Source organism: Malania oleifera, chromosome 13 (genome assembly GCF_029873635.1).
Source record: "Malania oleifera isolate guangnan ecotype guangnan chromosome 13, ASM2987363v1, whole genome shotgun sequence".
Classification (NCBI taxonomy): Eukaryota; Viridiplantae; Streptophyta; class Magnoliopsida; order Santalales; family Ximeniaceae; genus Malania; species Malania oleifera.
Window position 1 is genome coordinate 30,396,758 of NC_080429.1, and position 72,089 is coordinate 30,468,846.

Here is a 72,089-nt window from a genome sequence, read left to right on the forward strand (position 1 = left end):
ATAAATAAATAAGATAAAAGGAATGGATGAGAATGTTGAATTGGGGTGAGGGAAGACAAATTATCAAATTATATTATTTTTGAAAAAATAGATTTCAAACAATCGATCAATTAGTAGAGAGAGATAGGTCAATCAAAATAACTTTGTGAGTATATTGCTCGATACTAGCATGTGGTGAGCACATTTAAAGAAGGAAAGACAAGTGAGGTGAAAAAAGAAAATGAGTAAAATATATGTTTGAAAACATAAGCAAAGAAAATAAAAGAAAAATGCAAGAACAATGGTCTTCTTTTTATCATATAGTATTAATTCTTTAATAAATAATGTCGAGCTTGAATCAAACATGCCTTTAAAAGGGGAAAACAAATTTAAAAAGGTGAGACTATTCTTCAATTATCAAGGAGGATCCGTTAATGGAGTACTTAAACTTGACGAATGTGGAATAAGTATACATTATTAGCCCACAACCTAGCAGTTTTAAATTTTAGGTAAATTGGTTATCTAATATGGTATCAGAACTTGTTACTAAGAGGTCATGGGTTCTAGTCTTGTTGTCCGTAATTTAAAAAAAAAATATATTACATTCTTTATTATGGGTGCTATTTATCATGTGTTTTATCTCTTCACGTGTTGTTAAAGTGATATACATTGTTGGTCCACAACCTAACAGCTTAAACTTTTAGGTAAAGTGGTAATCTTACCTAAATATCATAATGCAAGTCTTTGCCTCCAATCACTGTAGCGCGTGTTGTGTTACATTACTTAGGATATATAGACATCCCACCAAGCCATGAATCACGATATATATTTTTATATTGCTCATTAAGAATTCACAACACATATACACACATACACACACACACACACACACACACATTTTTTATATTACTATAAAAAAAATAACAAGTTGAGTTTTTTTTTAAATGATGTTGTCCTAAACCTTTTGGACACTCGATTAATCCACCAAGATAATGAATTTGTCCTTCCACCAAAATCTAGTTATTGTTTCAAATGGAAAGTCATAACCCGTAAGAGTTAAATCCTATCATTTAACTAGGAGAATCTTACATTTACCACCTGAGCCACCCTTAAGAATAAGATAAATTGAGATTTTATAAAAGTTATTTTACCAAAATAATATGCATATGTTTGAATATGAAAAACCTCTATTAAAAAATAAGTACATTTTGGACAACTCTTTCAAACTTCAAATAATAAGTTAAAACCTCTAATAAACAACTTCAAGAATTTTATTACATAAATTGATGCAAAAATTTAATTAATTACATATGAATAAAAATCAAAAGAACTTAATAGTGTAATTAACCCTAAATAGACAAGTTGAATTCATATTGTTTAAATGTCTAAATTTTAATTAAAATTAATGCTTTTAGCATTTTATTTATATATGAAAAGTACTTAAAATTTTCTAATGTCATATTATGTGGAATGAATTAAAATATTAATATTAAGATAACTCTTTTCTTTGTTTTTTTTTTTTCTTTATTTTTTGGGTGAAACAATCTCCTTGCACAAATTGCATCATATTATAATAACATAGAACTTAATCTTCCCTTGACACAAATACATATATATATATATATATATAATTACTTATTTATGCATATTTTTAAGTAATTTTTTCTTTAAAAAAAACTTGGTGCATGTCAAATCATTAGACAGAGCACTTTTTCTCAGGTATTGGGGGTTGCGTGTGGTGGTTCTTGACACTCTCTCGGAGAGCGTGGTTACAGTACTCAGCAACAAAAGTGGGGGAGGAGAGGGAGAGAGAGAGAGAGAGAGAGAGAGAGAGGGAGGAGGGAGAGAGCAACTGCAGAGACAGAGAGGGTGAGCTTCTACTTGTTTGTACGCTAAAATCACACCCTCCAACAACACTTGCAGTCCATCTCCCTGCTTCACCATTTTCATCTCACTACTTTCACTACCAGAACTCCATAGCCTCACAACATCAGAACGCAAAAACAAAAGCAATCAAACAAAAATCAAGAACACACATACCCCCCATTAATTGCCCCTTCCATCTCTCTCCTTTCATCTCCTCCGGTACCCCCTCCTGATCTTCTCCTTCCAAGGCATCATCCACCCATAATTAATAATGATGGAGGAAATGTACGGACTCCACTCTGCCCCGGACTTCTCCACTCACGACTCTCCACTTCTGGCGCCCGAGCTGCAGACTCAACTCGTCTATCCGGTCGATTATCATCCCGCCGGCGGAGGGTTTGCGTCACCGCCGCCTCCCCTGTTCCACGATCGCGTCCCGATTCTGGGGTCGTCGGACCCTTCGTCGGGAGCTTCGGATGCGGCTTCCATGGTGGCGGAAGTCCAGAGAGGGGGCTCCGAAGAAGAGATTTCCAGTGCAATTCGGGCCAAAATCGCCTCTCACCCTCTCTACCCCAAACTCATTCAAGCTTACGTCGATTGCCAGAAGGTAAAGCACCTAGCCTAGCAATGAATATATATATATATATATATGTATATATATATATATCCAATTATGACCAGCAAAGAAAAGAAAATTGGGTTTGGTTTTTCTTGGGCGCCAAACGGTTGAGTTAGTTTTGTAGTTGACGTAGTGCTTGTAGTAAGGAGTCGTTTTCAGAGAGCAGAGAGTGTCACCTTCTATATCAGTTTCAGGTTGATCGATTCGCTGCGGCCATACTCCAAAAGAATTTTTTTTTTGGGGGGGGGGGGGGGTGTTTTGCAGAGTTAGCTGCTCACCGCGCGTGTTTCAGAATTACACACTCCATGCGCTCGTTATTTTTCAGTACTCAAAAACGGTTTTCATGAATCAATCCATATAATCTCTCTCTCTCTCTCTCTCTCTCTCTCTCTCTCTCTCTCTCTCTCATTTCTTCTTCTTCTAGTAGAATGGAAATTTTTCTTCACGAACCCTAAGATCTGCAGTTTTGTTCATTGTAATGGTGAGGGAAGCTTAGTGGGTCTCGTGGGATGGTCATGAAAATGATCGAATTGTTGAAATTTGTTGTGAATTTTGATTATTTAATTTGTGGGTGTTCTTTATGCTGTTTGATTTAAATTTTTTTTTTTGGGTTGTTTTTCACAGGTGGGAGCGCCACCGGAGATGGCGTGTTTGTTGGAAGATATTCAGCGGGAGAGCGATCTTTCTAGAAGAATCACCGCTGTTTCTTCTTGCTTGGGTGCCGATCCCGAACTCGACGAGTTCATGGTCTCTCTCTCTCTCTCTCTCTCTCTCTCTCTAGTTGTTCATGGTCTCTCTCTCTCTCTCTCTCTCTTTGAGCTTAGTTTAGCTGACCGATATCAATGGCCTTTTTATTAACTTCTCTTCTCTTCTCTTCACTTCTCTTCCTAAAGGAAGCATACTGCGATGTATTGGTGAAGTACAAATCGGACCTCTCAAGGCCATTCGACGAGGCCTCAACATTTTTGAACAACATACAGACCGAGCTCAACAATCTCTGCAATGGTGCTGCTTCCAGAAGCTATGTTTCTGGTCTCTCTCTCTCTCTCTCTCTCTCTCTCTCGGTCTTGCCTTGATAATCTCGATTATATAGTTTTTTAAATGAGTTTATTGAGTATTGTGCCTTCTGGGTTTGGTTATTCTTATTTTAATTTTCAATTTTTCTGCATGTATATTTTTATTTGTTTCCAATTCGGAGGTGGGTTTTACATGATGGCATTCAAAACCGCATGACAGAAAGAAAGTAGGCGCACGTTAGCACGAGCCCCCAGCCCACATTAGCAGACTAAACCCATAAAAGGAACTGTTGTTGCATTAATGGTGTTCGCCCTTCTCTCTCAATGGTTTCCTTTGAGAAGAAACCTATTCACTGTATATGTGTGCATAAGAGCATTTAAACAGAGAGTGGGTGATGAAACAAAGGTTACAAATATGGTAATAACAATAAAACCAATAAAGAAACCCTAGAAAACATTTGTAAGAGATCATCAGCTTTGCTACGAGCAGTGAACATGTTGGAATTTCTCATTATTTATGGTTTGGGTTTTTCAGAACTTTCTTTCTCGTCTTCACGCAATCTCCCTTGTCTCTGCAAAGCTATAGTAAACATCTTTCACACACACACACACACACATAGATATGTATAGTCAATAATATACATACAACCTCAAGGACAAGAACCTGGGACAACTTCTCTGCAGTTGGGGCTCTGTGAAACAGTACAGAAAAGCTTTTCTAGCTTTCAATTTTACCTTTTTCAGTTCTTTAGTTTTTCTTTTTCATTTTTTTAATGTCAAGACAAATCTGGAACCGAGGAAAAAACTTCTTTCAATTTAGATCAGCTGATTTTGACGTTTCAATTCTCCCTGGTGGTACCAATGTTTTTAAATTTCACAGCTCAGGCCTATATACATATAGTGTGAGGTTTGAAAAACCCTTTGTTACATCTAAACCTAGAGGCTTGAGGGTCAAGTCATGAAAACAGTCTCTCCTAGTGTGGAGATAAGATTAATTGTGTACATTATTGCCCTCCCCTATCCATATCCTCGATAACAAGAGCCTCCTGTGTTACATTACGTATTTTTTTGTTTTTTTGTGTTAGAGAACTCATCCTCAAAACTTAGGTGTTAAGGAGAGAGAGTTAAGAGGATCTTATACTGGCTTTGGAACTGCTCACAGAGATAATGTGGGACTAGACGGACATTAATACTCCCCCTCGAGCCCATGGGGGGAATGTGGCAACGCGAGCCCATTAGGGGAAATGAGGCGAGGAGAAATCCAGCCCACAGAGGAGCTAGGTAGCTCAAGGCCCAGCTCTAATACCATGTTAGAAAACTCATTCTCAAAATCTAGGTGTTAAGGAAGGAGAGTTAAGAGGATCTTATATTGGCTTTGGAACTGCTCACAGAGACGATGTGAGACTGGACGGACATTAATATTTTGGAAAGCACAGATCTCATATGATGAAAGTAGATGAATAAACACATCCAAGTGATTGCTTGTGGTGTGAATTAATTATTAGCTGCTACTGCATGGATATTAATTAACATCTTTACATGAAGTGTATGGAAATAAGAATGTCTTAATTACAATAGCTTGAGGGAAGGTAATTGTATTATTACTTCATGTACATATATGCATTCTACTGTTTGAGGACAGGTGTTAATATTTAATTGGCATTGATACTTGTGTGCTTTGCCACTTGAAAAGGGATATTGTCAGTGTGGGCAGGGTGTCCTCACAACAAAATGTTTGCCACAAGAGTGTTGAATTCTGGATTAGCGGGTTTTCTTTTTTCTTTGGGAATGAGAAACTGCATTAGTGTTTGACATAAGAAAATTGAAAACCAAAAACGAAAAATGTTCAACTAGAAGTTGCAGCTAGGGTGATGCATATTATACTCAATTGAACAGTGTAATCTTGTAAGGAAAAAAATGCTGTTTTTTTATTATTGATAAGGTTATCTTATTTCTAAAGCTCAAGCTTATCCTCTTGATGCATGGTGATGCTCCTGCTTTTTGCATAGAATGTTTTATTGTCTGTACCCCATCTTGTTTTGTATATTCTAATATTTCGCTTACTTTTTAATGAAATTAGTATAAGTTTAAGGAAAGACTAAAAAGAATTTTCAATATTCCTGTCACTTATAGTTATATATAGAAAAGGAAGAATTTATCCGTTGATCTATATATCAAGGAAAAGTTGTTATTGCTATAAACATGGCTCCTATTTATTTTCAAATGATTTTAATTTAGAGACAATCAGTGAGTTAGTATCTTTTTCTTCAGCTATGCATATTTTTCTTATTTTCTCTTCAGCTATGCATTTTTTTCTTATCCAATTTATTAGATTATTCTTTCCTTCTGCGGAGCCAGTATGAAGTGGTAGCACGAATAAAGCCCCCACTAACCCTTAGTTCCATTTTGAGCAGCTTGCTGTAATGACTCTGCTTTATTTAATATCTTAAAGGTAATAGCTGGCTGGTTATAATGATGTTATTTTGGGTGGCCTAAAATAGTTTGAAAATTCCTAGGGCATGAGTTGTTATGGATTCCATGATTGGGGGATGAGATTATACCATATGAGAAGGCTTTAGAAGTTAGAACCTGGTCTGTTCTGCCAGCAAAAGTTGAAGAGAGAAGTACGAGAAATGTTTCCTTTACACTTAAAAAGAACTAAATGAAAATCAATGTGGGCAGTTTAAGACATTTAAATTAATGCATAAACTGTAAGAAAAATCTTTTCCCACAATCATCATCATCATCAACAAACTCAGATTCCTGAATGATGCTTGTGGGCACACGTGATGCCGTGACCGTGGCAGGGTCAAGTACGAGGAGTTAGTTTTCCAAACTATCATGTTTGTGTGTCAGGATACTATAATCTAATCTTCCTTTGTTCCCATACAGTCTTTGCTTTTTCATCTTGATCACTATTGGTCTCAAACTTTTAAAGCCGTATTTCCATCTTCACAATAAACTATCGTTGGATCAAGTACAGATAGATTGTTCCTTTAACACGTATTTATCTTGTCAAGCCTACAAGATCATGGGCATAATATATGGTATCACATTATTTTATGCATTAGTTGGGAGACAAAGCTGCTCTATCTCTGTTTAATATTTCATCATATTTTTCTTTGTATGGTTTTTATAATCTCATGCGCCAGCATGATCTTTGGCATGCACCATGGTACTTTGCAGTACTGCCAAAACAGATTCTCACATGGGACTGCAACATTAGCGTATCCGCATTTGGTTAGATGGTGTCAACTGTTAACTGTCTATAATTACTAATAGTATATATATTTTTTAGCATTGAAGATTGAACTGGCTAGGCTGTCTCTGTTGGGTTGCAGTTTTTGTTGCCACTTTACCAGTCATCAAGTCATGGCGATGTTTCACCAAAAACAATAATAATAAAAAAAATTTCATGGTTTTGGTGAAGTCTGTTCAGATCAACAACTGCTTGGATCTGCAAACAGTAGTACGTCCATTGCTGGGTTGTATATATAATATATAGCCGTAGGGTGCTTTTGTTTCGCAAGCTAAAGTATTTTTAGGAATAGACTGGACTAAATGATAATGGACTACATTGGATATGTGTGATAAGTATCTTGCCTCGAGTTTGGTCTCTCATCAGTTTACAAGATAAGGATAAGGGTGTTTGTTTGTTTTTTGTTTTTAGGTTTTTATGTGAGCCTAGAAGAGGTGGGAGGAACCAGCCATTGTAATCCATGTGCATGGGCTAAGGGATCCCCCTTTGTCCTATATCCTTTTCTTTTGTTGCATGAAACATGGGCTAAAAGTGCTTAGCCAATGCTAGCCATGCACTCTTAGCCTATGAAACAAATGCAACCTTATATAGAAATTAAGGATTTCCTCCCCTAGATGTGTTATTAATTAGTTTCGAGTTTGTTGACTTAGAAGTATTTTTTATTCCATGCATGTTCAAATCTAAAGCATCAATCTCAATCCTACGTGCAACATTCTATTTTGTTGCTAGTCAATTGGTTGGATTTGCTTCTGGCAGCATGTCATTTGATCGATCGAATTGAGTTGGCTTGTCCTTGGAGACATTTTCTATTTCTATCTTTGTATGAACTGCCCTATGATAAAAATCTTTGCACTTTCGGTGTCAATGGTGTTGATCATAATTTAATTAATTCATAATCTACATGTACCTTAGTAATGCATATTTTTAGTGGTCATGTACTATTCAAGATATGAACCTGAAGTATGTGTTATGTTGAAATATGTGCATATATCATTACCACATGAGGTATGTGCATATATCAATGTCATTAATCATAATTTAATTAATTCATGTCTGAATATTGTCTTGAGGTACGAGGTGTTAAAGTATTGCAATTTTTTTAGGCTCTGGCTGTTTGATTATTACATGATTTTTTTGTCACATGGTACATTAGTAGATCTATAACTCATGTTAGTGATATTGGTTGAACGATTTGTCCTCCTAAAGTATGGCTGTTTCTTCTATTAATAATTGTCATTGCTCCATTTTCTTTTTTTGATTTTTTCTGATGGCTGTGTATATAGCATGGAAATTTCCAACTATAAAGGGTATTCATCCCAAGGCGTGGGTTGTGTCGCATGTAAGGTTTGTGCCATTATTTGGTCATAGGGTTCCCCACGGAGTAGTTCTTATGTTGCAGATGGGTTTATTTTCAACTGAAGGCATACCAAACTCTAGTTGGGATCTTCATAATTTTTAGACCCATGTCAACATCTCTCTTAACTTGCTGGAAGGCTTTTCCTTTCTTTTAATTCAACTCTTTCCTTTCCCCAATGCAAAGAAAATCTTACGCTTGCATTTCAGTAATATAATTGAGTGTGGGGATCTAAGAAAGCATGCTCCCTCATTTAGCAAATTTCTTATCTCATAGATTGATGCTACTTACATTGGCTAGATGTTTGGTTCGGAGAGGTCATGGTAATATTTTGCAAGCATATCTCTTGCCCTAGGATTTTTGAAATAAACCAAAAGTATGAAGGTTTTTGGATTCACATTTTCAAAATACACATTTCTTGGGCCAAAATATCCTTGATGCACGCCTCTTTTGTCAGAATGCTTCTCAACTCACATTTTTGGAAATTTTCAATTCTTTTGTGCTATATCATAATAGCAAAAGATCAAGGATAAGAAAGGATCGTCTTTGCTCTACCATAGTTTTTGTGATTAAATTCTAGAATTCAAGTCTTGGGATTACGGGTATAGCCATGACACCCCCTTCCTAAAAAAAAGAAAAATGTATTCTTGGACTGTCCAGTATTGGATTGCAGTTTTGACCCCACTACCCTTAGAAAAAGTGTATTCTTGGAGCATCTTAAGAAGACACACAAGTGGCTCTGGGCCTATGTCTTCTCAAGTTTTTCTTGAGATATACAACTTTTGGGGAAGTCTTGTATTAATTGAGAATTAATCTTGCAAAAGGAGATATTAGTAAGATTCATTATCTTCATGGATTTTTGAAGGTGCGAAAATGCTTGGGATCATTGGCCCAAAAGGGATTGTGTGCTACATGCATCATTGTTTATTGTGTTGCCATGTGGGCCTTTAGGGCTGCAAATGAGTTAAGTCGATCCAAGCTTTCCCATGCTCAAGTTTGTTCATTAATTTTTTATTCAAACTCAAGCTCAAGCTAAGCTTAGATTGAGGTTTAATATATTTGCTCAAGCTTGTTTACTATGTAGGTGTATGAACTCACGAGTCCTTAACGAGTCAAGCTATCATGGTGTTGACTAATGGTTTGGTTCTTTGAGAACCTAATATTTTGAGAGATGAGAGGTTTTGTTAGGCATAAAGGTGAAAAGTGATTTTTACTAATACTAAATATTGGAAAGCATTAGATTTATTACTAAAAATTTAGATTATGGAGTTTGAGTTCAATAATCTTATGCGCAAACAATCCCTATTTTTAACCCCCAGTATAATCTATCAAGGCTAATTCGATCTTATTAAACTAGCCTATAAATTATTATAATTCAAGCATATTAAATGAGCTAACATTAGCTTATAATTGTGCTGCTCACAAGCCAAAATGAGTAAAGGTCATTTAAGCTCAAGCTCTCGCACATTTGGACTTTGGAATCCTTCATCTATAAGGATTATCTTTGCATAGTTTTTCTGATTAGAATCCAAAATTTGAGTCTTAAGATTACAAACTTAGCCATGGCACCCTCCCCTTTCAAAAAAGTATATTCTTGGAGTATCTCAAGAAGACACACAGGTAGCCCTAGGCTATATCTTCTCAAGTGTTTCTCAGGATATATGCACTTTTGCAAAGGTTTTGTATTGAGAATTAACCTTGCAAAAGGTTATGTTAGTAGGATTCATTATCTTCATGGATTAGTGAAGGTGTGAAAATGCTTAGGGTTGTCGGCCCATAGGGGACTGTGGACTCCATGCATCATCCTCTATGCCATGTGGGCTTTAGGTTGCAAATGAGTCGAGTCAGGCCGAGCTTTGCCATGCTCTAGTTTGTTCATTAAAATTTTATTCAAACTTGAGTTCAAGCTAAGCTTAGATCGAGTTCAAGTTAAGCTACCCTATATGTCATGTTATTTGAGAGAATATTATGATTTACTTCTTATGTTGTATGCTTGTTTAATAATTATATGTCATAACTGACTCATAACAAACAAAAAATAATAATGCGACTTGTTTTTGGTCTAGAAATTGGAGCATGCAATTTTTTTTTTTATCAAGGTTGTTACTGTGCAACTATCATTTATATAAGTTTTTACTTCCTATTTTGAAAATCAACCTATTGAAGAACTTGCAGTTGTCTATTTCCTTTTTTTTCAACAATTACCCTATGGAAAGACCTTGGATTTGGATAAGATGTAATATAAAATTGTATTAGAATTTGTACAGAGCCACCTAAATCCAAATCAAGGGTCCAAAGTCCATGCTCCCAAATGTAGCATTAATATAATGATAAACTAAAAAACGATTGCATTTTCAATTTTAGTCTGTGTTGGTTTGCTTTATGCTTTTATTATGGAACACTTTTACCTTCTAATGTGATGTCGAGTTGTTTCTCTTTTTGCATGTATGTTTGTATGTTTTACCCTCCGAAGGAGCAAGTCAATTTAGTTTAATATCTACTACGATTTTCTGGCACTCAGGTGAATTGCTTCCTCATAATGCTTTTTGACCATAATTTAATTTGTCACAACTCTGGAGGCCACCATAATGTGTTTGACTAAACTGACCTTTAGTTTTCACTTATCAAATGATAATTTCATGAAACTACAGTTTCATGCGTTGTGAAAAATAGTGATTCTTGAATGTTACTAGATTGTTGATATTTATCATCGCTTTTTATTTGTTTGTAATCAATGGGTATGCAATCCTATGCAATTTGGTTGTGCAACTTGCCAACTGATCATGTTTCTATAGATGCATGTGAAAACTTTAAATCATTTGCACATTTTGCTTGGTGTCCCTTAGACCTTGCAAAATTGTCAATCTATATATATTGGGGTTTATAGAGCCCCCCCCCCCCCCCCACCCCAAAAGTATTTGCCTTATGTTGTTTATTCATTTTATCCTTAAACAAGATTGTTTCTTATATTGTCTTCCTTTCAAAAACAAAACAAAACAAAACAAAAATAAAAAAATAAAATATTCTATCTATAATATGGACACTACATGTTGACTACTACCACTATTTGTCAATTAAATGTTTAATAATGACTTGTTTTATCTGCAATGATTTGCACATAATCTCCTTTGGACACCTCTCTCACTGTTAAATTTAGTCAAGTAAAATTTGGAAGTTAGGGATATTTGAGAGCATCTTTTTTTTTTTTGTTGTTTGTTTATTTAGATGAGGCAGTTGCGTCATATGAGGAGGACTTTAGTGGAGGAGAGATAGAGGTGCAAGACTGTCCACACGACAGTGAAGATCGAGAGCTTAAGGACAGGCTATTACGTAAATATAGTGGTTATATTGGCACATTGAAGCTTGAATTTTCAAAGAAGAAGAAGAAGGGAAAACTACCAAAAGAAGCAAGGCAAACCCTTCTTGATTGGTGGAACATTCACTACAAATGGCCATATCCAACGGTATATATTTTTTCTTAAACATTGCAATAATATTTTGATGCATGATAGGGCTTTTAAATCTTGAAACTTATTGTTTAGAACTATTTAGGTTCTTCCTTGGTTCATTTTGGAAGTGCTTAAATAGTCGGTGCAAGGCCATTCAAGTTGCAGTCTATTGTTTGAATTGTTGAGCCTAATAAAGTAGGTATTAACGTTACATATTCTCTATGTGGACTTAGTACTAGCTATGGCACATGAACATTGAAAGTGTGTGACATTGGGCAAGGAGACATTTTTTCAGTGATTTGCCGAGAGAAAATGTGTACCTATTTTCTATTGTTTGCCATGCATCTCCTTAGATTAATTTTTATATTACATTTTTCATGAATTTATTTTTTAAAAAGGGTTGGTGTAAGCATGTACATGACCACTAGTTGTTAGTAGGACTAGTTCATCTCGTACTAGCTTCTTAAGTTTTACTTAAAATGTTGGAGTGTAATGCAATGGAATGAGTGGAAAAGAGTGAAATATTATATGGTGGATATGTTGGAGTGAAATGGAGTGAAATATTATATGATAAATATGTATAATTATGGCAACCAATCTCATTTAGATGACATTCCATTCTCTCGTACTAAACAAATCATTGAAGTCGTATTTAAATTAGCAGATATGAATTTATTAATTGTGATTAGAAGTGAGCAAAATGTGAAGTGGAATTTAGGTGCAATGGTAAAGTTGTTGCTATGTGATCTAGAAGTCACAAGTTTGAGGTGTGGAAATAGTTTCTTGCAAAATTGTAAGGTTAGGCTATGTACTATATACCCATTGTGGTCTACCCCTTCCCTAGATCCCCAAAATAATAGGGCTTTGTGCATCGAGCTGCCTTTTTTCAATTAAAAGTGAGCAAAATGCCCAATTAATACACCTGATGGCACCTAAACATGGTAGACCCCTAGTCACCTAGTTCTTAGTGTATTGAACTAGACAATGTAGATTACAAATCTATAATATATCATATGCAATATTAATATACAAAAAAACTATGTAATGTAATATAAACCCTCCGAGAGAACTCTGCAAAAATCTAAACAAACTTTCTTATAAGCTCCAAGAGATACCACTTACTGAATGAAGTAGGACGCTTACACATGATGTGTCTATTAGTTATATATGTTTACATATATTGTTTTTTTATGATGAGGAAGCCATGCTTACAAGTGTATAGAACCCCAAGATCATGAGCTTACCCCTTTGCGTGTTGCTGCTCAATTTTCATGTTGTTGAAAACATTGAACTTGAGGTTTACTTGGGTTTTTTTTCGGCCCAAAGACCCACAAGGGTCTACTAGCGTGTGCATTTGTATTGGCTTTTAGATTCTACAAATTTCCAAAGAGAGAAGTTTTGTTTTTCCACAAATCATGATGTTTTAGGATTTTACCTTTGTTAATGGTGCAGGAAGCAGACAAGGTTGCACTGGCTGAAGCAACTGGCCTAGACCAGAAGCAAATAAACAACTGGTTTATAAACCAAAGGAAGCGCCACTGGAAGCCATCAGAGAACATGCAATATGCTGTTATGGACAATCTCTATGCACCATTTTTCACAAATAACTGAGGTGGGATCCCCCCTATCCCCTACTTTCTTCCTGTTTTTTTTTTTTATGTATATTCCTGGTGACCCAATTGATACTTAATGAAATGCATGCTTATATATAACCACTTCATTGATCTAAATTTACTCTAGTAGTGTATTCTTCTCAATTTGGTCAATTTTGGTTGTTGGTTTTTGAGTAAACATAAAATATGCATCAGGTTTTGTTAATAGGTCGCTCAAAATGAAGAATTGAGTGTTTTACGCTTCTATGTCAATTGAAGGTTTGAACTAAATTGCTCATGTAAGGATCATATAGATGTTTCCTACTTGGAAGGATTGTGGAAGTGTAGGCATGTTCTAAAGAGTTACCTCTGATGCAATATGCATCACGAGGAACTGGATTTTGGGAATATATATATATATATATATATATATATATATATATATATATTGCACCAGGGTTGGAAATAGTGTTTATAGATTGACAAAAATCCATGCTAGGTTGGGTAATAAACTAATTAGACCTTAATTAGGTCTTACGGTGGGCTTAGGAAAATCAAGGTTCAAATATAGCCTAGTAATAGAACAATTCAAATGGGCTAGTTTGGCCCTATTAGGTCTTTAATTCAAATTGAAGGTCCATGGGAGCTGTTAGCAATGTAATTTTCACTATCTTGTGTCCAAAGACCATTTGTTACAGATTACAACATGTATATATAAGTTTTCCGGAGGCTTTCCTTATAAAACCCAACCTATCCAATGTCCCAATTCAAAATTTGAAATTAAACACTGAGTAATCGAGTCGAATCGTTGACAGTTTGCAGAGATACCACTGACGGTTTAATACCAAGGGCAAACAGTTGAAGTAACAAACTCATAATTGTCGACTATTTCACTGATATGGACCAATATCGTCGATGATTACAGGGAAACGTCGACGGTTTCCTCTTGCAAGTCAGCATTCCTATTTTTTCATGTTTTCTCTTTGTACATGTCTTCCACTCAACATATGAGTCACATATTATAACAATCTCCACCTTGGCGAATAGACACACCATAGTAGAAAACTAAAAACATAAACCTGCTGCTTCAACTTGGGACAATAGGTTAGGACCGTCTCCCGTCTAGCAATTGGAGACAAAACCAAGTCCAATCAAAGCTTGAACTTGTCCGTGGCAGCTTCAACTTTTGCCATGAACTCCGACTCAGTTGTAGATAGTACAACTAGAGATTGTACCTTGGACTTCCAACAAATAGGCCTTCTCAAAATAGTAAACACATATCTTGTTGTAAATCTTTTGTTATCCAATAGTTTGCATTCACAAATCTCGCAACTGATGGATCACTTTGTTGCTTGCTGAAACACACCACTTGTAACGACTCGGTCCTTCATACGGACCCAGGCGTCCCTCATTCATACATATTACGTATACCTGTTCAAGATATGGAAATAACCCGCCCATAATAGGGACATACGAGTGTAAAACATTCATAATCATGATGTAAATGTCGCAAAAAAACATAAACATCCATTGGGATTTCTACTTACATCCATAATTTACATATATTCGGACTTAGAATAATCGTCATATTACAACCCTTCAAAAAGGACTTTCATCAAGTTTAATACAAGATTTATATGCTTACGTAAGCTAACCAAAATAACCTCCCCAGTCCCTTTATCTACTAGGACCGATGCACGGACGGACCTGAAAACAAAGGTTATAAGATAGGCTGAGACACCTCTCAGTAAGGAAGAAGGAGTTATAACAGTGTGTGACTGCATACATGCATATTTTTATTCAACATCTAGAATATAAATCAATTATTTTTAATACAGTAATGCATCAGTTATATCATTATTCATATTACAAAATTCACACATCTATCTTTCAACCATTTAATGATTTATCAGATGACCAAAAGCAAAATATCCCTATAACCAGTTTCACCATGTGGCTCGGGTTGTGCACTGATACTCGTCCAATGTCCTATTCATGCAGGCACTGCCGAGTACCTACATACGATCCGACTGCCTCCATTGGCCCAATATCAACCAATGGTTTGACCCTGCTAGCCGACCATCTTGGTACCCGCATCGTTTAATATGTGTGGTTGCACATGTACATCTAGTTACGATATCGTGTCGTATTATATAACAGTGGTTTCATTTCACCCAGCAAAGAAAATATTTTTCAACCCTCCCGGGACTCTCAAGCTGTGGTTCCGTGTATCATAAATTCAATTTATACAAATATGATAACCTGCGCAATTTCAGTATTTTTCACAAATTCAAATAATAGCATTGGGTTTAAATCGGCGTCTTTCCACTCAGTTTGCCCCTTTTTGTTTACTGATGCGGCTCGATGTATCACCAGCTTTCGTTTATCACATTCTCAATATAACAAATTTAGAATTTCATTCCCATATTCTATATTAGTAGTATAGAAAATACATTCATTTCCATTTCAATATATATTACACAAGTTTGTTACAAAAACTCGCTAAACGATAGGAATTCAATATACATAGTTTAACTAAATAAATAAAGGAATCGAGCCTCTCCTACTATATAGTATAAACACAAATAAACAATATTTGTAAAATTTGGAGATCACACGTCGAAATCCTCGTTTTTACCAAAAATCGTAAAATCGTAAAATCGTCAAACCGGCATTTCTACTCGGTAGAATTTCACAAATAAGTAGTTAAATCATACATAATAACATAAACTAGGTTTTTAGCGGTTTAGTTTTCCAAATATGCTGTTGTAATCAAATTCCCCCTATCTTATATTCGAAATGAAATTTCGTACAAAAACGGTCTAAAACGACAACTCGAGATCCTGAAAACCTAAAACCACAGAACATAATCTTACTATGTTTTCTACTGCTATCCAAATATCTAATCAAAATTAGGATCAGATTCCTACGGAAAACCCGAAACTCTTCGAAACGACGATCCGATCTACTAAAAGTGTAGAGTTTTCTCTTCTGATCCACGCAATACCCTCCGTTTTTGGAAACGGACGACGAATGGCGAAGGATCTTAGAGAGAGAGAGAGAGAGAGAGAGAGAGAGAGAGAGAGAGAGAGAGAGAGAGAGAGAATAAGAGAATTTATAGAATAAATCCTAACTTAACCCTTAAGTAATTTAAATAAATATCTTCTCTAAGATATTTATATGTAAATATCTCAAAATATCTCTTTTCAAAATATCTTCTCCAAAATATTTATTTATTTATTTTATTATTTTTTTTCTCGGGGTCGGGTTACTACAATCTCCCCTCCTTATAAGAATTTTGTCCCTGAAATTCATCAACTGATATCAAGCATACTCTACCTTACGTCGTAGACCTACAGAAGAGTTGGCAGCCACCTTCAAAGTAGCTCCGATCCGAAGTTATTATCTACCCTCGCTTATGGCAGAGGAATACCATGGTTACAATGTGATGTTTCGGAAGATTACACACACACACAAAACTCTCCCGAAGACCATACCACCTATACTACTATACATAACTACGTACCATCCAAAATTAACTACGGGTACTTCTGGCGTATTTCTGACTTTAACTCCTATGAAGCTTCCTCCACTGCATGGTTACGCCATAATACACTCACTAGCGGTATTTCCCTAGTTCGTAACTGTTGAACTTTTCGATCTAATATCAGTACTGGTACCTCCTCATATGATAAAACCTCACTGATCTCTAGAGGTTCGTAACTCAGTACATGCGATGGATCTGGTATGTACTTCCTCAGTATAGACACGTGAAATACATCATGAACTCGGAATAATGCTGGACGTAAAGCCACTCGATAAGCAACCGAACCTATCATTTCAAGGATTTCAAAAGGCCCGACATACTGAGGACTTAACTTTCCATTCTTCCCGAATCTCATCACCCATTTCATCGGAGCGATTCTCAAGAATACCATATCTCCTACTTCAAATTCCAACTCTCGCTGACGAGTATTAGCATAATTCTTCTGTTGACTCTGAGCTGCTTTAATTCTTTCCCTGATCAATGCGACCTTTGCAGAGGTCTGTTGAATCAGTTCTGGACCTAGTATTTGCCGCTCACCTACCTGATCCTAGTACAACGGAGATCGACATCGACGATCGTATAAAGCCTCATAAGGTGCCATCTCTATGTTCGTTTGGTAACTTTTGTTATATGCAAATTTAACAAACGATAGATATTGTATTTAACTATTACCAAAATCTAGTATACAAGTCCGCAACATATCTTCTAACGTCTGAATAGTTCTCTTCGACTGTCCATCCGTCTGCTGGTGAAAAGACGTACTGAATATCAATCGCGATCCCAAGGCATCCTGTAAACTTTTCCAGAAACAAGATGTAAAACGCGGATCTCGATCTGAAACAATAGATATAGGAACACCATGGAGTCATACCACCTCCTGCACATAAAGTTCTGCTAGCCTATTCAGAGAGTAGCTGACTCTGATTGGAATGAAGTGTGTAGTCTTCGTCAACCGATATATTATAATCCATATGACATTCTGCCCATGCATCGCCGCAGGTAAACCCGTCACAAAATCCATCGAGACATGTTCCCACTTCCACTCAGGGACATCGAGTGGTTGAAGTGGTCCTGCCGGCTTCTGATGTTCTGCTTTGATCTGCTAACATGTCAGACACTGTTCTACATATTGGACGATCTCTTTTTTCATATTAGACCACTAGAATACTCTCTCAAATCTCGGTACATTTTCGTGCTACCAGGATGTACAGTGTAGAGCGAACGGTGTGCCTCCTCCAGAATAACCCGTTTAATCACGGCATCATTCGAAACGCAAACCCTGTTGCAGAATCTCAGTATCCCATCACCAGAAATACTGAAGTCCAGCTTTAAACCATTCCGAACTCCTTCCATAACCTCAACTAACTCTGGATCCTCTTTTTGCGTTACATGGATCCTCTCCTCTAAGGTCGGTTGCACCACCAAGCTGGCAAGGACAATCTGATGATTTCCTTCTACCACTTCCAAGCCCAACCTTTCTAGGTCCATACAAATTTGATGCTGAACTCTAATCGCTGAAACAGACGCATCAACAAACTTCCGACTCAGAGCATCAACTACCACATTAGCCTTTCTTGGGTGATAACTAATAACACAGTCGTAGTCTTTAATCAACTTTAGCCACCTGTGTTGTCCCATGTTCAGCTCCTTCTAGGTGAAAAAGTACTAAGACTTTTATGGTTAGTAAAAATCTCTCACTTTTCACCATACAAGTAATGCTTCCAAATTTTTAATGCAAATACTACCGCTACTAATTCCATATCATGTGTCGGGTAGTTCTTCTCGTACTCTTTAAGTTACCGAGAAGCGTAAGCAATTACTCTGCTCTGCTGCATTAGAACACAGCCAAGACCCTTCTTAGAGGTGTCACTATAAATAACGAATCCACCATCCCCTGAAGGAATGGTCAGGACTGGAGCAGTAATTAGTCGCCGTTTCAGCTCCTAGAAACTCAACTCACACTCCTCAGTCCAAACGTACCTCATGTTCTTCCTCGTGAGTCGCGTCAAAGGACCTACTAAACTGGAGAACCCTTCCAAAAAACGACGGTAGGAACCTGCAAGACCTAAAAAGCTTATGACTTCCTGAACATTTTTCGGTCTCGCCCAGTCCACTACTGCTTCAATCTTACTCGGGTCCACGGATACACCTTTCTTGGACACGACGTGACCATGAAACGCAATCTGCTCTAGCCAGAACTCACACTTCTTCAATTTAGCATACAATTTCTTATTCCTAAGCATTTGCAAGACAAGCCTCAAATGCCCCTCATGCTCTGCAGCGCTCCTAGAATACACTAGGATGTCGATAAATACCACGACGAACCGGTCTAAATATTTGTGAAAGATCCTGTTCATCAAATCCATAAACGCTACAGGTGCATTAGTCAAACCAAAAGGCATAACCATAAATTCATAATGGCTATACTGAGTTCGAAACGCCATCTTAGGAATGTCTTCCACTTTCACCTTCAGCTGGTGATACCCAGATCGTAGATCAATCTTATAGTAGATCTGCATGCCCTGAAGCTGGTCAAACAGATCATCGATTCGAGGTAGCGGATATTTATTCTTTACCGTCACCTTGTTCAGTTCTCTGTAGTCGATGCACATCCTCATCGACCCATCCTTCTTCTTTACAAACAAAACGGCCGCTCCCCAAAGAGAAACACTAGGACGAATGTACCCTTTGTCTAGGAGCTTCATAAGTTGTTCCTTCAGTTCTTTCAATTCCATCCTGAAAACATTTACAAGAATCCATTAGAAGGTAATACCCTAAGCATCAACTAACACTATCATACTATAGACTCAGTTCCATTAAATCCACATCCTAAATATCGATGTACTCTATTAATTTAACATCATCATTCTAACTCAAGTTCTGCCCTTCCACTTGGAAACAATACCATCAATAGATTGCCATGATTTTCTGAACCCTTCGAATAATCCAGAAAAACACAGAAGTCTGCCAATTATTTTCGTCTCCAGGTATACAAAACAAAACTCAAGGTCATATCCATGTCCTATACTCTGGTATATTCTAGACTATAACAACTAGCAACTTTTTAGTTTAGCACATATCCTTAACCAGGCAGCAGCATGGATCAAATCATACTTCCGACTGGCTACAGGCTCTGATACCAATTGTAATGACCCGGTCCTTCATACGGACCCAGGCGTCACTCATTCATACATAATATTTATACCTATTCAAGATATGAAAACAACCCGCCCTTAACAGGGACATACGGGTGTAAAACATACATAATCATGATGTAAATGTCGTGGAAAAACATAAACATCCATTAAGATTTCTACTAGCCTTATACCAGAGTTTACTAATACATCCATAATTTACATATATTGGGACTTAGAATAATCGTCATATTACAACCTTCTAAAAAGGACTTTCATCAAGTTTAATACAAGATTTATATGCTTACGTAAGCTAACCAAAATAACCTCCCTAGTCCCTTTATCTACTAGGACCGACGCACGGACGGACCTGAAAACAAAAGTTGTAAGATAGGGTGAGACACCTCTCAGTAAGGAAGAAAGAGTTATAACAGTGTATGACTGCATACATGCATATTTTTATTCAACATCTAGAATATAAATCAAATATTTTCAATACAGTAATGCATCAGTTATGTCATTATTCATATTACAAAATTCACACATTTGTCTTTCGACCATTTAATGATTTATCAGATGACCAACAGCAAAATATCCCTATAACCAGTTTTACCCCGTGGCTCAGGTTGTGCACCGATACTCGTCCAATGCCCTGTTTGTGCAGACACTACCGAGTACCTACATACGATCCGACTGCCTCCATTGGCCCAATATCAGCTAATGGTTTGACCCTACTAGCCGACCATCTTGGTACCCACATCGTTTAATACGTGTGGTTGCACATGTACATCTAGCTACAATATCGTGTCGTATCATATAACAGTGGTTTCATTTCACCCAGCAAAGAAAGTATTTTTCAACCCTCCCGTGACTCTCAAGCTATGGTTTCGTGTATCATAAATTTAATTTATACAAATATGATAACCTGCACAATTCCAGTATTTTTCAAAAATTCAAATAATAGTATTGGGTTTAAACTGACATCTTTCCACTCAGTTTGCCCCTTTTTGTTTACTGATGCAGCTCGATGTATCACCAGCTTCCGTTTATCACATTCTCAATATAAAAAGTTTGAAATTTCATTCCCATATTCTATATCAATAGTATAGAAAATATATTCATTTGCATTTCAACATATATCACACAAGTTTGATACAAAAACCCGCTAAATGATAGACTAAATAAATAAAGGAATCGAACCTCTCCTACTATAGTATAAATATAAATAAACAATATTTGTAAAATTTGGAGATCACACGTCAAAATTCTCGTTTTTACCAAAAATCGTAAAATCGTCAAACGACATTTCTACTTGGTAGAATTTCATAAATAAGCAGTTAAATCATACATAATAACATAAACTAGTTTTTTAGCGGTTTAGTTTTCCAAATATGCTATTGTAATCAAATTCCCCTTAGCTTATATTCGAAATGAAATTTCGTACGAAAACGGTCCAAAACGACAACTCGAGATCCCAAAAACCTAAAACCACTGAACATAACCTTACTATGTTCTCTATTGCTATCCAAATATCCAATCAAAATTAGGATCAGATTCCTACCTCGATTCTTGGGAAAATCCGAAACTCTTCGAAACGACGATTCGATCCACTAAAAGTGTAGAGTTTCCTTTTCTGATCCACGTAGTACCTTCATTTTTGGAAATGGACAACAAACGACGAAGGATCTGAGAGAGAGAGAGAGAGAGAGGGAGAATTTATAGAATAAATCCTAACTTAGCCCTTAAGTAATCTAAATAAATATATTCTCTAAGATATTTATATATAAATATCTCAAAATATCTCTTTTCAAAATATCTTCTCCAAAATATTTATTTATTTATTTATTTTATTATTATTTTTTTCTCAGGGTCGGGTTACTACACCACTGCACTAGCATAGGAGACCTTTGACATGTCCCGTCCGTCCTTGGTTACCGAGCGGTAGACAATTTACATTAATTCTTAACAAAACCACCCTGAGACAACCACAATCTTCTTGCAATCCTAGCCACAAAGCCACCTTGAGATAACCCCAATCTCCATATAGCTTTGTCTTTGCGAATCTCCAACCCAAGACTCTTCTTGGTCATACCAAAAACCTTCATGTCAAAATATTTTCTTAACAGAGTTTCCAACTGATTAATCTCAGTCAAGGTTTTTCCAACAAATAACATGTTGTCTGAATAAAATAATAGAAACATCACCCCCTTGCATCATATCACCCCCTCCTGGAAGTTCTACCAACTCCCACATATGATTATTATGCAGTAACTCCATCACCTCCACCATAACATTTATCCATATGTTTTTCCCTTTGCTGTGCACCACATCTTGAAAAATAGTAGGAACCTTACTAGTAGTAATGAATGCATAAGACACCAAAACATCAAATTCATACCGAGTGGTGGTCTGATAGTGCATCTAGATAATTGTGATCCTGTTGGTCTATCGAGCTATAACTCCCTACACTATGAACAATGTCATCTCTGCCCTAAGTCTCTTACTTCACCTACATCACATGCTCATTGTTACTGTAGTTTTTTGGTACCTGTTTCTCTTCATCTACCCGAGTACACTGCACTATGACTTTCTCATCAAAAACTGTCTCTACTTATCACCACCTTATTTGTCATTGGATTACACAGTTTGAATCCACCTTTCTTATACTCCAGAAAGATGTACCATCTATACAATTCACCACACTTAGATCTCACCTCACTAAAAATGTGCATGGCTCGACATTTAAGCACTCTCAAACTAGAGTAGTCTATCACATAACTTGTCCACACCTCTCCAGCAACTTTCCCATCTAGTGATACCCTTGACGATCGGTTAAATAAGAAACATGTCATACTCGCTAACTTTACCAAGAAGTTCCTTGCAAGCCTTGCATACAACTTGTAATGCTACTCACAAAACTCCTTGAACACTAGTGTATGCAATTCCAATGTCTGACCTGAGAATCTCTCTCTTGATCTGATTTTCCACGTCAGCTACAAGTTAAACCTAGAAAACATCTCTGACTTGTGCCACATGAAGTATACCAAGACCTTTCGTGATAAACTCATAAAATGCATGTCCACCCTGTGATGCTATCTTCACCGGTCCCTAAACATCTGAATAAATGTAGTCACCCATATGTCCTAACCGCATATGCCATAAAACCGTGTCATCTAGCTCAGTTCTACAGCTGTAGCTCCACCTACAACTGTGGTACCTTACAGTGCGTAGATATTTTCTACTAATTTTTGTCCCTTCATCACCATCAAGTCACCTTTACACACCTTCATTATCCCATTTTTTGACTTATAACTATGCTCGTTACAATCTAAAGGGCCTAATGAAATCACATTCTTCCATAGATCTGGTATATGCCTTACAGCACATAAAGTTCTCATAACACCATCATACATTTTAATTCTGACATTCCCTATTCTAATAATTTTGCATGAAGCGTCATTTTCCATTAGAATTGAACCATAATTTACTGACATGTAGGTGTTGAACCAATTTCTATTTGGTGTCATGTGATCAGAATATCCTAAATCTAGGATCCAAGAATACGTAAGGCGTTCTAAACTCGATGAAACAAAAAGCATATCATCGTCACTGCTCCCCAAGTCTCCTTTCTTCACTACTTTCACAAATTTTGACGAACCCTCTTGATTTTCAGCATTACTTTTCATCCACTCCGGACTCTCCGATTTTATGTGCCCAATTTTCCCGCACTTAAAACACCTTATATCCTTCTTACTGGATTGCAACCGATATTTATTACCACTTGATTCATTTCAGAACTTGCTTCTCCCACGTTCCTAGTTACCCTTTACCACAAGCCCTTCACCATGTAAAATTTCATTGCTGGCTTTCTTTCTTTGATGAAAACCCAGCAGTGCACTTGTTACCTCTTCCAAATTTTGGGTTTCTTTACCTCATGTTAGAGTAGTAACCAAGTTTTCATATGTGTGAGACATAGGTAGGGAATTCAATAGCATCAATGTCTTGTCTTCCTCCTCGAACTTCACATCAACTCGCATCAAAACACTTACAATTTGATTAAATGCATTGATGTGTTGGTTCAAATCTGAACCCTCCACCATCTTAAGCCAATACAATATTTGCTTAAGAAATAACTTGTTCAATAAAGACCTAGACATATACCATTTTTCCAGTTTTTGCCAAGCCACTGCTGGAGAATCCTCATCCATAACATGATATCGCACGTCATCGGCCAACCAAAGTCGGATAGTCGACACCGCCTTCGTTTCCAATTCATTCCAACTTGTTTCATCCATGCTTTTCGGTTGAACTCTCTTTTGCTGCACTAACAAATCCTTAACCTTTTTCTGCGTCGTTTCATCAAACTTGATAACATCAAACTTTGTAGAAGAAGTTCTAGAGGCCATTACAACAATGTTCTGATACCAATTTGTTGTCAAAATTGAATGCACAGCGGAACAAAATGATCTTACAATGCAGCAACCAACAATGAAATATACAAAACAACAATTACGCATATTATAATGAAAGCAATAATAATGACATAAAGAATTACATGCTTCGACAAAGCCTACATCTACAAGAGCAATCGACAATGCAATTTTCACTATCTTGTGTCCAAAGACCATATATATATGTATGTATGTAACGCTCCGAACTCAAAACTAGGGTCCGGAGTGTTATTTGAAATATATCTCTAATACTACCTTTTGACTCCCCGAACTTGTCAAGTGGGGCTCGGGTGCCACCTGTTCCATACATGATATTCTCACATCAATTACACAACGGAAACAATAACAATTCCTCAATAATATACTAGAGTTTCTACATATCTATAATCTCAAAAGGTATTCTCCAACATCCAGTATTCACAAACATATATATATATATATATATATATATATATATATATATATATATATATATACATCTCAAAAAACTTAAATATAATACAACCCCATAATATACAACTCAAAAATGTGACCAAAGTTTATACGCCCTCTCTCTCAAAAACGCTAGACCAAGCCCCAAGTTCACTGAGCTCGATCACGTGGTCCTCCTGAAAAAGATAAAATTTCATATTGGGTGAGACACATCTCAGTAAATCAGAATAGATTAATACCAATGTGTGGCTATTATGAGATTTGTGTACAAATATATAATCACCATTTCTAAAATTATCACAATTATAAAACCATTCTCTGTCCCTACTCACACACATGCAGCATATTTTATTAACGAGAATTCCCAAGGATTGGGGTGATTACCCATCCATACAAGTAACACCTCTCTGTTTTGATACCTTATGCAACCTATGGCTACAATTGAAGCATATTAGGACACTTACCTTACTCAGTAAGCCTTCAGGTGGATAGTTTATCTCGTATACATACACATTCACACAAATGTTTACTGGCAAAAGTTCCCGAGAATAGGGAAGATTACCCGCCCATACAAATAGTTTCCCTCTGCTCTGATACATTATGCAATCTAATATGGTTACATCAGATACTAAGCAGGGCACTCGCCTTTCTCAACAAGACCTTGGGTAAAGTGTATACTTCGCCCCAAATAAATATGGTACTACAATATATAATATATTTATACTTTACTAAGCATTTGATATCTCTGTTTTATTCATTTTTTCAAGTTCTCAGTTTTCACATTTCTTATAATTCACTTTCACATTTCACATAATCTCAATTCTCAGATTCACATTCACATTTCACATCACGTGAATCTCACTTCCACATTTCACATCATTCACATTTCACATTCACGTTTCACATTACTCTGATTTCATGTTACTTTGTATTCACGTCTGCATTCACGTATTATGTTCTCATATTATTCATTAGTTTATTAAACAATTATGCATTTAGAACTCACTACTAGATGGATAATCACTGTCATGCTTTCCTCTCATGATGGGTTGTACGACCCGAAAGCTGGACTTAACCTTGGTCGGCCCACTAGAGCTAAATCAGAAAATAACCTCTTCAGTCTGTAAGTCAAATTGACTTTTCCACACTGGTCTAGACTCTTGGAGGAATCTCTACCCTACACAGCACAATCGACCATCTCGTCTCCACACTCTTCATGAGATGTGTGGTGCACTAATCTCTACCAAAAATCACGCGCAACAGTACTGTGTCTAACTATGGTCCACCAGAGTTCTTAAATCATACATTACAATTTAACATTCACATTCAGCTCTGATTAACAATACACATGCAAATAATCCTAGTATATTTTAGTATTTCCAACATGTCATACATACATATATATATATATATATATATATATCACAACTCAACTCAACTCAGTATTTTCATTTTACTCATGCAACACATTTCAAATAATAAGCATAATTATATCTCATTAAAATAGTAAGTCAACCCATATTCATCATCCATTTTACTGAAGATTCACATCAAATTATCTTAACAATTTCCAAAAAACACATTACTTAATCATTCCATTTTCACAAATAATAACTATAACCCTAGGCTCAAAAATCACAGTTCAAATGGTTGGTTTTCTTTTAAAACTCACATGATAAACATGTTTATTTATATACACATATAATTTCTATTTTAATCGGTGAAGTTTACAAATCAACTAGTTTAATCTATTCCCCTTACCCAGTTTCCTGAATTACGCCCGCAGGGACCCCGAAACGATGTCTGTAGCGCTTACCTGAACTCTGATTCAATAACCCTAGTTTAATCAAATAAATCCTAAATAAAATACTATTTTAACATTTCTTAAGCCCATAAACTCCAAATAAACAATTAAACTCTCAAATTGAAAATTTGCTTCGGTCAAAATGACGACGATCGAGACTAGGATCCCGTGGTGATGTCCGATCATCGATTTAGTTAAAGATTTAAGGAAAAATTAAGGAAAGAGAGAGAGTATACCTTACCCCAGGAGTGGTGTCTACATCGCTCCTACGACAAATCCACTCTGGTAGGAATGTCGGTGGTGGAGATAAGAATCTAATGATATTTTTCATTTTCCAATCAACTGAATATTTGTCGAGAAAATGAGGAGAGAGAGAGTGGAGGATGGAGGAGAGAGAGTGATGGAGAGACACTGAAAGAGAGAGAGAGACGCATAAGCTCTATGTAGTTTTTTTTTCAATTCAAACCTGTAGAAGCTTAAAGGTTAAGCTTCTTTATATATGTATATATATCTTAACTTATATTATAATATAATATATTATATTAATTATGTTTCCCGGAGGCTTTTCTCCCAAAATCCAATATGTTCAACGTCCCAATTCAAAATTTGAAAACAAATGCTGAGTAACTGAGCCAAACCGACCGTTGATAGTTTGCAGAGATATTGTCGATGGTTTAATACTGAGAGCAAACAGTCAAAGTAACAAACTCAAAACCATCGTCTGTTTCACTGTTCTAGACCAAATCGTCGATGATTTCCTCCTGCAAGTCAGCATTCATGTTTTCTTCATATTTTCACTTTGTACATGTCTTCCACTCAACATATGAGCCACATATTACAACAATTTCAATGCCCATTTTGTCTAAGCAAGTGTTTTACTAGGAAGTTAGGTTAGTCAAAGGTTCTTTTTTGCTTTTTCTACTTTGTTTTTGCCATTTTTTATTGTGTTGGGTGATACAGGGTGGTTTAAAATAGTGAGGTGTGGTTTGACAGTTGGCCATATGCACAAAAAATGAAGTGAAACCCCTATCATTTTGGGTATTCCTATCATTTATTTTGCCAATTTTGACTACATCAAGTGATTTGGAGTAGCTCGAATTGATAAAAGGAGGTCTGATAGTGATTTTAATTTTGAGCATGAAAAACGAGGTAAAATCCTATCATTTCGGATATTTTTGCCCTCTTTTGCCAATTTTAATTATACTAGGTGATTCAGAGCAGTTTAAAATGTTAAGAAAAGGTTTGACAGTTATTTTAACTTTTGATACACAAATTGAGGCAAAACCTCTATTGTTTTGGTTTTTTTTTTTTCTTTTTTCTTTTTGCATTCTTTTTACTAAATCTAATTACATTGGATGAATCAGAGCAGTATGAAATACTAAAAAGAGATCTAACAATGACTTTGATCTCAGGTATGCAAATCGAAGCAAAGACCTATCATTTTTGAATTTTCTAGTCTTTTCTGTCAAATCTGATTACATCGAGTGACTCAAAATAAGTCAAAATGATGAGGTAGTATCCCTTAGAGATTTGCCATCTAACTCAAAAATCAAGATAGAAGTCTCGTTATTTCTAGCTTTTTGGTTCTCTTTTTGCTAAATTTGACTGTACCAGATGATTTGAAAGTCTAAAACAAAAAGGAAGGATTCAGATTCTAATTTTGGTTTTTGCTCACAAATTGAGGTAAAATTTTGGTTTTTCTGTAACTTTTTAACATTTTTCGACATTTCTAGAATTCTTGGGCATTTTTTGTGGATTCCATGCCCCTTTTTATTTAATTTATAATTTTTTTTCAAAAAAATTAATTTAGTATTTTAATAGTAAAACATTAAGTTTTTTTTTTTTTTTTTAAATAAAGTTAAATTTTTTTTCAAAAAAATTAGGCTAACACGTGGGCGGGGCGGAGGCATATGGGCACACACGTGCCCTGGGAAAATGAATGTTTTGATTTTGTATTAAAATAAAAAACACGGGCGCGTGCATACACATGCCTACCCCATTTTAAGTGGAACGGTGCCGTTTTGGAAACACCAAAATGATGTCATTTTGAGCTCCGCCTCTCCTCAATCTCTTACTATCTCCCCCCACCTGTTCTTTGGTGGGTCTTCGTCATTTCTGTCAGTGAAGACCCCACTCTCTCTCTCTCTCTCTCTCTCTCTCTCTCTCTCTCTCTCTCTCTCTCTCTCTCCTTTCATTTTCACCCTCTTGCACCCTCCACCGCCTCCCATCACCTTAATCCCATCCCCTCACCCCTCCACAATCACCTTGGTAGTGCACCTCTGGCGGCTACTATATATATATAGACATCATACATACATACTAGTAAATACTTCGATAATTAGTTTTAATTGTAACATTATAGTTTAACACATTATTTTACATTTTTTGTTCAACAGAATTGAAAAATATTAATTAATTTGTATGAATAATATAATGTTTATAATTAGAAATTGCATGTAAAGCATATAATTTTAAAAATATTACAGACATGTACATATGATATAATTTATTTGCAGTATATCAATTTAAATATTAAATTAATTGAGAAAAATAAAAGACAAATATAGGTCATACTAATATTGAATGAGAATTAAAAATATAAAATTTAAGTATTTTATTTTATAACATATGGGAATGTGAACACTTATTAAATTAACATGCGTTTATGCATGCATACATACATACATACATATATATATATATATATATATATAATTGTAATATTTTGTCATTAGAAATTTTTATATTTTTGAACAATATAAATTAAAATTAATTCTATAATTTTAGTGGAGAAAAATTATTATATTGTTATTTTATTGAATATTTTTAAAATAATTCTAATATATTGTATTGTATATATTTTATTGAATAGTTTGAAAATAATTCAAATCATTTATTCTAATTTTAATGTATATATTGTATATAAATAAAAATGTAACATAATATAAATTTCTATATTTTGAATAATATAAATTGAAATTAATTTTAAAACTTTAGTGGGTGCAAGTATAAATCAAAGAAAAAGAAAGTAGGAACTAGTAATTTAAGTTCATTTTATAATAAAAGTATTAAGAAAGAAAAGTAATGGAAAGAATTGGGACCTTTAAAAGAAAATATTTTAGAGAAATTAATTTATATTGGGATTTTTTAATTTTTCTTATAAAATGGAGAAAAGAGTTTAAAAAATAACAGAGAGAGAGAGAGAGAGAATGTGACATATATATAAATAGATTTAATATATGTATGTAGTATATGTGTTAGTATATACATGTATATAAGTATGGAATCTATGTACCTATCGGCAATATGTGGGTAAACATATGTGAATATATGTGTGTATGTATATGAGTGTGTATGTAGTATGGATATTGGTGTATGCATAGATGTATATGTGTTATGATACTAGTGTGGTATGATGTATGCATAAAAATGATAGCATCTAAATGCATTATCTATGAATGTGCATGTATGTGAAAGCATGCATGGTGCCTCGATATGCTTGTTAAGATTGTTGTAATATGTTTTAATGTATATTTTCATCCCTAGAATTTCAAAAAATTATGCATTTTCATAATACTTTTCAACCCCAACTCCTATTTCTAAAATCAGTGTTTTCATTTACCATTTTTGAATATCGGTAATACAAGTTTGATCGTCTCTTCTAAAACTTTGATTTTTCAGGTTGATAATACAAATCTATCATTTTCAAACCAACTACGTTTTTTTGCTTCCATCATAATCACCATCATGTTTTCATTAGAACTTCGAGTTCTAATGCTAACCTCTTTTAGAACAATACTCTGGGCTCCTCGAAGTCATGTTGGAGTGCTCAAAGAGTGATTCAATCTATGGAGGACCAAAATGGATCTTTTATCTTTCATTTCCTATTTCTTTTCTTCTTGAAAGCAATATTTACGTAATTGTGGTAACCATTGTGCGAATGGGTGTCGTTAGGAGCGCTGAAAGGTTGATCATCATTAAGATGATCGACTAATCACTTTCCATACACACAATTGTACTCCTGAACTCTTAAGTTTGGTCTTTGTAGACCTTTTTTTAAGAATTTTATTTAATTTCCCTATGTTTTAAAAAATAAGGTGGCAACTCTTTGTTTTAATTGTTTTTTACCCATTTTTCATCAAAACTTTTTCTCGTTTGGTGACACCACCATTCCCTCTTCATTGAAACCTTGAATAGAATCTAACACTAACAACTTGGTGACTCTGCTAGGGACGTTAAAGCTGCTTACATGTTTAAAACATTCCTATTTTTTTGTGGAATGAAATATATAGTTTTGTTTGCTTATATTGCTAAAATTGTGTTCTTTTGTTTGCATTTAATTCGTGTTTCTTCTACTCCTTTCACTCACCACACCAACACTACACGAGTTTTGAACCCAAACTCTCACCTTCTAAGGCTTAGGAGAGAAAAGAAGTAGTGAGACCTTTGTGGGGTGCCATCCCCCGTATTGTCCTCATGAAAATCTCCTCACTCAAAATGAACCTTTTTTCGCTTGAAGCATGTGATGGGTAAGGATTAGGGGCTCTGCTAACCTGTATAGGAATGGTAAAGATAGTGGGAAACTTTAGAATACCCATTAGTGTCGTACCCTGCACTAGAAACCCCACTCCCTTGAACCACTGTTTTGTTTAAATTTGCCTAGGACACCGGGAGTTGAATAACTGTTTATTTTTACTTACACTAACCTGCTCTTTTTTCATTTCATTTGGAGGTAAGGGCATTCTATGATACATCATACCTTGAGAAATCATAAGGATATCGGAAGAGACACCAAAATCAAAATAGTTACAGATTAAGGAAAGGGATGCCTTATCCCAAGATTATCAAAGCACTCTGCCAGACACCATGAGGCTCTAAAACAAGAAGCATGATATTGACAGTTTATCAGTCTATTAGAATTAGTTGTCTAGAGAAGATAAGCATCGGTTCAGTAACAAATATGGGTGTATTATGGATATACTACATGTGGAAGTCAATCGGTGAAGCTATGGGTACTCTAATATAGTATTAGGACCTAGCTTACCAATGTTTCACTTTCGGACCTACAAATATAGTTCCCCTTATTGGGGAGTACGAGAAGCTGCTTCATATCCTGAATCAAGCGTAGAATAAGGTCTACATTTATGAACTTAAAGCTTCTCAAATCGAGCACTAGTTAAAGTAATGGGAGTGCAGGTAGAGGAGCTCATCACCAAAACTCAAAAGAAGGGAGAGACCCAAGTCTACCACTAGGAGGATGTGATGGATTACTTCATTAGACACCTACAAGATCCTTGCCTCATATACAGACTATAGTTACTAGCCATTGCTATGTATGGGTTGGTATTACTGCCCTCTACCTTGAATATCATTGACCACAGAGCAGCCTTGGTGTTTGCTAAAATAGTCAAGAAAGGAATGGGACTAGTACTAGCAATCCTAGTTAAGACATTCCTCCCCCTTAATTTTTTTTTCGAGAGAGGGGAAAGTACACTTCGTTGCTGCACTCAGTTACTTTATGTTTGGTTTGTGAGTCATGTGTCTCCTTTGTCGGAGGGATTCAAGAATTCATTTTGGGGAACTAGAAATACATTGATAAAATTCTCCACAAATCATCAAAAGGTCAATCTTGAAGAAGTGGTGGTCGAATTGAAGGAATCGATAATGAAATGGGTGGCTAAATGGATGCATTATGCATCCTAGGCCTATGCTGAGCAGATGTGATACATTTCCTTGGATCCCACATTTCAGGGCCCATGGATGTATTAGTTGTGCACTTTCCTTAGGCCTTTGCTACATAGGCCATTATTAGTTCATCCCCAAAATCGCTTGCCTTGCTGAGTTCTAGTTCCACTACAAAGGGCCATTTGACCTGGCTGAGTTCAACGAGGTCAAGGCAGCATGGACAGACCCTAAGGTGTTGAAAAAAAAATGTAACATGGTATGGACTACGACTAGGTATCCTATACAATAAAAGAAGAAAGGGCAAATCCTACAAAGTCCCTAGAGCTCAAGGGCCAGACAAGCCCCTGTCTGACCAAATGACCTAAAGGACTATTATGAGGAATTCTAGGCTTAGCAATAGGTATACTACCAGGAATGGGAGGAAAGAATGCAGGAATTTAAAGAGAGAAAAATGAAGCTCGAAGAATTTAACTGAAGGCTAAACCAAAAATCCGAGAGAGGCATGAGATCAAGATCAAGGCAAAAAACTTAGCTCGACATAATTAGGAATTGGAGCAAGAATAGAAAGAAGCAAAATGGGAGAATCTTGAGTTCAAAAAAGGGAAGAAAAGGCTACAATTAGAAATTGGCAAGCTAGCAAAAGAAAAAACTAAGGCTAAAGAAATGGAAAGAAGGGCTCGAAGTCGAAAATGTTGATTTGCTCAACGTGGTTCATCAAAACAAGAATGCAGAGGTACAAATCGAAAGACGGATGACTGTGAACAAGCAATTAGGGCATATTTTAAGAAGCTCATATAATGATCTATGAATAACAACATGAGATCACTAAGAAAAACTTGTGTAACGAAATGCTGGATCAGATTATCTGAAGTACAATGAGCATTGTGCAACCCTCAAAGCTTCCATCTAAGAGGCTAAAGAGTTGTTCAAAATCACGATCTCCGTGTTTCATGCTATACAAGATTGGTTGACAATTTTGAATCTCATTATTCAGCAGGCTAGCAAGGTCATACGGGCCTTGTATCCCTCGATCAGGGAAACATGGACGTAGATGACGCTAACCTCTTTGTTGTACTTATTAATGACTAACGTAATGGAATATTTTAAGAAAGCATCTAGGGTAATTGAAGTTCAAAAGTGCTCTCCCTTGTACTGAACAATGATTAATGGAAAGATCTATTTTCACTATCTCTTCCATAAATATTAGTGGTATGTTTCCTGTGGGATGAAAAATCCCCTTATAAACTTCAAAACAAAGGATGAAAATGATGTATCACAATGAATGCAATGAACTCCTTTTGGCCTAATTGTGCATGTTTTTTGTTAATTTGCATTTCTCATATTTTTTTTCTAATTGTTTATTTTAAGTAGAGAAACCATTCGACAATGCAAGAAACACTCTTACATTACCCGTGATCCCATTGTCACCTGTACAAGGTCACAAACTATAGAACTGTCGAAATCCAGTATGAACGAGAGATCCTCTATTGATAAGAGGATTGAATCATTTGAGAAAGTCGTCACCAAATTAATTCAAGTAATGAAAGGGAAGACCCCTATAACTAAATTGCCTTAACCCCCAATAGTTGGAGGCTTAGTTTCCCCCGCCATCATCTATTCTTTTCGTCTCTCAAAAACTAATCTTTATCACAATAACAAGGCAAAGGCAACTTACTGGGCAATCAAGGTCCCAAGAAGAAAAGGAATAGTCTCATGAAGAAAAGGAATAGTCAACCAATGACAAGGACCATCTCGCCTTCATAGAAGAATAGTTTAGATCAATACAGGGGTTATAAGATATTGGAACTTAGGACTTCGATGACCTATGCCTATTCAACAATGTGGTGATACTAGAAAAATTCACGGTATTTGATTTTGGCAAGTATAATAGGACAAGATGTCCCAAGATGTACGCTCGAAAAATGGTGGCATGAAGAATCAAAATTTGTTGATGCATGTTTTCCACAAAAGCCTCATAGAGCCAGCACTTATATGCTAGGCGATGGAAAGATTTGGCTACCCAAGGTAACCCACCTAGTAGATCATATAGTGTCAAATTTTGCCATAGTGGTAGTCATGGGTGAAAAAGTGGAGAGTGGGTTTAAGTTGAGGAAAATGATTGATTATGCTACACTACAGGTGCCAAAACACCAACAAAATATCAGGAAAAGGCCGTTATTTGTCAAAAGGGAAAAGAAGGAAGGAGAAGTGAGTGTAGTAAGTTGTGATAAAGCACCAAGTCACCAACAAAATTATTAGACTTCCCCTTAAACAGTATATACCTATACAATGGAGCCTATCTACCAAATGCAACCAACCACGTCTCGACCAATCATGCATCCCAACTTATCAACCCTCCAGCTTATAATAACCTAGCACCAAATACCCAAACCTCTAGTCCAACCAACACCACCCCCAAACAGAGAAGGGAATTCAGTGTCCTTCTCTTTTCGTTGTCAAAACTTTATCGCCAGTTATTGCCCAAAGGAAAATGACCCTAATTCCTATGAAACTAAGGCAGCAAATCAGATACTTTAATCCCAATGTGAGCTGTGAATTCCATATGAATGCCTTGGGGCATGCAATGGACAATTGTGTAATTTTGAGGCATCGCATTCATGACATGATCAATGCTAATATCTTAAAGTTCCAAGCCACCGGTGAAGGGGTAAATCCTAACGACAAAATTAATCCCTAATCAAATCATGGAACTCCATCAATTAATCTCATAGAGGTAGTGGAGATTGAATATTATGTCAATGTTACGAATGCATTTTAGGAGACCCCATCCTCAATCATCAGCACTTATACCCCAACAATTGTACAAGTTAGCCCATCGCAAACCCTCATTACCAAGCTTTTGATTGTCAAACCTCCTACCCCATTCCTATAATTTTCCAATCAAGCAATACTGTATGAGTATGAATTTGAGGTGATAAACCCAACGGTAGTCGGAAATGTGACCAACCTAGTAGGAGTGGGTGGAATGACCTGAAGCAACAACTACTACATTCCTAAGGATTTAGAGAAAAGAAGGAAGGGTTAGGAAAAGGTATAAGAAGAAGAAGAACAATAAAGAGAGAAAGAAGGAAAGAGGAAGGTAAGCAAAGAAGATGTTAATATCTTCCTACAACATTTCAAAACTAGGGAATATAGCATAGTGGAGCAACTGAACAGAAAGCCCAACCGCATATCCATGTTTAATCTACTACTAGCATCTAAAAGCCATCATAATGTCCTCTTGAAAGTGCTGAATAAGGTACATGTTTCGGAAGATGTACCAATTGAGCAAATTTGAGAACTTGGTCAACCCCATCTTGGCAATAAATTACATAGCATTTACGGATGATGAAATATCCCCTAAGGGGCGGGGGTATTAAAGCATAGGTCATTGGTAGTATCTAGGGTTCTAATAGATAATGGCTCGGCCCTCAATATATGCCTATATATTACTCTGGAAAGATTGGGAGTAGACAAATCACAGATAAGGAAAAGTAGTCTGATAGTCTAGGCTTTTGATGGCATGATGAAAGAAATTACAAACGAAATTGACTTAGATATCAAAATCTACCCAAGCACTTTCTCCGTCACCTTCCAAGTCTTAAAAATACCTCATTCTCACTATGCTATTAGAAAGACCATGGATACATACAGCAGGGGGCAATTCCACCCACTTGCACCAAAAACTAAAATTAATAATAGGAAGCCATCTAATCACAGTGCAAGTAAAAGAAAGTTGTGGGTCTATTAAACTTGGAATGGTGCCCTACATCGGAGTCAAGAAGTCTCAAATTGGCTGTCCTTTCTATGCTTTTGAAGTAGTGTCAACCATATTTGTTAGTGAAAATTCGAAGGTCTCTAAGCCTAAATTTGTAGAAGTGAGCATGGCTACAACTCAACAGATGCTAATGAAGGATTTCATGATCAAAAAGGGACTTGGGAAACAACTGTAGAGCATAAAAGAACAGGTGTCACTGCTAAGGCACAAAGATACTTTTGAATTAGGATACCAACCCAAAGAAAAGGTTTATATGCTTACCTTAAAAAGGGAGAAAAAGTTGGTCAAATTGGAGGGGCGCCTTCTATATAAACCCAAGCTGGTAATTCCTCACATCCATCACACCTTCCCAAAACCTCATCAATATTATTCATCATAAGTTAGATACTGTCCTAGAAGAAGACCCTAAAATCCATAAGCTGGCAAATTTATTTGAAGATCAAACAACGATCAATGTCATCATCTAGGAAGAATGTGAAACAATTGCTCCAAGCACCTCAAATGGTCCACTAAACAATTGGACTGCCATCATTGTATCGACGTATGCATGAGCAAATGAAACTCCTAATGGCTTGACTTGTGGCTATTAAGGAGGTCCTTTTGTAAAAATAGGCTTTTGACTTTAAATTCAATGAATCTCATTCTATTTGTTTTCACTTTTTTTTTTTTTATTATTTATCCATTGGATTGTCTTCTTTTTACATGGCCCTTTTCTTCTCTAATCCTTGTGCAGTAAGGAATGATATCGACTACAATGAAGGTGTCTCCCCTAACCCAAGATAGAGTAATAAGGAGGCTCAACTCACAGGTGAGTTGAGAAAACTTCTAGACCAAGAAGAAAGGAAAATCATCCCATATTTATAAGCCACCAAAATTATAAATATGGGAACACACAAAAATCCACAAGAAACAAATATTGGAACCAAAATAAGTTCTTAGTTGAAAGAAAAAATAATAGCACTCTTGCACTCTTGTATGGTCATACCATGACATGCTCGACTTAGATACTAACATGGTGATGCATCAAATTCCCATATGTACAAAGTGTTAGAGTGCGAACATAAGCTCAGAAAAAAGATCCTCAAATAGTAGTTGAAGATAAAAGAGGAAATGAAGAACCAATTAGATGTAGGATTTTTAGAGTTATCACGCTAACTAGAATGGGTAGTCAATATTGTTCATGTCACAAAGAAGGATGGCAAAATGAGACTATGCATGGACCACAGAGATCTAAACAAAACTAGTCCAAATGATGATTTTTCTTTGCCCCATATAGATGTTTTGGTAGATAATGTGGCAAGACACAAAATGTTCTTGTTTATGGATGGGTTGTCAGGATACAATCATATTAAAATGGCAAAGGAAAATAAGGAAAAGAATGTCGAGACCACTTATTAGAGGGTCATGGTAACACTCTTCCATGACATGATGCACAAAAAATTATAGGTGTATGTCGATGATATGATTGCAAATCTAAAAAGGAAGAAGAACATTCACAAGTCCTAAGAAAATTGTCTGAAAGATTTAGGAAGTTTAACTTTAGGTTAAACCCCGCCAAGTGTACATTTGCCACCACTTCCGAGAAATTATTGGGATTTGTGGTAAGTTAAAGGGGCATAGAGGTGGAACTCGACAAAATCTTTGCAATTAAGCAGTTTGAACCTCCTACCATGCCAAAGAAGGTCTAAGGATTCTTGGGAAGGTTAAATTACATTGCCTGTTTCTTCTCAAGATAATCCAAGAACATGGAACCAAGAGTGTCAAGGGGCTCTTGAGAAGATTAAGAGGTATTTGAAGAATTCCCTATTCCTAATACCACCAATGCCAAGGAAGTCGTTAATTTTGTACCTTATGGTACTAGAAGAATCTATAGGATGTATGCTCTACCAAAATGACGAGTTCAATATCTTAGAAAGAGATTTAATCCTTGGGAAGCAAATTACTCTATGATAAAGCTAAATTACTATGCCCTTACTTGGGCAGCTCACCAACTCCAACAATATATGTTGCATCATACCACCTTGTTGGTTTCCCGAATGGACCTTTTGAAATACAAATTTGAAAAGCCCACTCTATCATGAAGGATCGCTTGATGGAGTACGTTGCTATCAAAGTATAATATAATTTATAAGTCAACCAAGGTAGTTGTTGATGTCAAATTTTGTGTGGGGTACCCATGAAGAGGGATTGACAATCCCCAAACAAGGGAAAAAAAAAGGAGTTTTGCAAAAAAAAAAAGAAAAGGTAAAAATATTTGAAAACGGAGTTGCAACCTTATTCTTTTAAAAATACAGGGAAATTAAAGAAAACTCTACAAAAGGTCTGCGAAAAAAAAAAAAGAGTCCAAGAGTACATTTGTGCATACGGAAGGTGATTAGCCAATCATCTTAGTGATGATCAACTTCTAAGCACTCCTGTATGTAAGCGATGCCTTCAAACAGAAAAAAAAAAAGAAAAAGAAAATAAGAGTGAAACAACTCCTTTTGGTCATCCAATGATAGAATCGCCATTTGAGCACTCCAGCATATCTTTGAGAAACCTAGAGTATTGTTCTAAAAAGGGATTGACCTCAGAACTCTAAGTTTTTTTTTTTTTTTTAAATATAATGATTAAGGTATTGGTGATTGATGAATAGAAAATTGTTGGTTTTAAAAAAATAATGAGCTTGTATTACCGATTAGGAAAACCAAAGTTTTATAAAATAAAATAAAAAGTGTCCGGACTTGTATTACCATCATTTGAAAAGAGTGAGTTTGAAAATGAGAGAGTTTTAGGCTAAAATGTGGTGAGATATATGAATTTTTGAAAATCTAGGGCTTCATCATCGTCCTTATTGAAAATAAAGAAAGCACTAAAAAATAAATATTTTTGGGATTTTTTGAAAATATATTTAGAAGAAAAAGAAAAAGAAAAAGAAAAAGAAAGAAGACTCTAACACAAAATGGACTAAATATGGTTCGTTTTGTCTAATTATGTTGGTTGGAGATCTAATCATTCTCAAATCATACGATTCTCAAAGATTTAGACTCTTGCCATGCTTAAGGATAAGGGGAGGAAAATATTATACAGTAGGATCCCCCTTGTTATCCCATCAGCAGTCAGAAATAGGCTATAAGAACCATGTAGCATAACTCGTATTTTTGGGATTTTTACCATTTTTAATTTTTTTTTAGGATTTTAAATAAAGATAGGATAAAATACACTTACTAAAACACATATAAACACACCACATAAACACGTTCATATATATACACATACACATACAATATACTTATATATAAATATATATTAATGCACAAATACACACACACACACACACAAACATATGTATATACTAACCATATACAAAAATAAGTAAAAAAATACTTTTATATATATATATATATATATATATATATATATTACCCAAATAACTAAATATACATACATAATCTCGTGACTCCCCGAACCCGCCAAGTGGGGCCTGAGGGTCATGTGTTCTATTACCTGTACCTGACTTTATATCAATTACGCGGCAGAAATAATAACAACTCCTCAACAAAATATACTAGAGTTTCTACATCATAACCGAACATCCAGTATTCACAAATATTTACAACTCTGAAAACATAAATATATTACAACCCCAAAAATTATACCCAGAGAGAGAGAGAGAGAGAGAGAGAGAGCCTTGTAATGCCCGAACCCAAAACTCTAGGGTCCGGAGTGTTATTTGAAATATATCTTTGATGCCATCTCGTGACGCCCCGAACCCGCCAAGTGGGGTACGGGGGCCACGTGTTCTATTACTTGCACCTGTCTCTATAGCAATTACGCAGCGGAAATAATAACTCCTCAATAACCCAACATACAGTATTCACAAATATTTACAACTTTGAAAACATAAATATATTACAACCCCTAAAATTATAACTAAAGTTTATACCCTCGCTCTATTTCAAAAATGCTACACCAGCCCCAAGCTTACTAGGCTCGATCACGCGAAGGACTTGAAAAAGATAAAATTTCATATCGGGTGAGACACATCTCAATAAGTTAGAATAGATAAAAACAAGTGTGTGGCTATCATAAGGTTTGTGTACAAATATATATAATCACCATTTATAAATATATCGCAATTATGAAAACATTCTCTATCCCTACTCACATATATGCAGTGTATTTTAATAAAACGAGAGTTCCTAAGGATTGGGGTGATTACCTGCCCATATAAGTAGCACCTTTCTACTCTGATACCTTATGCAACCCATAGCTACAACTGAAGTTTATCAGGGCACTTACTTTACTCAGTAAGCCCTTAGGTGGATAATTTATCTCGTACTTGCACATACATTCAAAAAAAAATTTTCTGGTAGAAGTTCCCGAGAATAAGAAAGATTATCAGCTCATACATGTAGCTTCCCTTTGCCCTAATACGTTATGCAGCTCAATATGACTACACCTAATACCTATCAGGACACTCACCTTTCTCATCAAGTCCTCGAACGGAGAGTATACTTCGCCCCAAATAAATATGATACTACAATATACAATTCATTCTTACTTTACTTTATATCTGTTATCCTTGTCTAATACACAACTTTTCATGTTCTCAATAGTTCATATTACATAGTTCACTTTCATAGTTCACATTACTTGAATCTCATATATAGTCCACATTATGTGGATCTCTTGTAAAGTCTATATTACGTGGATCTCATGTAAAGTCCACCTTGCCTGGATCTCATATAAAGTCCATATTTCATGGATCTTATAAAGTCCACATCACGTGAATCTTATGTCATATACTTCCTCTATAACAGTTCACATCATGTGAATCTCATGTCATATATATTCTCTATAACAGTCCACATCACGTGTATCTCATGTCATATACATTCTCTATAACAGTTCACATCACGTGAATCTCATGTCATATTTAACAATACACATGCAATACATATTCTTATCCCATTTTAGTATTCCCAACATCTCATAAATATACATACCATAATTCATCACAGTATTTACATTTTACTCATACCACACCATTCTCTATAATAGTTCACATCACGTGAATCTCATATCATATACATTCTCTATAACAGTTCACATCACGTGAATCTCATGTCATATTTAACAATACACATGCAATACATATTCTTATCCCATTTTAGTATTCCCAACATCTCATAAATATACATTTCGTAATTCATCACAGTATTTACATTTTACTCATGCCACACCATTTAAATAGTACGTATAATCATATCATTTAAAATAAATAAAGTCAACCCATGTTCATAATTCAGTTTACTGAAAATACACATTTAATATTCTTCACATATATCTAGAAAATTCATTACCTTCCAGATTTCATTTTCACAAATAATATCTACACAACCCTAGGCTCAAAATTCGTAGTTCAAACGGTTGGCATTTCTTTTAAAACTCCCCTGATAATCATATACATTTATATACTCATATATTTTCAATTTAAATTGGTAAATCCATAAAAACTACTTAATCTATTTCCCTTACTTGGTTTCCTGAATTGCGCCAGTAAGAACCCTAAAATGATACTCGCGGCGTTCACCCGAACCCTGATTAAAAAACCCTTGTTTAATCAGATAAACCCCAAATAACCTATTATTTCAACACTTTCTCAACCCATAAACCTCAAATAAATGTTTAAAAACCCAAAAACTAGGAATCCAAACCCTTACCTCAACTTTGGAGCAATTCCTGAAAAGCCTAATTTAGAAATCTGCTCCGCTAGATGTGTAGAGAATCTTCCCTAGAACACCGTAGCAGTTTCCGTTTGTTGATTCGGGCTGAATCTGAGCCAGAAACTTAGGGAGAAAGCAAAGAGAATGTTTTTAGAGAGACAGAATGAAGGACAAATGAATTTCTTCGCAAAGAAGCTTCCTCTGATCCTTTTATACACGATGTTGCCACGTGGCTTCATCGACGAGGAGACAGGATTCGTCAATGAACCACAAAAGGGAATTCGTCGACGAGATGATACATTCATCGATGAAACTTAAAATCTGAAATTCACTCACTCAGGATCTCTTCATCGACGAGAGAATGAACTTCGTTGACGATCTCTAAAAGAACACTCATCGACAAAGACAAAAGATTCGTCGATGAGGTCTACTCTTCTTCCTTTCCAAAATTTATCCTTTTCCCCCTTATTATTTATTTATGTATTCTATTTATTATATTTCCCAATTATTTTAGCAGTTATAATTTTTCGCGTCTCTACATTCTCCCCTCCTTCAGAAAATTTTGTCCTCAAAATTTTGCTAATCATTCATTTTCACATTCCTACAATTTACTAACTCACTATATCTCATACAGTTCAGTATGTATCAGTATATAAACTTTTGCATCATCTAGAATTAAATAATACCATTATTATCTTAAACATAAACTTATACCTACCATTTTGGTCTTATCTGCATCGTTTAAGATCATCGTGTAAACACGTGTTGGTCTACCTCCACCTTAGGGTACTTGTTGATTTCCCCGGTTCTGATTCGGTGCAGGTGTATTCGACAACAGCACATGACAATTCCGCATAATATGCCCCAATTTACCACACCTATAGCAGTTAGAACCCCCAGCTCGGCATTCACCTCTGTGCCTTTTATTACATCTATGGCATACAAGGTAAGATAAATCATTCCGATACCCAGAATAACTCTGATCTCTCATCTCCTACCTTGGGCCCATTGTGTCCCTTTCCCTCTTCCACAAGCCCTGACTACCCTCAGCCTAAAAAACTAGGAGGTGCAAGCCTCTTTCTCTGCTCTAGTGGCTCTGTACTGCCCTGGATGCTCTTTTCCAATACCGAAGCTTTATTTACCAAGTCTGAAAAATTCTGGACTTGGAACCCTAACACCAGTTCAAAAATCCTTCATCTCAGGCTTTTTTCGAACATTCTGGATTTTCTTGCCTCATTAGGGATCATAAATAGTGCGAAATGAAATAGCTCCACAAATTTTTCCGCATACTCCCCTAAGTCAGATTGGTGAACTCCTCAATATTTTCCTTTCTAGTGGACGAAAGAAAATACCTGTCAAAGAATAGCTCCTTAAATCATTCCCAGGTCAGCACCACTTTCACCACCCTCTATCCCTCTAGCAGCTTCGCAGAAAGCCACCAGTGTTTCGCATCCCCTACCATATTAAATGCAGCATAGCGGACCTTCTGCTCATCCGTGCAGCCAAGTACTTCAAGTATTTCCTTTATTTGTTGGACCTAGTTTTCTACAATCGCCAGATCAGGTCCTCCCTCAAAAGTAGGAGGATTCAACCTCATGAATTCCTTGATACTACTGCCCTGATCTACTGTTGGACAGTTATGCTTTCTAGGTTCCTTTCTCATTTCCACCCTGACCTGATGGGCTATATCCCGCAGCATCGTGGAGGTATCAATATCCTCTTCACTAAAAGTCGCTGAATCATCCCTTCCTTCAGCTTCTACATCCTCATCCCTAGGATCCATCCTGCAAATAGGACAAAAAAAAGATAAGAATTCCATTATCATAATCCCTATCAACACAATCATTAATCTAAATTCCAATATACACCCAACTTTTCAATTTAGGACCATCTAAGGTTTACCGTGGCTTTTCTAAGGCCGTCGATTGCTTCAGAAAAATCACAGGAAATCGTCGACGTATTTCCGCCTTCAGGCTACAAAACAAAATCCTAAACTTCTCAATACCTAACCTACCCATTTCTTATCCTCATTATCACATATTCCTATACTCTGATATTAATTATTCTTGAGTTTGTAGAATCCCAAAACCTAATGCTCTGATGTCAAAATGTAATGCCATGAACCCAAAACTCCAAGGTCTGGAGTGCTATTTGAAATATATCTTTGATACCATCTCGTGACCCCCCGAACCCGCCAAGTGGGGCGTGAGGATCATGTGTTCTATTACCTGTACTTGGCTTTATATCAATTACGCAGCGAAAATAATAACAACTCCTAAATAAGATATACTAGAGTTTCCACATCATAAACCAACATCCAGTATTCACAAATATTTACAACTCTGAAAACATAAATATATTACAACCCCAAAAATTATAACCAAATTTTATACTCTCGCTCTATTTAAAAAATGCTACACCAACCTCGAGCTCATTAGGCTCGATCACGCGACAGTCTTGAAAAAGATAAAATTCCATATCAGGTGTGACACATCTCAGTAAGTCGAAATAGATTAATACCAGTATGTGGCGATCATAAGGTTTGTGTACAAATATATATAATCACCATTTATAAACATATCATAGTTATGAAGACATTCTCTATCCCTACTCACATACATGCAGTGTATTTTAATAAAACGAGAGATCCTAAGGATTGAGGTGATTATCTGCCCATACAAGTAGCACCTCTCTGCTCTGATACCTTATGCAAACCATAACTACAGTTGAAACTTATCAGGGAACTTACCTTACTCAATAAACCCTCAGGTGGATAATTTATCTCGTACTCACACACACATTCAAACAAAAGTTTTCTGGCAGAAGTTCCCGAGAATAGGGAAGATTACTCGCGCATACAAGTAGCTTCGCTTTGCCCTAATACATTATGCAGCCCAATATGGTTACACCTGATACCTATCAAGGCACTTACCTTTCTTAACAAGCCCTTAGGCGGAGAGTGTACTTCGCCCTAAATAAATATGATACTACAATATACAATTCATTCTTACTTTACTCTATATTTGTTATCTTTATGTAATACAACTTTTCATGTTCTTAATAGATCATATTACATAGTTCACTTTCATAGTTCACATTACTTGAATCTCATATATAGTCCACATTACGTGGATCTCGTGTAAAGTCCACCTTACATGGATCTAAAGTAAAGTCCACCTTGCGTGGATTTCATATAAAGTCCACATTTCGTGGATCTCATATAAAGTCCACATCCCTTGAATCTCATGTCATATACTTCCTCTGTAATAGTTCACATCACGTGAATCTCGTGTCATTTACATTCTCTGTAACAATTCACATCACGTGAATCTCATATCATATACATTCTCTATAACAGTTCACACCACGTGAATCTTATGTCATATTTAACAATACACATGCAATACATATTCTTATCCTATTTCGGTATTCCTTCTAACGACTTGCTTATTTTTACTATATATATTACATAATTGCATTTATAATAATCCTAATAACCTGCTAAACTGCCAAAGTCATGATCAACCTAGACCTATGGGTACTAGAGATATACCTGTCATACATCTCTGATACTTAAGCAGTGGAAAACATAAATCACATACATGCTATGCAACAACGGGCACAATACCAAATTCTACTGAGTCTGTCATATATATATACACTCATCCACAAGAAGACCGAAAAAATATCCTTGGGTCTCAATCCAAAAACCCATCTGACCCTAGCTCAACTACTTACCCTTCTGACAGGGTAGCTTGGTCAACTTCTACTACTTTGAGGTTTTATTTACCCTCCTACCTAGATTTCCTAAAATGTTTGTAATGCTGGGATGAGACACCTCTCAGTAAGGGAAATAAACTAACATTGGTGTGTGGCAACATGAGTATTTTCGTGTGGTAAATATATACTGTACATAAATCATATTTGTTAAAAAAAAAAAAAACTGTCTATTTAATTTATGAATAAACATAATCAGTCGTAACGTATATATCATGCTATATTTCTGTAACATGTAAATAATCTTATATAATTGTACAATACATGGAATAATACCCTAAATGGATAGTTAGCTAATGCCATGTTTTACCCCCACATGACTAGATTATGCGGCCCGAAGGTGGAACCTAGTAATGGCTGGCTGACTACGCTGAGTCAAACATAAGTCTGTAAGTATGATAAGCTTGCCCCTCCTGGTCCGGACTGCTAGAGGGACACCTGCAATACCATGAAGCCACATCGACTGCCATCTTCCATACTCTATCTAAGATGTGTGGTAGCACTAACATGAACATGAACTTGAACATATAGCTATGGTGTCGTGTTTCGTTAAATTAAACTAAATCATCCGGGTTCTGATATCATATAGTATGTTTCATATATTGATAGATGGTTGTTTCATATTTATGATAATATCTGACATGATAGTATTTTTCATGAAATCTGACATATCATACATAATCACAACATCTGCGTTGGCATATCATAACATGTAAGTTACAGTATCTGCACTGGCCATATCATAACATATAAATCACGACATCTGTGCCGACCATAACATAACATATAAATCACGACATATGTACCGTCCATAACATAACATACTGTATCATAAAGTTTCTGTATTGTTTAACATAATATTTCAAAACCATAGTTCCTGTGTTGTTTTTATGGTTTTATTGAAAATTGACATAACATGCTTATTCTGAAGAAAACATAATATTTTGGTATAACATAATTTTCATGGAAAATCATACTCATGTCACACAAGTGTAAGTAATGTTTTAACATAAAATCTGAACTAAAATCATATTTCCTAATAAAATGTATTAAAACCATTTCCTTGTTCAACAACAGGATTTCCAAACACAGTTCCATATCGTACATATTTTTCTTAAAATAAATATTGTATAATAATAAATTATTTCATGAAAAATGTTGACTTAGTTTGTCCCCTTACTTGACTTCTTGAGAAGCCCACAAAATTAACCAAACCTGCACCTGTGGTGTTCCCGGATTAATACCCTGAAATTCACATTTTCCCAAAAAAATTCCTGTATTATCTCATCTACTACATTTTCCTCAGTCCAAAAATATCAAATAACTTATAAAGTCTAAAATAACCAACTTACCCAGATTTTGGGATGGTGCCCAAGTTGGTCTAACCAACAATCTACTCTAGCAGACTTGAAGAGAATCTTCCTAGAAGTAACGTGGCAGCTTCCGAGAAAGAGAGAGAGAGAGAGAGAGAGAGAGAGAGAGAGAGAGAGAGAGAGAGAGAGTTTGGCCTTATATAGAGTGTTGTCCATGTAGCCTCGTTGATGAGCCACGACACCTCGTCAACAAGTCTAGGAAGAAAGTTCGTCGACAAGCATATAACCATTGTCGACGAGTTTCAGGCCCAAAACTCAGCTCTCTTAGTAAGTTATCATTGACGAGACACGTGTTTACGTCGACGAGCCCAAGTAGGCTGCTCGTCGACAAACACTCTGTGCTCGTCAATGAGACCCTGCTGAGTCCTCCTTGGAATTTTCCTTTTCTCTCCTTTCTTTAATATTTAGTTACTATAATTCTTTGGTTCTCTACATTCTTCTCTCCTTATAAAATTTCGTCCTCAAAATTTACTATTTGTATTGAACATCATCATTTGAGGAAAATGAACTACTTATTTTATTACTTATCCTCGCTTGTGGCGAAAGAATACCGTGGTTAGATTTAAGGTTCTGAGAGATTTCAAATACATAAACTAAAATTCTCCCAAAACTAAAATACTACCTACTAACTATAAATCATTACATGTACTGACTAACTTGTACAAAAGAAACTTAACATACATATCTGTATTATTCTTGATAACTGCTGGTCCCCACTAAATAGGTGTAGGTATTTCTATCGTATTTCTTCTTCAAGCTCCCAAGAAGCTTCTTCCACTGCGTGATTCTTCCATAGGACTTTTACTAATGGAATTTTCTTACTACATAATTCATGTTTCTTCCTGTCTAAGATCTGCACTGGTATCTCCTTATAAGCTAGTGAATCTCTGAGCTCTATCTCTGCATAACTGACCACGTAGGAGGGATCTGGGACGTATTTTCTTAACATGAAAACATGAAATGCGTCATATATCCTCGATAAAATTGGTGGTAAAGCTAGTCGGTAAGCAACTAACCCCACCTTCTCAAGTATTTTCAAGGGACCAGTAAACCTAAGGTTCAATTTACCCTTCCTCCCAAACTTCATATAGTTCCTTTCAGTGGCGCTATTTTCATAAATACACGGTCTCCCACTTCAAATTCCAACTTTCGGCGGCGAGTATCTACGTAGCTTTTCTGCCAATTCTGAGCTGCGCTGATTCTTTCTTTAATAAGTCGGACTTTATCGTACACCTGCTGCACTAGCTCTGGTTCCAAAACTCACCTCTCACCTAAATCATCCCGGTATAGTGGAGAACGGTACCTCCTACCATATAACGCCTCAAAAGGTGTTATGTCGATGCTAGCCTAAGAGCTGTTATTGTATGCAAACTCTACCACCGACATTAACTAGATCCAACTACCGCCTTAATCCAGCACACATGCCCGTAGCATATCCTCTAATATCTGAATCGTCCTCTCTGACTGCCCATTCGTTTGAGGATGAAACGTTGCGCTAAACGATAACTGAGACCCTAGATCCTCCTACAAGCTCCTCCAAAGCCGTGATGTGAAACGTGGATTTCGATCTGATACTATAGACACTGGCACACCATGTGATTGTACTATCTCTTGAATATATACTTTTACCAGTCTGTCCATGGAATAGTTGACTTTGGTAGGGATAAAGTGAGCGGTCTTTGTTAGTCGATCTACGACCACCCAGATAGCATTTTTCCCCTACCGCACCGGCAGTAAACCTGTCACAAAATCTATAGAAATGTGATCTCATTTCCACTTCGGGATGTAAAGTGGTTGTAGCTGGCCCGCTAGCCTCTGGTGCCCAGCCTTTACTTGTTAGCACGTCAAACACTGCTGCACAAATTCGGCAATCTCCCTCTTCATGCCGCTCCACTAGAAAGATTCTCACAGATCCCTATACATTTTAATGCTACCTGGATGAATCGTGTACAGGGACTCGTAAGCCTCCTTTAAAATTGTTTTCCTGATATTCTTATCTACAAGCACGCATAATCTAGTACGGAACCGCAAAGCTCCATCATCTGATATACTAAAATCCTCCCCTTGTCTGTCTTGTACCTTCTCTATTAACTCCATCAATTTTGCATCATTCCTCTGGGTTGCTTTAATATTTTCTTATAGGGTAGGCTGCACCACCAGGTTGGCAATAAATGTGTAGTAATTACTCTCTATTAGTCCACGCCAAGCCTCTCCAAGTCCATCTGGATCGGACACTGAATTTCTATTGCTAACAATGCTGCTATCATGGATTTTTTGCTCAGCGCATTAGCTATCACATTAGCCTTTCCTGTGTGGTAGCTGATGGTACAATCATAACCCTTGATGAGCTCTAACCATCTTCTTTGTCGCATTTTCAACTCTTTCTGTGTGAAGAAATACTTTAAACTTTTATGGTCTGAAAATATTTCACTTCTTTCTCTGTACAAATAATGTCTCCAAATTTTTAATGCATGAGCCACTACAGCCAATTCTAGATCATGGGTGAGTTAATTCTTTTCATATTCTTTCAATTATCTGGAGGCATATGCTACTACTTCACCTTGTTGCATTAACACACATTTAAACCCTTTCAAAGATGCATCATAGTAGATCACGTAACCATCACCTTCCGATGGAATAATCAATACTAGTGTAGTGACGAACCTCTGCTTCAATTCATAGAAGCTCCGCTCATAATTGTCGTCTCATTCAAATCTAGCATTCTTTTTGGTTAGTCGTGTCAGAGACCCTGATAATGTTGAGAATCCTTCTACAAACCGTCGGTAATATCCCACCAGTCCTAAGAAACTCCTGATTTCTTGAACGTTCCTCGGCCTAACCCAATTCACCACTGCCTCTGTCTTGTTAGGATCTACTAAAATTCCATCTCCTAATATAACATGCTCCAGAAGCGCAACTTTCTCTAACCAGAATTCACATTTGCTAAACTTGGCGTACAATTTCTTTTCCTTAAGCATCAGAAGTACAAGTCTTAGGTACGTCTCATGCTCCTCAAAACTCCTCGAGTAGACCAGCATGTCATCAATGAAAATCACAATGAACTGGTCTAAATACTGGTGAAATATTCTATTCATCAAATCCATGAATATAGTATGAGCATTCGTCAGACCAAATGACATAACTAAAAATTCATAATTCCTGTACCTAGTCCTGAAAGCTGTCTTTGAAACGGCTTTTACTTTAACTTTCACCTGGTGATAACCTAATCGAAGGTCGTTCTTGGAATAGACTCGTATACTCTGAAGCTGATCAAATAAGTCATCTATATGGGGTAGAGGATACCTGTTATTAATTGTTACTTTGTTTATTTCTTTCTAATCTATGCACATCCTCATAGTCTCGTCTTTCTTTTTTACAAATAAAATTGGAGCTCTCCATGGCGATACACTAGGTCTAATAAACCCTTTATTTAATAAATCCTACAACTGATCCTTTAATTCTCCTAATTCTACTGGAGTCATTTAGTAAGGAGCTTTAGAAATCAGTGACGTACCTGGAGGTACGTCGATAGCAAAATCTACCTTGCGGTCGAGAGGCAACCTAGATAGTTCTTTTAGAAAAATATCTGGAAACTCTTTTACCTGGTGTACCGATAAGCTTCAATTCATTTTCTATCACCTCCTTTACATAGGCCACAAACCCCTGACATCCGTTCAGGAGTAGTCTTCTCGCCTGTATGGCTGACACCAACTGAGGTGGGGAATGCACCTGTGAGTCTGTGACCCCACAAATCTGAATTATAACAACCTGCTTATTTTTATAATATATATATATATATATATATATATATACATATTACATATCTGCATTTATAATAATTCTCATAACTTGCTAAACTGCCAATGTTATTATCAACTTGGACTCATGGGTACTAAGGACATTTCTGTCATACATCTCTGATACCTAAGCAGCGGAAAACATAAATCACATACATGTCATGCAACAATGGGCACAATACCAGAATTCTACTTAGTATGTCATATATATATATATACACACAATCATCCACAAAAAGACCAAAAATATATCCTAGGGTCTCAATCCAAAAACCCATCTGACCCTAGCTCAACTATTTACCCTTCTGACAGGGTAGTTCGATCAACTTCTACTGTTGCAAGCTTTATCCGCCCTCCTACCTAGATTTCCTGAAATATTTGTAATGTTGGGGTGAGACACCTCTTAGTAAAGAAAATAAACTAACATTGGTGTGTGGCAACATGAGTATTTCCATGTGGTAAATACATACTATACATAAATCATATCTGTAAAAAAAAAAACGGTCTGTTTAATTTCTGACTAAACATAATCAGTCGTAATGTACATATCATGCTATATTTCTATAACATGTAAATATTCTTATATAATTGTACAATACATGGAATAATACCCTAAATGGATAGTTAGCTAATGTCATGTCTTACCCCCACATGACTAGGTTGTGCGGGCCGAAGGCAGGACCTAGCAATGGCTGGCCGACCACACTAAGTCAAACATAAGTCTGTAAGTACGATGAACTTGCCCCTCCTGGTCTCAACTACCAGAGGGACACCTGCACTACCATGAAGCCACATCGACTGTCATCTCCCACACTCCATCTGAGATGTGTGGTAGCACTAACATGAACATGAACTTGAACATATGGCTACGGTACCGTACTTCATGAAACTAAACTAAGTCATCCGGGTTCTGATATCATATAGTACTTTTCATATACTGATACATGGTTGTTTCATATTTATAATAATATTTGACATGATAGTATTTTTCATGAAATTTGACGTATCATATATAATCACGGCATCTACGCCGACATATCATTACATGTAAGTCACGACATCTGTGCCGGCCATATCATAACATATAAATCACGACATCTGCGCCGGCCATAACATAACATATAAATCACGGCATCTGCGCTGACCATAACATAACATACTATATCATGAAGTTTCTCTATTGTTTAGCATAATATTTCAAAACCATAGTTCCTGTGTTATTTTTATGGTTTTCCTGAAAATTGTCATAACATGCTTATTCTGAAGAAAACATAATATTTTGGTATAACATAATTTTCATGGAAAATCATACTCATGCCACACAAGTGTAAGTAATGTTTCAACATAAAATCTAAACTAAAATCATATTTCCTGATAAAATGTATTAAAATCATTTCCTTGTTCAACAACAGTATTTCCAAATACAGCTCCATATCATACATATTTTTCTTAAAATAAATGTTGTATGATAATAAATTATTTCATGAAAAATGTTGATTTAGTTTATTCCTTTACCTAACTTACTGATAAGCCTATAAAATTAACCAAACCTGCACCTGTGGTATTCCTAGATCAACACCCTGAAATTCACATTTTCCCAACAAAATTTCAGTATTATTCTATCTATTACGTTTTCCTCAATCCTGAAATACCAAATAACTTATAAAGTCAAAAATAACCAACTTACCAGATTTTGGGATGGTGCCCAAGTTGGGCTAACCAACAATCTACTCCAGCAGACTTGAAGAGAATCTTCCTAGGAGTAACGTGGCGGCTTCTGATTGTCGAATCGGCGAAGAACAAAGCCAAAAATCTAGAGAGAGAGAGAGAGAGAGAGAGAGAGTTTCCTGCAAAGTTTTCTCGCAGAAAAGTGTGTTTTTGGCCTTATATAGAGTACTATCCACGTGGCCTTGTCGACGAGCCACGACACCTCGTCAACAAGTTTTAGGCCCTGAAATTAGTTCTCTCAGTAAGTTCTCGTCGACGAGCCCAAGTAGGTTGCTCGTTGACGAACACTCTGCGCTCGTCGACAAAACCCTGCTGAGTCCCCTTGGAATTTTCCTCTTCTCTCCTTTCTTTATTATTTATTTACTATAATTCTTCAGGTCTCTACAGTCCCAACATCTCATAAATATACATTTCATAATTCATCACAATATTTATAATTTACTCATGCCACACCATTTAAATTGTACCTATAATCATATTATTTAAAATAACAAAAGTCAACTCATGTTCATCATTCAGTTTACTGAAAATACACATTTAATGTTCTTCACATATATCCAGAAAATTCATTACCTTTCATATTTCATTTTCACAAATAATATCTACACAACCCTAGGCTTAAAATTCGTAGTTCAAATGGTTGGCATTTCTTTTAAAACTCCCCTGATAATCATATACATTTATATACTCATATATTTTCCATTTAAACTAGTAAATCCATAAAAACTACTAGCTTTATCTATTCCCCTTACTTGGTTTCTTGAATTACGCCGGTAGGAACCCCAAAATGATAGCTGCGGCGCTCACCCGAACCTTGATTCAAAAACCTTAGTTTAATCAGATAAACCCCAAATAACCTATTATTTCAACACTTTCTCAACCCATAAACCTCAAATAAACGTTTAAAAACCTAAAAACTAGGAATCCAAACTCTTACCACAACTTTGGAGCAATTCTTGAAAAGCCCAGTTTAGAAATTTGCTTCGTTAGATGTGTAGAGAATCTTCCCTAGAACATCGTAGCAGTTTCCGTTTGTTGATTCGGGCTGAATCTAGGTTGGAAATTTAGAGAGAAGGCAAAGAGAACGTTTTTAGAGAGAGGGAACGAAGAAGAAATGAATTTCTTCGCAAAGAAGCTTCCTCCAATCCTTTTATACACAATGTTGCCACGTGGCTTCGTCGACGAGAAGATAGGATTCGTCGACGAAACTTAAAATTTGAAATTCACTCACTCAAGATCTCTTCATCGACGAGGGGTTGAACTTTGTCGATGATCTTTAGAAGAACACTCGTCGACGAAGACAAAAGATTCGTCGACGAGGTCCACTACTCTTCCTTTCCAAAATTTTCCCTTTTCCCCCTTATTATTTATTTATCTATTCTATTTATTATCTTTCCCAATTATTTTAGTAGTTATAATTTTTCGGATCTCTGCACCCCCCCCCGGGGCTTATATAGAGAAAAGAGGGAGAGGGGAAGAGAGAGAGGGAGAAGAAAGAAAAAATAATAAATAAATTTAAAAAATAAATAAAAAAGGAGGGGAGGAGTGCAGCTCCGGCAATGCGGCTTGGCAAAGGAGGCAGGAAGGGTGACGATGATGGAGGCTTGTCATAAAGGGCATAGGATGTGACAAGGAAGTAAAGAGGGAGGAGAGAGAAGAAAAAAAGAAAGAAAAGGAAGGTGAAAAAATGCCAGCTCCGGCGAATCTTTGACTGTTGGAGCTACAAGGAGGAAGAGGACTTTGAAACGAAGCCATTTTGGCACAAATGGAATGGGCAAATCGGTGTTGTTCGACTTATACATTTTTGTTTTTTTTAATGGTTTTTTGTTTTTTTTTAGGACAAAAGAGCATCGTTTTCAATAAGTGAGCAGGTGTGTCCACACCATGGTTTTAAATAAAGGCCGCGACCGTTACGTAACGCCGTTACGTAAAGGTTTTTTAGGTTACCGATACCGTTACACACCGCGAAATCGGTGGGAAGAAAAATCACGGCCGTAGCGGCCGTTATGGACCGCGACCGTTACGTAAAGGCTGCTACGGCCATTACGTAACTGCTACAGGACTGTTACACCAAAAAAATATTTTATTTTTTACTTTTTTTTCTCACTTTTTCTCTCTCTTTCATATATCATTCTCAATATACCAAGTCGCAAGAGGGGGAAAAGATTATAATGAGGATGACAATGATGCAAAATTTACTATTTCTTTAAATACTCACAATAGATGCATTAATTAACAATTTCAAAACACTAACTTGTTAAGAAATTTTTTTTTTTAATAATATTAGTAATGTGATATTTATGTTCTTTATTTTTCAACTTCAACCTTCTTTCTTTTCTAGCTCTTTTATATTTATATTATTCGTATGTCTTATGTGTCTAATAGATTAATGGAGTGTATAATGTATTTTATTTTATTAATTCATTTAGCACACATAAGAATTTATCACAGATAAGAACAATGAGAAGTATAAATATGCGCACACATGTAATTTTCTATCAATGATGGTTTAAAACAAATGTAAATTTGTTGCCCTTACCAAATAACTTAGTTACTCGAACTAAAGGGTCCAAAATACACTAAAACCCTTTCTAAGAATGGCTAAAAGTTTAAAACATGCAAGTACGCTACTATGCACAAGGTTGTGTGTGCTTCAAAAAAATTCACGGCCGTTACACCCGCTTCCCGTTATGTAACATCCGCTACTCCTGCTTCCCGTTACACCCGTTACCGTTACGTTACGCTACCCGCTACCGCGATTTAAAACCATGGTCCACACGTGCTTATGAGTGGATGCTATGTGCAGGCATGTGTTCCTATTTTTTATTATTTTTTATTTTTTTATTTTTATTTGAAAATTTGTTTTAATTTTCATTTTTTAAAATTTGAATATTATTATACTTAATTTTTTTTGAATATTTTTAATTTATTAAATGAAATAAAATGTACTTAAAGTCCACCAACAATAGCCAAAAGTTCCAAATGTGTCAAAAAATGCCAAAAATATATACAAAAAAGACAGAATTTTGCCTCAATTTTCATGTAAAAACCCAAAACTACAAATAAAACCTTCTTACCATTTTGGACTGCTCCAGATCACATAGTGCAGTCAGATTTGGTGAAGTGAGTCAAAAAGCTAAAAACGATAGAAATTTTATCTCGATTTTTGTGTCAAACAACAAAATTACTAAGGGACGCTGCCATATCATTTCATTATACTCTAAATCACCTAGTGTAGTCAAAATTGGCGGGAAAAGATAAAAAAATTCAAAAACAACCGGTTTCGCCTCAATTTGCATGCTCAAAGTTAAAATCACTATGCGACCTCTTCTAACCTTTCTAGACTCAAATTTGACATAAAAGACCCGAAATACCCAAACTAACAAAGATTTTACCTCGATTTCCCATAGTTAGAATCGCTATCAGACCTCTTCTTATCATTTCGAACTACTCTAAATCGCTTGATGCTATCAAATTTGGCAAAACAAGACCCTAAAAGCCCAGACTGTTAGGGATTTTGCCTTCATTTGTATGCACAAGATCAAAATCACTATCAAAACTATCCTTTTCATTTCAGACTACTCTGAATTACTCGATGCAATCAAATTTGGTATAAAGAGACTAGAAAGGCTAGAATGACGGGTTTTATCTCAATTTGTGTGCCCAAGGTCAAAATTATTGTCAGTCCTCTTCTTATCATTTTAGACTACTCTAAACCACTTGATGTAGTCAGATTTGGCAGAAAGTGGGTAAAATTCCTAGAATGATAGAGATTTTTTCTCAACTTTCATGAACAAGGTCAAAATCATTGTTGAACCCCGCCTCAATATTTCATATCGTCCTGAATCACTCGGAACAGTCCAAAATGGTAAATAGCAAAGCAGAAAAGGTAAAAACACAAGATAAAAGAGAAGAAGAATCAAAAAGCTTTCCAACCTCTGTTTTGGGCATTTGGTCAAAATGGCCATCAATAGTAGTGAGGGAGAAATTCGTAGCCAACCATATAGCTAGCCAACTACATGGTAAGAAGCAATGAACCTACCAAAGTAAAGTTCCCAACTGAAAAATATTTTGGCCATGGAAAATGAGTTGCCAAAGAGGAAAATGTATTTTGATTGAGCGGCAAATACTTACGGTTGTGGCCTAGGCATGGTTCTGATGTTCCCTCAAGAAAAATGGTTACTGGTGGCAATTAAATTGACGTTTCCTTGTACCAACAACGTAGCAAAGTATAAGACATGTATTGCAGGATTGCAAGCTATTCTGGAAATGGGGATACAAGACTTTGAGGTCCTTAGGGATTCGACTTTGATAACTGTTGGTCTAATAAGGCTTACAATTCTTATTTTGATAATAACAAATCATTATATGTTTAATGTGGTTCAAGTGAAAGTTTTTTAGGAAAAATGTAAAGCTTAAAGGAAGTGACAAAGCTCAAAAGGATGATAAAGCTTATGGATTGATGAGAGATCTTGAAGAGCATGAGGATTAAAGATAACTTTATGAAAGCTCAAAGAAAAGATCGAAAACTCAAAGATGATGGAAGAACAAGAACTTACTTGAAGATCAAAGGACTAAAATTTTAAGGATGTTTTGAATATAAGTACTTCAAGTTAATTTCAAGTATAAATTGATTTGAAACTCTCACAAAATCAAAAGAAACCCAGAAATATATTTCTTAAGGAAACTCTAAAGAATGTTTTTGAAATCAATGAAAAGAAAGGTTTTTTTAAAAAAGAAAAGTTTTTGAAAAACAGAAGGGTCAGGCGACTGTCCTATTGTGGCAAGCGACTGCAAAATTAGGTGAAGAATTTTTCAAAGAGATAGTAGCATGTCAGGCGACTGCCTGAACATGTCAGGCATCTGGGTGGTCATGCCAGGGGACTGCCTTGGTTCTGGCAGGTGACTGCCAGTGTTCTATGTTGTGAGTTTGTTCTATGACAGGCAACTGCCAAGTTGTGGCAGGCGATTGTTACTCAAACGTTGCTTAAAAACTCTCAACGGGAAGATTTTTTTAATGAAGTTTTTGGACACTATTATTTTGAAAAACTTGGAAACTACTTCAAGGAAACTTTGGGAGTAAGGAATTACTTTTAAACATCTATAAATAGTCATAAACTTCAAAGATTTCATACACCAAGAAATTTTCAGCAATCAAAGTTCTCAAAAAGGCTCTCAAGCTCTCTTGTGTTCAACTACTGAATTGCTACTGATTCAAACTCCGAAGTAAAGCCTTCAAAGTCAGAATCTTTCAAATTATGGAAGATACTTGGTGATCTATATTGAGTATTGAGCTTCAAATTCTTTTATTTTTGAATTACTTTGAAGTATTATTGTACTGAATGTTGTACTAACCTACTCTACTGTGAGAGTGTTTTCTTGTACACAAACTCTTCTCTATCTTGGTTCTCATTCATAGACGATTCAGGGCTGTAGAATCGTTGGACCAAATGAGGAAATATCGTTTGGAGAGGCAGCTTCTAGCTTAACGAAAGGAGTGATTGTAATCGGTATTGTTCCACCCGTCAACGGAATTGAATTAGTGAATCCTTTGGTGGTTTGCCAAAGGCGAGGACGTAGGCTGGGTATAAGTCGAATCTCGTAAAATCTTGTGTCTCTCTTCTTCCTTACTCTTTACTTTTTCAATACTTACAAACTGCGTGTATGTTTTAAATTGTTAATTCTGAGTGTATAGTTGTTAAATAGACTGGAGGATAATTTGTTTTTGGCTTGATCAGCATTGATTGTGGAAACCGAAAGGGACTACATTGGTTGATCAACCTTAACTTATTAATCTGAAAGTTTGTTTAAAAGCTAGACACAAAGAAGAATTGTGAGTTTGAAATAAACACAAGGTTTACATAAATTCATCGTGCTTTACAATTCATTACAGGGCTATTGATACAAAAATCGAGTTTTTGGTTATCTTGATTGGTTGTGGTTGAATTGTTTTTGTATTTACTTCTTGTGATTGTTGATATAAAACAAAGATTTAAAATTGAAATAATTTTAGAATTCCAATTCACCCCCTCTCTTGGGAAGCTATTCTAATTTCAATAATATATCAAGTTACAAGGGAGTGGAAGACTAAAGATCGTAAGTTTGTCTCATATTAGTGCTTCATAAAGCAATTGGTACAGAAGTTCATATTTATCTCTTTTGAATAGTTGCCAAGAACTGATAACCGATTTGAAAATGCCTTAACAACTTTGGCATCCATGATCAGAGTGATGGGGAAAGAAATGATTCAACCGCTATATGTAAACATCAATAGAAGCCCCGGGCATTGCATGGTGATTGAGTATTGTATGTATTATATATTATATGTACTATTATATATGTGTGTGTGCGTGTTATGTATTATATGTATCTATAATATATATTGCATATATATGTTATATACTATATTTTATGTGTGTTATATATATATAGAAGCATTTATATGTTGGTTATGTGTGTGTGTGTGTGTGTGTATAGATTTAATATATGTATGTGATATGTGTGTTAATATATACATGTATGTAACTATGGAAGTTAGGGTTTTTTAGAGCATTTGTTTTGTTTCTCATTTATTCAAATGAGGCAGCTAGGTGATCTAAGGAGGACTTCAATGGAGGAGAGATAAAGGCATAAAATTGTCTAAGCAACAGTGACGATCCAGAGCTTAAGGTCAAGTTGTTACGTAAATATAGCGGTTATATTAACACATTGAAGCTTGAATTTTCAAAAAAGAAGCAAAAAAGAAAAAAGAAAAAGAGAAAGGTACCAAAATAGGCAAGGCAAACCCTTCTTGATTGGTGGAACATTCACTACAAGTGGCCATATCCAACGGTAAATATTTTTGCTTAAACATTGTAGTAATCTTTTAATGCATGATAGCTCTTAAACTCTGAAACTTCTTGTTTATAACAATTTAGGTCTTTGGTTCATTTTGGAAGGGCTAAATAGTTTGGTTCATTTTGGAAGGGCTAAATAGTTTATGTAAGGCTATTCAAGTTACAGTATATTTTATGAACTGTTGAGCCTTATAAAGTAGGTATTAGGGCATGTGACCATTGAAAGCGTGTGACATTGGGCAAGGAGGCATTTTTCAATCATTTGATGATAGAAAATGTGTTCCTGTTTGTTGTTTTCTACCATGTATCTCCTTTTTTTTTTTACAAAGGGTTGGTGTGTGCGTACATGACCACCGGTAGTTTGTAGGACTAGTTCATCCCTTACCAGCTTTTCACTCAAGTCGTGCCCAATATGTTGGAATAAAATGAATTGGAATGAGTGGAATGGAGTGAAATATTATATGGTGAATATGTATAATTATGGTGACCAATCTTATTCCAATTACATTCCATCACATTCCATTCTTGCGTACTAAATAAATCATTGAAGTTGTATTTTAATTAGCAAATATGAATTTTTTAAAGTGTAATTAGAAGTGAGCGAAATGCGAAGGGGAGCCTAGGCGTAAAGTTGTCGCTGTGTGACCTGGAGGTCATGGGTTCGAGGCGTGGAAACAACCTCTTGCAAAATTGTAAGGTAAAGTTGTATACTATATATGCATTATTAATACACTACAAAACTTTGTCACTATGGTATAAACCTTCTCAAGGAACTTTGCAAAATACCAAGGGCTTGTTTTCTTTCATTTTTCATGTCCTAACGCTCAAAAAATTATAAAAATGCCACTTTATTTTTCAGTTGCAAAGATTTATGTGGATAACTTTGGAAAACAATAATAAATGTTTTGAACTTTCCTTGGGATCCCTTTGGAACTTGAAATATATTAGGAAAAGGAAAAGAAAATATAAAAGAATCCACATTTTCATGTTTGATTATCAAGGAAAGTTGGAAACAAAATAAAAAAAATATCAAATCTATGAACAAAATTTTGATTTTACACATCATTATACTTAATTTTTTTCTTAATTTCTAGTCATATTAAAACAAAATTTTTTTTTATTATTTAATAGAGTAGAAAAATATAAGGGAAAATGAGTTTCCTTCTTATTTTCCTTTTCTTTTCTTTCCTCAAGGAAAATTCTTTATCTAAATGAAGCCTTACAAATGTTGAAAAGTTGCATCACAAGGTGACATTTTTTGTAATTCTTTAGAAAACCAAAAATGACAAAATAAAACTATTTTCGACATCTAGATAGGCCTATATATCTCAACACAACACATTATGGAGACGAGCAACACATAAATCTAATCCCACAACCCCTTGAAGCTTACATTTATAGAAATGTAGTTGTACCATGATAGAAAAATCAGACACCAAGCTTCCTTACTCCAATGGAATAAGCAGAGCACAACATTGGGAACTATGTGATGCCCTAATTTTTTTTTCATATCATTTTTTTTTCAAAATAGACAATAAAAAACAAGCATCTGCCACATCACAAACTCTAATACCTTATTAACATAACTCAACCCGAAATGGAGTACCGAGTATTCAGTCTATTTCATACAACCATACCTAATAGTGGAAGTCAATATTAACATACCATTTTGAATACAAATACCAGAGTATCATATATCTATCATACACATATACATCTCTATAACTCCACAAAATATCCCAATAGATTTCACAAAACTCATTTCCCAACTCAAACACTTACCCTATCTGTCAGGGTACCGGTTCCCCTTCTATCTTAGAACTCTATCTACTAGTCTATCATGATTTCCTCAAAAGTTTAGACATTTGGGTGAGACACCTCTTAGTAAGTCGGAATAAATTATTTACATTATGTGACGCATGAGTTCAATTACATTATATTACATTCCATTTTATTAAATATACTAACAGGAAAAATATATACAGATATGTACTCATAATCATATACATATGTAAAACATAGTTTCATAAGCTTTCATATCATTTTCATAATCATATACGTATACTTTCATTTCTCATTTCTTATTCGTATACTTTCACATCTCATGTCATATACATCCTCTTTCTTTCTCATATCATATACGTACTTACTTGTTCTCATACTATTTATGTACTTTCTCATTCCTCATAATCATATTCATATTTATATTCTTTTATTTCCCATATTCATTTTCACATTTCCTAGCTTGTGGGTGTCCACCAACATATAGCACGTCATGTCTGTAACCTATGACTATACATTTCTCATATCAATTCACATTCTTTCGTTTCTCATATTCATATTCACATTTTCTAGCCCATGGGTGTCCACCAGCATATAGCACGTCATGTCTGTAACCCATGGCTGTTCATTCCACTTTTCACTTTCATGACATTCCCTAGCTCATAAGCATCCACCAATATATTTTACACGTCATGTCTGTAGGTCATGGCTGCCCTAACGATATTCACGTCGTTATGTATTCACCCCACATGACCAAGTTGTGCGGCCCAAAGGCTCAATCTAAGCACAGTCGGCCTACCCAATTAGATCAAAATAGTGAACATGTTTATAGTATGATTGGCCTACCCACACCTGGTCCAAACTCCAGGGTACAACACAACCCTTCACACTAGCTCAATCAACTGCCACGCCACACGCTATACAAGTCGTGTGGTTGCACTAACACAATGCTAGCAATAGTATTGTGGTCTCAGAATTACTCTGGTCCATCAGGGTACTCATTTCGATATTTCAGTATTCACAATCCATTATATCAATATATCTCGACATGTCAGAATAGTTCAAATCATTTATGTATCATTCTATCATTCCTGTATAATTTTCATCATTTCTACACAATTCTCATCTCATACCAGTATATTTCATTTCACATATTTGTATAAATATATCTCTCATCATTTCATTTAAATACACACACACACACACACACACACACACACACACATATTTGTATTTCAAAATTATTCATGCCACACAATTTTTCACCTGATATTCATATTATAATTATCATAATGAATATATCATAATCTCATTTTCACATATTTACTTAACTAGTAGTTTTAAAAAATAATTGTTATAATTTATTCCCCTTACCTGCTTACTAAGAGACTTGCTAAAATTCCTAAATCCATGTTCGCGGCATTCGGAACTCAAAACCCTGAAATCACATTTTCCCCAATTCAATTAACTCAACCCCAAAATTACAATTATTTTAACATTTCCTAGCCTCACACACTCTCAATATTAATTAAACTTTAAAAAAAATTAATAGATATAATTCCACTATCCTTACCCTAGCCTTGGAGTGGTGCATAGGAAACCCAAATTAAAAATTTGCTTTCATTAAAATGACAATGATCAGAGATAGGACCCCGTGGTGATGTCCGATTGTCGATTTGGCTAAAGATTTAAGGAAAAATCGAGGAGAGAGAGAGAGAGAGAGAGATTACCTTATCCCAGGAGTGGTGCCTACGACGCCCCAATCACGAATCCATTCTGGTAAAAATGTTGGTGGCCGAGAATGGAACCCAAGGGTATTTTTCAATCAGCGCACGTTTGGCCGAATAAATCGAGGAGAGAGAGAGAGAGAGAGAGAGAGAGAGAGAGAGAGAGACGAATCTCTATATAATTCCTGAGGAAGTTATCTTCCTCAATAAGATAAGCTTTATAATATATATATATATATAAAATTATATTATTATATTATATTATATTATTAAATTAATAATAATAATAATAATAATTTATTATTTATTTATTTATTCATTTTACACTTCCAAGCATATCCTTTTCTTGGGCGTTACATTCTCCCCTCCTTATAAAAATTTCGTCCTCAAAATTTGTTAATCGTTACTTATTGCAATCTCCTCTAAAAATCGCCGAATTGTTTACTTGACTCTGGGAGGAGCCGACGGCCACCCACATAGTGGCCCCCATCCCAAATTTATTAATAATCCTCACTTGTGGCGGAGGAATATCGTGGTTACAATAGGGTCCTGAGATATTACAATCAATCAGATAAAATAAAACTCTCTCAAAATCATTCATAACCAAAACTAAAAATACCAACTACTCTACCTTATACAAGTCAATAAACATACATTGTCATTTATTTTTACTCTTACTAGTTCGACTCTAAACTCCACTAAATAGGTGTGGATATTGCTAGCGCATCTTATCTTTCAATTCCTATGAAACTTTTTCAATTGCATGGTTGCGCCATAACACTTTTACTAATGACATTCTTTTTTTTGCGTAGCTTCTGTTCCTTCCGATCTAAAACATGCACTGGAACCTCCTTATATGACAAAGTATCCTGAAGCTCCAATACCTCATAACTAATCACATAGGAGGGATCTGAGACATATTTCCTCAACATAGAAACGTGAAATGCGTTGTGGATTCTAGATAAGACTGGTGGTAAGACTAATATGTAGGGAACTGGACCCACTCTCTCAAGAATTTCGAATGGTCCAATATGCCTAGGGTTTAGCTTACCTTTCATCCCAAATCTCATAACCCCTTTCATTGGAGCTACCTTAAGGAATACATGATCTCCTTCATCAAACTCTAACTCTCGTCGGCTAGTATCTGCATAGTTCTTCTGCCGACTCTGTGCTACCTTGATTTTGTCTCTAATAAGTCTAACTTTATCATGAGTCTGTTATATCAGCTCTAGCCCCAAAATCTGTCTTTCCCCAATCTCATCCCAATATAACGTGATCGACATTTCTTGCCATATAACATCTTATATGATGTCATCCCAATACTGGTCTGATAGCTGTTGTTATAAGCAAACTCAACCAGCGGCATAAACTGTATCCAACTGCTCCCGAAGTCCAGCACACATGCTTGTAATATATCCTCCAAAATCTGTATCATCCTTTCCATCTACCCATCTACCTGATGATGAAATGTTGTACTAAATGTCAACTAAGAACCCATGGCTCTCTGCAAACTCCTCCAAAACTGATATGTAAACCGTGGGTCTCGATTTGAAACTATGGACACTGGCATGCCATGTTGTCTAACTATCTCCTGAATATACAACTCTGTCAATCTGCTCATGGAGTAGTTAACTCTGATTGATAGGAAATGGGCAGTCTTCGTTAATTGATTTATGACTACCCAAATGGCATCCTGTCCATGTAGTGCCAGCGGTAACCCTGTGACAAAATCCATCGATATATGCTCCCACTTCCACTCGGGGATGTGGAGTGGCTGCAATGATCGTACCGGTCTCTGATGCTCAGCTTTCTTCTACTGACATGTCAAACACTACTTTACATACTCAGCTATTTTTTTCTTCATGTTGCTCCACCAGAACGACTCTTGAAAATCCCTATATATTTTAGTGCTTCCCGGGTGCACAGTATAAAGGGATCTGTGTGCCTTCTCCAAAATAATTCTCCCAATCTCAAGGTCACCGCGTACACAGCTTGGTGCGGAATCTCAAGGCTCAATCATCTGAAATATTGAACTCTGCCCCCTGTCCATTCTGCACTTGATCCATAAGCTTCATTAACTCTGCATCACTCCTCTGAGCAATTTTAATTCTTTCCTACAGAGTGGACTATAATACTAAATTGGCAATAAATGTCTGGTGATCACCCTCTACTAGCTCCACACCGAGCCTTTCTAAATCCATCTGGATCGGTTGCTAAATCATCTCTACTAACACTACTGCTCCTACTGATTTCCGGCTTAAAGCATCAACTATCACATTAGCTTTTCCCAGATGGTAACTGATGGTGCAGTCATAATCTTTTATTAGCTCTATCCATCTCCTCTGCCTCATGTTTAATTCTTTTTGTGCGAAGAAATATTTCAAACTCTTATGGTTAGTGAAAATCTCACACCTATCTTTATAAAGATAATGTCTCCAAATCTTTAGTGCATAGACCACTGTTGCTAGCTCCAAATCATGGGTAGGTTAATTCTTCTCATATTCTTTCAGCTGTCGAGAGGCATATGCTACAACTCTCTCCTGCTGCATCAGAACACATTTGAGCCCTTTGTATGACGCATCACTATAAATCACAAAACCCTCTTCTCCTGAAGAAATCGTCAAAACAGGTGTAGTGATGAGTCATTGCTTCAACTCCTTAAAACTTTGTTCACATTCATCGATCCACTTAAATTTCACACATTTCCTAGTCAATCTTGTCAAAAAGCCCAAAAATTTAGAGAAGCCTTTAACAAAACTGCGGTAGTATCTTTCTCAACCCAGGAAACTCTTGATCTCCTACACATTTTTCGGTTATGCCCAATCCACTACCGCCTCAATCTTACTCGGATCAACTGAAATGCCACCCTTAGATACCACGTGTCCAAGAAAAGTAACTTGCTCCAGCCAGAATTCGCATTTCCTGAGCTTTGCATACAATTTCTTTTCCTTCAGCACCTAAAGCACTATTCTCAAATGTTTCTCGTGCTCTTCAGGGCTCTTTGAATATACCAAGATGTCATCTATAAAAACTACTACAAATCGATCTAGGTACTGATGAAAGACCATATTCATCAGGTCCATAAACACAGCAAAAGCGTTCGTCAAACCAAATGGCATAATTAGAAATTCATAGTGGTCATACTTGGTTCTGAATGCTGTCTTTGAAACATCTTCAGCTCTGACCCTTACCTAATGGTACTCAGATCACAAATCTATCTTTGAGAATGTTTGTGTCCCCTATAACTGATTAAAAAAATCATCGATACGGGGAAGCGGGTACTTATTCTTGATAGTCACTTTATTAATTTATTTATAGTCGATGCACATTCTCATCGACCCATCCTTCTTCCTCATAAACAATACCAACACACCCCAGGGCAACACGCTGGGCCGAACAAACCCTTTATTCAATAGTTCCTGCAATTGCTCATTCAACTCCTTTAGTTCTGCTGATGCAATTTTGTATGGTGCTTTAGAAATTGGTGCTATCCCTAGAACTAGATCAATAACAAATTCTACCTCATGATCAGGAGATAGTCCCAACAAATCCTCAGGGAATACATCAGGAAAATCCCTCACTACCGGGATATCCTCTAACCTTAACTCCCTTTCTGATACTTTATTCACGCGGGTCAAATTTTCCTCACAACCCTCCAACAACAACCTCCTCGCCTGAATGGCGGATAACATCTGTGGTAGGGTGCGCATGCATGACCCCACAAACCTGTATTCCTATCCTTCTAGAGGTCTAAATATTATCTATCTTTGATAACAGTCAATACTGGCATAGTTGGCAGCTAGCCAATCCATCCAAAAAATAATCTCAAAATCATACATATCTGGACCTTCTTAATTTTAACATCCTTGTTCTTAAATGGACAATCAAATTGTATATGACCTTTTCTTTTACATTTGAAACACATTGTAGGTCTATAGGAATTTTTAGATGGAATAAATGATCTTGATTCTTTTACAAAATATCTCATATAAAGATTTGTTTGCCTCATATTTTCCTTTCCATTAAATCGAAGGCCTTCTTTGTCTAGTGAATTTCTTTGGACCCCAAGAAGTTTTTCAAAGTTGTTTTGGCCCTCTGTGAATTTATAAATTATTTTGGAGTTATCCTCCAATTTTCTCTCTAGATTGACAATTTTCAAATCTTTTTCTTTCAATATAGAAGAACAAGATTTATTTTCCTTTTCAAAAGAATTTGACAAATCTTTACATTTGATTTTCAAATCATCATTTTTCTTAGTCATTTTATCAAGTAATTTATGAACACGAATATATTCAAGTTGCAATTCTTAATATATAGGCATGCTATCAACATAAAAATCATCACTACAATAATAAGAAGATAAATAGCATGAAGAATGTACCACGTGGTCACTATGTGCCAGGAAACATAAGTTTGCAACTTAGTGTCGCTCATTTCTATGTTTGAGCCGCTAGTACAACGTCTATCCCAAGACGTGCCGGCCTTCATTGCCCTCTTCTTATTTTTCGGGTCCTTTCTCAATAGTGGGCAATCTGATCTAATATGTCTGGTTTCATTACAATTGTGACAAATGAGAGGATTTGATTTTTGCTTTCTTCTTCTTAACTCTCCTTTTTTAGATTTTGAGGTCCGGAACTTTCTGGATGGTTTCCCATTTTTACTAAAGAACCTGCTGAACTTCTTGGTCAACAGTGCCATATCCTCTTTTGACTCCTCATCACTATCTCCACTAGAGCTACTGGTAGATGCTTTTAGAGCAGTCACCTTCTTTGCTTTGTTGTGCTCGCTCAACTTCTCATTTACTGCCATTTCATATGTGATGAGCGATCCAATAAGCTCATCCAGCGTTATTGCCTTTAGGTTTCTCCCCTCAGTTCTGGCAATGGTTTTTGCGTCCCAAATTGGCGGTAAACCCTTAAGTATCTTCCTAATCATTTCATATATTTGGTAATTCTTACCAAGTGCATGTTGAGAGTTGGTGATATGTGTGAACTGAGTGTACATGTTTTGAATGTATTCACTAGAGTTCATCTTAAATGTCTCGTATTCACTAGTTAACATGTCAATGCGACTATCCTTAACATCTCGAGTGCCTTCATATATGACCTCTAGTTTATCCCGTATTTCTTTCGCAGATGTACATGTCATAACCCTATTAATAACATCTAGAGCACACTATATAAGGCATTCATTGCAGTAGCTTTTACATTAACTCCCTTTATATCATCATCAGTATATTCTTCTTCCATTTTAGATTCTCTCGTACCCTCTATAGTTTTCATTAGGATAAAATCTCCTTTGGAGACAACCCTCCACACCTTCCAATCAATATTTTGAAGAAAAATATGCATCCTTTGTTTCCAAAAGGTGTATGTTGGCCTAACATGACTTTTGAATCTTGTTTTGATGATAACAAGTAAAGGATAATTTAACATGTTTTGTTTAAGTGATGATATTTCAGGAAATATTGTATGACAAATTCAAAAGAATTGAAGAAATGAAAGTTTAAGATCACAAGTACCATAAAGTCATACTCCATCAATAAAGTGATCAAAAGAAAGCTCAAGAGAACCAAGATGTTCAAAACATATAGAAGCTTAAAGAAGACTCAAGCTCAAGTCTATGAGGATTCAAAGCAAAGACATATATGAAGACATCAAGCTTAGAGTGTTTAAGTGTTTAGGATGACTTATGTAAGTACTTTATTATTGATATCATTTTAAAATTCTTTGAATCTCATTAGGAGCTGATATGGACTTAGAGACCTTATTTTGAAAACCCCGGAAAAAGCTTTTTAGACTAACAAAGTAAGATGGCTAAGAGTTTTTGAAACTTAACAGAAAAATCAGATTTTATAACTGTTCAAGCGACTGAACTTTTGACCTCAGGTGCCTAAAGATTTTCTTAAACAAATTATGAATAGGTAGTGTAGGCCTAGGCACCTGACCCTTGTAACCTCAAGCGCCTAACCCTGTTTTAAAGCTAAAATTTCACAGTTTTTAGAAACTTCAAACGATTGACCCCGAAGCCTTAGGCCCCTGACCACAGTTAACGACTATAATTTTAAATGTTTTAAAATAAAAATTTATATTGTTTGTGCCCCAAAGTTCGTATAAACTTAGGAAACACTTCAAGTAACTTAGACAACACAAATTAAACTTTTTTGAGCCTATAAATACATGATTTATCAAATCAAATCAACACCAAGAATTGAAAAATCTGCTCTCAAGCCATATTGCCCTTTCTCTCTCAAAGCTCTCTTGCTCACACTTTCATATTGAGAATTATTGAGATATACTGAGTTTCTAATTAATCTTCTCTGAGCATAAACCTCTGAATTACTGATTCATATCAAGAGAAGAATTTTGGTGATACATTCTTGAGTTTCAATTCAATTTCTTTTTGATATTTACTTTGAAGTATATTAGCGGAGCTTTATTTGTACTAACCAGCTCCATCTAGAGCATCCCTTGTACAAAAGAAATCTTTCATGTTTCCTTATTTCATTGACGGTTTAGGTTATTGGATCGTTGTACCGAGCATGGGGTATCGATTGGAGAGGGGGTTCCACCCTAAAGGAGGGATTGTAAACTATTTGTTCCGCCCACAAAGGAACGTTCTAGTGGAATCCTTAGGTGGTTTTACCTAAGGCGAGGACGTAGGTTGGGTATAAGTCGAACCTAGTAAAAAACTTGGTCTCACTCTTATCTTTACTCTTTAAATTTTCAGCATATATAAATTGTGTATCTAAGTACAGGTAGCTGAAAATTAAGATTGAGAAAAACTTTTAATTTAAAAAAGTACGTTGATTAATATTTTGCGGAAACCTTAAAGGGAGTACGTTGATTAATCATTTTCGAAAATCCTGGTTAAAAGAAGTACACAAATATTCATTCATACAGGGGTTTATTTAAAACTCTAAGCTGATTTTTTTGCAAACGCTGAATCAAGGAAATGCTGCAACTCTTATAATTGGTTAAGTATCGTGTGTTTGAATGATTAGTTGATTGTTATTGTTAAAAGTATTTGGCTTGTGTTGATATTGAGTGTGGATTGTGGTTGGTTTAATTGAGCATTTAAAATCAAAACATTCTTGTGTGTTTGCTAAGTATATAAAAGGTTGTGAATTTGTAAAAAAATTTTAAAGAATTTTATAAACCCAATTCACCCTCCTCTTGGGACTACACCATAGTTTTCAATTGGTATCAGAGTTAAGTTATAGTAAATCTTAATTAGAAGCTATATAAAGGTCTAAATGGCACACCTAGGTGTATCCCCTTTTGCGGAAGGTCAATCCTCAACTAGACCGCTTATTTTCTGTGGTTTAAGCTATACGTTTTGGAAACAAAGAATGAGAATATATTATCAAACTATAGATTGGAAAGCATGGAAAGTTGTTACACATGGTGACTACATTCCTACTAAACTAGTAGATGGAAAAGAAGTTCCTAAAGAAGAACAAGACTTGACCGATAATGACTATAAAATGATGCAAGTAAATTCAAGTGCCATGAATGCACTATATTATGCTTTAGACGTTAATGAATTCAAAGGGTCATCGCATGTAAGTTAGCTAAAGAAATTTAGGACAAGTTAGAAGTAACCTATGAAGAAACTATAAATGTTAGAAATAGTAGAATTGACATGCTCACTAGGGTGTATTAAGCCTTTAAGATGAATCCTGATGAAACTATCATTAGCATGTATACTAGGTTTACTCACATAATAAATTCCTTAAATGCTTTAAGGAAAAATTATTCAACATATGAAACAATTCGAAAAATCCTTAGAGGACTTCCTTCGATATGGGAACCTAAGGCCACAGCAATCACGGAAGGAAGAAACCTGAAAAATACCTCCCTTGATGAGTTAATCGGATCCCTTCTCAAATATGAGATGGCGATAAATGAAAGAAGTGGAAAATCTAAAACCCAACAATCCATTACATTTAAAGCCTCAAACGAAAGCTCTAGTGATGAAGATGAAGAAGATATGGATACAAATAAAATAGCCTTCATATCCAAGAAACTTGCAAAAATCCTTAGAAGGAAGAATAAATTTACAAGAAAGATCCGGAACTCAAAATCAGATGAAGATGAAGAAAATGAAATCAGTAAGAAGAAAACAAAGGCTGAACTTCCAGCATGTTATAATTGTAAGAAATTTGGACACATAAAACTGGATTGTCCACAACTTAACAAAGATTCTAAGAAGAAAAAGAAAAAGGCAATAAAGGCCACTACATGGGATAATATTAGTACAAGTAGTTCAGATAGTGAATCAAACGACCAAGAGGTTGCTTACTTTATGACATTGGACGATGATGAAGAACAAAACTCCTCATCCAAATCATTTAATGATTATAGTGATGATTCATCTAATGAATCCAATGATGAGAGTATGTCATCTTATAAAGAACTACAAAGTGAATTATTCAAGGTTCATAAGATTCTAGTTAAAGTAACCAAATGGTATACATCACTGAAAAATAAGAATGAAACTGTAATAAAAGAATTAGAATAAAAAAATCTTGCTGAAAGAGAAAAGGATTTAAAAATCAAGAGATTAGTAAGCAAGAATGAAAAAATGATGAAAGAAATAAAAGGTTTATGATCCCAATCCTCTATGGAAAATGAGAAAGATTTATATATCTCTGAACTAGAAAACAAAATCAACAAGATGTCTCAAGATCAAGTAAAGCTACAAGAAAAGAGTAAAAATACACAAGACTCGGAAATTTGTGATCTTAAAAGTAAAATTGAAGACCAAGCCAAAATCATTTATAATTTTAGTAGAGGAAAGGAGAACTTTGATAAAATGATTGACGCACAAAAATGTCCTTGAATAAAGAAGGCATAGGATTTAATGGAGTTGAGAATACAAGGAAAAGAACCTTTACATAGGGTACTTTACAAAAGCCTCCAAAGATTATGTTAGCACATCCTCAAACACTTACACACATATCACATGTTTTCTATGTAAGAAGAAAAGACACATTAAGTTTGAATGTCCATTAAAGAGAAAGGATGTGAAAACTAGACAAATTTGGAGAATAAAAGAAACATCGCTTGCTAAACCATCCGGACCCAAGAAAGTCTAGGTACCTAGGTAAAAAGGACTTCGAAGATATTAGGATTAGCTATTCACCTTTTAGAAAATAAGAAAACAACTTAATCAAATTTAATACAAGAATATTGAACTAGTTGAAATGAATAAAACTTAAAGAAGAGCTCATGAGCCTAATGACAAACTATAACATTAAAAAAAATACAAAAATGGTATTGTTGGCCTAATCAAGAAAGCTTGGATTGTACAAAGCTAATCTTCAAAATCATGGAAGTCATATGCTTCAAATGCCAAATTAAAAATACATTTGAAGCATGATAATATGATAAA

General features: G+C 35.7%; 1 protein-coding gene across 3 annotated transcripts; it reads left to right on the forward strand.

The window, feature by feature from the left end:
- The first annotated feature begins 1,715 nt into the window (after nt 1–1,715).
- On the forward strand, nt 1,716–46,109 carry LOC131146615 (homeobox protein knotted-1-like 6). 3 transcript variants are annotated; one of them, XM_058096315.1, is made up of 6 exons: nt 1,716–2,452; nt 3,089–3,211; nt 3,358–3,496; nt 11,319–11,557; nt 12,995–13,154; nt 15,136–15,448. In XM_058096315.1, the coding sequence occupies exons 1-5, from the start codon at nt 2,117–2,119 to the stop codon at nt 13,151–13,153; spliced, it is 996 nt and encodes a 331-aa protein (XP_057952298.1). In that variant the 5' UTR covers nt 1,716–2,116; the 3' UTR covers nt 13,154; nt 15,136–15,448. The 3 variants fall into 3 exon arrangements, with proteins under 3 accessions (XP_057952298.1, XP_057952299.1, XP_057952297.1); XM_058096316.1 differs by lacking the exon at nt 15,136–15,448 and adding an exon at nt 20,441–20,677 and having other exon boundaries at nt 1,720–2,452; XM_058096314.1 differs by lacking the exon at nt 15,136–15,448 and adding an exon at nt 45,775–46,109 and having other exon boundaries at nt 1,758–2,452.
- Nucleotides 46,110–72,089: the final 25,980 nt, after the last annotated feature.

Excerpts from the sequence above, each read along its gene's own strand:
- LOC131146615 (XM_058096315.1), top strand. The coding sequence starts at position 2,117 with ATGATGGAGGAAATGTACGGACTCCACTCTGCCCCGGACTTCTCCACT. Across the intron at positions 2,453-3,088 it reads CTTACGTCGATTGCCAGAAG|GTGGGAGCGCCACCGGAGAT; the intron begins GTAAAGCACCTA and ends TGTTTTTCACAG. Across the intron at positions 11,558-12,994 it reads ACAAATGGCCATATCCAACG|GAAGCAGACAAGGTTGCACT; the intron begins GTATATATTTTT and ends TTAATGGTGCAG.